We start from the raw sequence: 71,801 nt of genomic DNA, 5'->3' as shown, positions 1-71,801 counted from the left end.
AATGGATTTGATCCCTGAGCTGAGTAGATCACCTGAAGGAAAAGATGGCAAGTCACTCCAGTATTTTTACTTGGAAAATCCCATGGACAGAGGAGCCTGGTGGGCTGCAGTCCACGGGTCACAAAGAGTCAGACACAACTGGGCACTGAGCAGGGTCTTCAGACAAAAGTATTATGTAGCCCCCTAAGCATCTATCGATTCATGGGGTTGCAAAGAGTCAGACATGACTGAGCCACTGAACTGATCTGAAGCATTTATCCGGAGAAGGCAGTGGCAACCCACTCCAGTGTTCTTGCCTGGAGAATCCCAAGGACAGTGGAGCCTGGTGGGCTGCCATCTATGGGGTCACACAGAGTCGGACACAACTGAAGCGACTTAGCAGCACCAGCAGCAAGCATTTATCACCTTGTGTCTCCCTGCCTCCATTCTTTAGGAAATTCTTTCCAAGAAGGAAAGAAATAAGGACATATGTATATAGTATAAAAAGAATATAAAATATAGAACGGTGCTGGTCATAACAGTGAAACTGGAGGTAATGTAAACCTCAAAAGAGGAGGAAGAATTCGGCAAACTGTTACATGTGGTGGGTGGATGTTCATTTATACTGACATTATAAATGATGGTTATAAAGACAATGCAAAAATATATTTTTAAAAACCCTGTGAAATCAAGTAAATTGAAAAAATAAAATTTAGGCCACACATACAAACCTATGTTAACAAAATAACCATAACATGTGAAACTGATGAAATTTGAATAAAGTCTGTGGATTTTACCAAAGCTAATTTCCTGGGTTTGATATTGTATTTATGTAGGACATTATTATTTGGGGAAACTGGTTGAAGTGTATTTGCGACTTCTCTGTTCTATTTTTTCAACCTCCCATGAATTTATAATTATTTCAGAACAAGAAGTTTTTTTTAAAAAAGCCCCAACAGTTACACAGAAAAAAAAAATAAAAATCCTGAAAAAAAAAAAAGGTTATATGTATTGTGTGGGTGGTTTTCTTCCTTTTTTTCTGAATTTTTTCCATTTCCATGTCATAATGCAGGGGAAATACCCACTGTATTTTTAAGAAAGAAATCCTAGATTTTCTCAGCTGGGCCTGTGCCCCTCCTGCCCCAGGCACAGTGGCTGGTGGCTGTCACGGCCCCACTGTTGCTCTTGCTCTTATTTGTCTCTGCCATCTGCCTCTAGATAGCATAGTCCCTGAGGCGGGGGTTGGGTCTCATCACCTTTGTGCATCTCTCTCTCCATCTTGTGCCCACCAGGGCTTCTTACAAATATGCTCAGTGTTCACCAATACGTGCTGAACCAAAAAACTCCCCAGGATCCCGGGGACCCAGAACCAATGTCAAGGTGTGTGGAAGCACAATTACTTTCAAAGGGCTCACAGTCTCCAGACAGGTGTTTGTGCATAACCCAACCCAGCAAAGCTCTGTGCAGGGTGGAGAGAGGATGGCAGGCATAGAGAGGAAGAGCCCGCTGAAACTTGCTTGCAGGGAGGGCTTCACGGAGGTGGCCACACTTGGCTCTGCCAAAGGGTGAGGAGTCAGCTGGCTGCTCAGAAGGGCATTTTCCAGACAAAAAGACGCCTTGGACAAAAACTTGGGGAAGTAGAAGACCCTGGGAGGCAGTGCGCAGACATCTGAATCCATCATTTTCATCCTGGGATATTTTAATTGGAACTATTTCTAATCAGAATTACATAAACACTAATGACTTTTTTGTTAAGAAAGTATTTTCCAGCATAAACTCTATTGAGCCAAGTTATTTTGTCAGTTTTTCTATCATCACGCACACGTGTTCAGTCGTGTCTGACTCTGTGACCCCATGGACTGTAGACCATCGGGCTGCTCTATCCAGGGGATTATCCAGTCAAGAACACTGGAGTGGGTTGCCATTTCTTACTCCAGAAGTGCTTCCTGACCTCTGATCAAACCCGAGTCTCTTGCATCTCTTGCCTTGGCAGGCAGCTTCTTCACCACTAGCGCCACTTACTCTGCAGTTAAATAGTTTCTGATTTTTCCTTATTTTTATCTTACCAGAATTATTTTTGCCATCTCTTCTATTTTCCCCCTTCTGCATTTGAACAGAAAAGGTTTCATTTATTCATTAGTCTACTTTGTTCATATAAAGTTGTACAGATTACTGATTAAAGCTTTTGCCATTATGAAGATATATATGCCTCTATTTCTATAAGCTTTGACTTTGCCGGGTCAAAGTGTATATAAATAAATATGGCCTAGGATTGTTAAACTGTTATTAATTTTTTGACCAAAAAATAATTTTACCAAGTATTATACCATATTTGCCATGTTTGCTTTTATTTTGGTTAGGTTTTTTGCTACCAGAAATATTTACTATAAATTGAGTAAACTCATGAGCATTTTTGTGCCTTAGATTCTCCACAACAAAACTGAATGAATTTGTGAGACACGCGGAGAGACCGACGAAGAGAACAATCGCGGGGGTGAGTGAGACTGAGAGACGAGCAAGGCTATAGCGCTGCTGGTGGCCTGCCTGCCAAACGCCAGCGCAGGGAGTAGAGCTCACTGTCTCCTTTTGTTTAGAGAATGAACCTCAGTTCGCTTTCAAGGAGGACAAGGAAATCCAGACCCCCTGCAAACGATCATTCACAAAGTCGAGTGCACAACAGGATATCGCTAGACATGTGAAGAGACAGAAAAATACAACACTGTGAACAAAAGGAAAAGCGGTGAATGGTTCCCAGTGGACGTTTTAAATGGGGGAAAAGGCATCATTGTGTATTTCAGAAGGGACACTCAGGTAGCCACTGAGAAAGGACTGGCCCAGGACTGGCCCAGTGAGTCCTGTGAGCAGAACGTCCTAATGGCTCTGAAGGATGATGATGAAGACACAGACAAGGCCCTGCCTATCTGAGTTTTGTGTTTGCATTATAGTGACGAAATGTCAGAGCTGAAAACATCTTAGATGGCATTCTATCTACCCCTCACATTACATATAGGGGAAGCAGGACTCAGAGAGGATAAGTGATCTCCCTAAGATCCCACAGCCTTTTCAAAGATGAACCTGGATTAGAACCCACACCCCATAATTTTCCCGTATCACATGGCCTCCCTACAACTACCTTGTGCTAAAACAGGCCCTCCGAGATGACTCATGTCTGTTCTCACAGTGACAAGTGCCAGCCATAGACAGCACCAAAGTGTCATTTCTTCTTTCTTCTCCCACACAGAATAGGCAGGTTTCCCTTAAGCCATCACACAGGGACCTAAAGTCACCATACACCTAATATGGTGACACTAATGCCAATTACTACTTTGCATATGTAGTTGAGATCTGAGGCTTCTGATACTAGAACTTCTAGAAATGGATGTGCTCAAAGTTCACATTGGAGTCTGTTTAGTTGCTGAAGCAACATGAAGAGGCAGGGACTGTGGCTTTGATTCACGATGGTGCCCAGTTCACGGAATCCAGGGGAAAGGAGCATACATTCCATGACCTCAGTTTGCACTTGCAAATGACGTTGTTGGAAACACGCAGCAGCAAGTGAAGGATGGCAGTGGATGGATCATGGCCCCTTCCTGATCCTGAGCACAGACACAAGGCATCCACAGTGGCACCTCAGGTTTTTCCCTCCCAAGACAGCTGCCCCTCACCCAACTGCTCTAGTCCAATCTCTCAGGAAGTGCTTTCCAAGCGCTTAACAAGCCTGACAGTAAAATGGGCTCCCTCATGTAGAAGTAAGTGCCTTCCTTGTCCCTAGAGCTGGTCAAGCCTGGGCTACACAATCCAACTGGGTCTTACAATCCTTCCCTGAGGGTTTGGACTGGGAACTTGGTGCTGGGACTCGGTGCTGGTGTGCTAAGAGGACCAGAGCAGCTCTGTGGGGAGTTGGTCATGACCTCTAAGGCGCCTTCCTACTCTACAATGGACAGAATTCTCCTACTGGATACAGAAGGAAAGAGGCTATCCTTTATCAAGTACCCTCTGGGTCGTGTAGGTGGCATTGGTTTTATGCACATCTAATTTAGTCCTAACGGCTTCCCTGGTGGCTCAACTGTAAAGAATTCACCTACCAATGCAGGAGACATGGGTTCGATCCCTGGGTCAGGAAGATCCCGTGGAGGAGGGCATGGCAACCCACTCCAGCATTCTTGCCTGGAAAAAATCCCATGGAGAGAGGAACCTGACAGGCTACAGTCCACAGGGTTGCAAAAGAGTTAGACACCACTTAGTGACTAAACAGCAACAAATTTAATCCTAAACACAACGCTGCAAAGAAGACATCCTCATCGTCACTGTTTTCATTAATCAGGAAACCTAGGCTCCAGAGATCTAGTCTGCCCAAGCTCATGCAGTTCATCACCCACATCCTGAAGGTGGTGTCCTGTCTGCCACGTCACACTGCCTCCAAAACTACAACTCTGGATACCTGGGGAAGCTTTCGGGTTCCTGTGAGTTTGTAATTGAGTGTTCTCATGATATACACTCAATGTCTGGAAAAACAAAAATATGTTCATGAGATGTGCCGGCTAACACTTGGGTATTTCTGATCCACATGTTGTGGGATATTCAAATCTTTACAAACCAACCAGAAAAAAGTTGAGGGGGGTATGTGCGGTTGTGGTTGTGTGTGTGTCCATTCAAACATGGGCATCAGCATCAGCACGTGTGTGAACAGTTTGGGAAGCATATTTCCACAGGTGAACAGTTCATTTATTTCATTTCTCAAAGCACAGAAAATGAAACCAAACCAAAAAAGCACCTGCTTTTGTTTACAAGATGGTCTTCAAAGATCTATGTGACTTGCAATTTTAGCTTTTTTTCCCCTTGGGGTTTCGAACCATTTATTTAATCGTTCAAAGTTACATGAAGTGGCATATTCTCAGTTCTTAGAAACCAGTCTCAAGGAAACACACATCACGACTTACCCAAGGGAGTAGTAATTAAACTCTTGCTGGTCAGGTTCTCTGGAAATTCTTATCTAGGGTTTGCATGCATGTGCTGAGGCCAGGAAAACCAGACCGGCCCAGCAGGCTTAGTGAGGGCCTGGTAGAGGGGAGGGGAGGAGAGACAGGCTGGTAGATTTCAAGCCAGAAGACCTGCATTCTTTATCTGCTTTCTTCTGGAACTGCAAGAACCCAGCAGGACCTGGGGCAAGCAGCTTATTTTTAGAAAGTGCTTCAAGTCCTCCACCAGCATATGCAGGCATGAAGAGAAGAGCTTTCTGGCCCAGTCAAGAGGCTGCCAGCATCCCCAGAGGGAATAGAGAGTGGGAAGAAGGGGCCACCTGGTCAAGACTGGCAACCTGGGGCCTCTGGCTGAGGATGCTCTCCTGCTACTGCTCAGCCACTGGTAAGCAGGCTTCAGACCTGGAGCAGAATTCCAACTCCCTCAGCAGGGAGGCGTCCTGGTAGAGAGGGGGCCTTAGTTTTGACCCCCCCTCCCCCATTCCAGGGCACACAGAGCATCCTCAGCCTGCGGCATGCTGCTCAGCCATGGTGGACACCCAACAGGCAATTGTTCCTTTTGACGTGCAGAGCCATCAGAGGAAGCATGGATATCCTAGCCACTTAAGAGGAGAGAAGTTCTAAGTGGATTCCGTTTCATTCAACCTTCAATGAAGATGCACAGCACACATGGGTCCAGGGAGCAGAGAGGCAAAACCGAGCTGTGGAGGTGGTGAGGCGGTGGTCCACCCAGGACAGCCATCAGTAACTCAGCATAGCCTTTTTCCTGCGGAACGAGAAGCAGCCTACGGGCTCTCTCAGCAAAGCCACTACATGGGGTGAGGACTGGCCCTCAGGAGGGACTTCTCTGCCCTCCTGATAGTGGTGTGTGCTCTGGCCCAGCTTCTGTGCTAAGTTTGGAAAACAAGGCGGGAATGAAAGCTCCTGAACTCTAGAAACTCATAACTGGGGGGAAAACAAACACCTGGGGGGCCGAGGGGCCCCTCCCTGCCTGCCTCCCTGACTTGGGCCACCTGCTGCCTGGTGTTGAAAATGAGATGCTTTTCAGCTCAGGAAACCAGGCATGCCCACAGAACCCCAGGAGACACTGGGGGTCTACCACAGAGTCCCCCATGCCCCATGATGGGGTTCTGCTCTTTCGAGGCAAGCTCCCTTTCTCCTCATATCAGGACCCCAAGTCTCTCCTCTGGGGACCCTGTCACTCTGGGCTGCAGGCTATGCCCCTTCCCCACCCCAGGCGGGCCCCCCTTTGCCTCAGTGCCCACCTTCTCCCCCCCTCACACTAGAAGCAACCAGGTTGCAGTGGCCTTCCTGAAAGCCTCTGGATGCGAGAGTGCTTGGAAAACCCACACCGAGCTGCTCTAGGGACTGCCTTTGAGCCGTTCTTTGCGTTGGTAAAGCTCGGCTTCCCTGGAGGCTGTGGTATGCTGGAACAGTGTGCCCTCAGCAGTCTCTTTAGTTCCTCCAGTGTGCATTTCAGGGCCCAGGGGCCATGTGCACACAGCCAGCAGCCTGGGAGACACTTGCCCAGGGCATCCTTAACAGGGGATCCTACATGAGCAGCAGGGAACCTGGAGCATACGTACAAAGAGGAGGCAGTGTTGTAATATCTTCATTTATGCTGTGCTCAGCACAGCCCCAGGCACTTTTTATTACCTTTGTCGTCATCCTCAAACATGCAGGAAGCCCCTGCCTGGGGCACATGGCTTATGTTATGTGGCAGCTACAGTCCTGTGGGAAAGAGGCTGTTCACATAAAGTGACAAACGCCATCCAACAGCTTCTGTGCTCAGAGCTGGATCAATAGGACAGACACGCACAAGCCCACCCAAGTTCTGGGACGCATATTAACGAAAATAAAGTCAGAATCTGAATCAAATCCAGGAGGAGAAGGGAGTGACAGAGAATGTGATGGTTGGATGGCATCATCAACTCCATGGATCTGAGTTAGAGCAAACTCCAGGAGATACTGGAGGACAGGGAAGCCTGGCGTGCTGCAGTCTATGGGGTCACAAAGAGTCGGACAGGACTGAGAGCCTGAACAACTTGGTCAAGTATCAGTTTAAGTATCATGTATATCATATCATACTTAATCAAGTATCATATATCGATAGTGGGTATTTCTTTCAGATTCCTTAAAAAGCTAGGTTGAATCTTTTGGACCCTGGGAGCAAAGAATTACTAGGCAAAGTTTCTCAACTTCTTTTTTTGTAAAAAGGCAGCAAATCATTGTATATTTTAAATAAGGATTACCTTACAAATGTCAAGTTTTTAAGCATTTGCCTTAAAAAGAACATTCTATCTATCAGAGTCTGTGAGCTGGACTTTTTATTTTTTTAATGATGGGAGCGATTTAGCTCAGGGTAAACTGAAGAAACCAATGGAAATTTGGCATATGGTTGTGTCCACATCTTTGTCAACTCACCGACTCACAGAGAACATCAGCTGCACCCCCCTCTTTCTCCCAGTACAGAGACTGTGCCGTTTGGACCATGGAATGGGCTGAAAAACAGTCAGGTCCATCTGCCTGTGGGAAACTCAGATGTTCCTGCTGTCTGAAAGAATCATATCCCCCCAGAGGGTCAACTCAGCCGCACATTCTCTACAAAGGGCCTTAGAACCTTGTCCCTTGACATGTCTTTCCCTGTGTCGATTCCACCCTGAGTAACCCCTCCTCTCACTTGGGTCCCAGCCACGCTTCAGGTCTCAGCTTAAATGTCTCTTCTTCTGGGACGTCTTCCTTGGCTCTTGATTAAGTCGCGTCTCTGCTCTACACACCTGACCATCATTCCTCACATTGGGAGCCTCCAGTTCTATTAGCCATATGTCCTAGAAGGGCAGGGACTTATCCACCGGTCTCTCCAAGGTTCAGCTCCGCATGAATACCGCACGGCAGTTATGTTCAAAAAGTATTCCATGAAAAAAAAAAAAAAGTATTCCATGAGAGAGGGAGTGAATGAATGATTCAGTGAGCAACAGACCTTAAGGCCTAGGTACTGTCATCACTTTTCAGGCATGAGGCTCTCCATGACCAAATACTTGGGGGCTCTTTTCAGGCAAACATATTTTATCTCCATATTGAGCAGAAAGAAATGTGAATCTGCCACAACACCCAGCCCCAGCACTCTTGAGGGCAAACTCCAGCCCACAGAATAGACTTGTATGGATCTTCGCCCGTCCGTTCACATACTGTCTGTAGCTCCTTCCACCCCATGTTGGCAGAGTCAAGTTGCTGCAAGAGTGTAGGCAATGACCTGACTGTTCACTATCCAGGCCCCTGCAGAAAGTGTGCCAAGCCTTGCTCTACGACCACAGAGCAGATGAGGATCAGAAGAGGACACAGGGACAAGCAGAATTGGAGCAACGGGCAGCCCAGGGGTGAAAGAGGGTGCAGGGACATAGAGACCTCCTCCAGAGAGAGGGTGAAGGTGCAGTGGGGGCAGTGAGGGTGGGAGACTGTCAGGAGAGGCGGTCGGACCCCGGAGGAGCCTCTGAAACCCTGCATGTATTGAGAAGAGCATGAGCTTGGCTGTAAGACAGCTGGGCTGGATCCTGACGTCATCGTGGTTTACTACTGACTGATCTTAAGCAGGTCACCACCTGGACCTTTGATTTCACCTTTGAAAGAGAAACTGCTTACATCACAAGGTTTTGGTTAGAATTTGATGAAATAAGACTGATCAAGTGACTCTGAGGGCTAATACAGTGCTGGGTTTTCCCAGACCCAGGTTGGAATATGACCCTGCCTCTTTCTTTCTAACTGTGGGTCCCTAGGGAACACTCTGCCCCCGTGTGCCTGCTTCCGCATCCCTTAGAGGAGGAGGTCACAGGTCCCAGCAGGGCACTGCTGTCAGGACAGATCGCCAGCCCACACAGACGAGCGCCCAGCACAGAACCCGGCACCAGGGGCCGGCTTCACTCTTAGCACTGAATTGTCTGGTGCAGACCTCGATCCCTGGTGGGAACTCAGAACTGTGATCCCCTCCCAGCCTTCCTCCTGCCAGCTGGCAGGACCTGGTGCCAGGGATTCACAGCTCACCCTGCTCAAAACTTGCTGTGTGACTATGGGCAGCCATGGGGCCTCTCTGAATGGCTAGAACTTAGCTTATTCAATGAAGGGGTTGGGGTTGTTTCCAAAATCTCCTGGTGATTTAAAAAAAAAAAAAAAGATCTCTGCAAACCTTGGATAAAACATCCAGCTTTCCCAACTTCTCCCTCAGGGATTTTGACGCTGGTGGTCTGGCCTGGGATCCGAGTTGGAATCTGTCATTGAAACAAGTCCTTCAGGGGATCCTTGACACCAAGGTGGTTTGGGAAACACTGGGATCAATAAGGCTTCCCTGCACACTCCAGTCCCACAACCCACGCATGTGTGTGTAGGGTGGGGAGCAGGTGGCGAGGTGTGTCCTTGGTTAATGAAACTGTTAACTGGGCATTACATTTCAAAAAGACTTCAGATTTTACGTTGTCAGCTTTAGAGAATTAGTCACCACAGGATCACTCTGATGCCCGGGCAGCCAGTATTGCAGAAGGGACCTGTTTGTCTCTGTTCTCTGACGCGTTGCTGATTTCTTCCAGGGACCTCTGCCCTCTCCCAGGAGAGTGCTGAGCCGAGACCTGCAGCTGGAGTATCCTGTCAGCCATTGCAGGCTTCATTTCCTCGAGCTTCTAGAAAACTCACCATCTTCCCAACCCCTCTCAGCACAGGCCAGGGCTCCAGAAGGCCGCGTCTGAGGGAGGCAACCCACTCCAGTAGTCTTGCCTGAGAAATCCCAGGAACAGAGGAGCCTGGTGGGCTACAGTCGGACACGACTGAGGGGCTGAGCATGCAGGCACCCCATAGCCCGGAAGGGAAGCCCCCAGTGGCGAAAACCCAGTATCAAAGGCAGGAGGCAGGCTGGTGGGGGCGGCAGAGAGCAAGAGTTTGGAATCAGGGCCTGTGGGGGTGGGGTGGGGGGAGGCGATCGGAGCCCACACCTGCCCATCACAGCTGCAAGCCTTGGGGCAAGTCTCTTTGCATGTCTACAGCTTCGTCATCTATAAACACTCCTGCACCAAGCTGCCACGGGGTTAAAGGGAGCCTGCTTAGAGCTCCTGCGTGAGCCCGTTGAGGTGTCGTGTGCCTGTACCATCTACACACGTCACCACTCTCTGGTTCTCTCGAAAGCTGCACCTGCACGCCACCAAGTTTCTAGTGGCTAGACCTAGTTTTTCTTAGCCCCTTAGACGGTGCAGATGCAAATAGCTGTGCACCTGGAGAGTCATTTAGGTTATGTGCCCCTCCTAGCCCTGTTTCTAACCTCAGAGCGAAGTCATCGAATGCACAACCCTGTCTTCTGAGGCAGGACAGCCCCAGAGGGTGAGAGTAGATAAGTCATCACTTACCTGAAGAGTGGATGGGGAGGAGACAGCTGGGTGATGGGTGGGTGGGAAGAGAGTTCCAAGCAGGGAAGACTCCTCACAGACAGGCCCTGAGGTTTGAAGGAACTTTGCATGTTCAAGGGTGTGAGAAGTACTCATTGGGGATGGGGGGATAAAAAGAAGCCACCCACACGGGTGCTCTCCAGAGAGAGCATTGGAGCTAGGGAACAAGATATTTTTACTTTATTTGTTTTTATTTAAGAAATATTTATTTATTTCACTGTACTGAGTCTCAGTAGTGACACTTGAGATCGTTGGTTACAGCATGTGAACTCTTAGCTGTGACATGTGGGATCTAGTTCCCTGACCAGGGATCAAACCTGGGTCCCCACACTTCCCTGGTGATTCAGTAGGAATCTGCCTGCCAATGCAGTAGACCTGGGTTCGATCCACTGGTGTGGGAAGATCCCACATGCCAGCTAAGCCCATGTGCCACAACTACTGAGCCCACACTCTAGAGTTCAGGCTTTGCAACAAGAGAAGCCGTCACAATGAGACGCTCAAGCGCTGCAATGAAGACCCAGCACAGCCAACACAGCACCTGCCCCCAATGGAAGTGCACAGTGTTAGCCACAGGACCACCAGGGAAATCCCACAAGATAAAGATGACTTGGGGGGAAACAGACTGACAGGAGCAGGGAGCAGAAACAGAGTTAGGTTCTGAGCCCCTTCTCAACGTGCTGTTACTTGCAACAGTTCATTTAAGTCTCACGACATCCTTATGAGGTGGCTGCTATTACCCCTGTTACTCTGGGCCTGGGCAGCCGTGAAGGAATGGGGCTCAGAGAGGCTGTGGCTTGCCTAGACGCCACCCAGCTGGTGAGCTGTGGAGTCAGCACCCCAAGCCCAGGCTCTTGCCTCCTCAAGCCTTACTGCCTTTTCTGTAAATAAAACATCTGCACTTAGTGGTCCTCACCTCCCATTTACTCTTTCAGTTCAGTTCAGTTCAGTTGCTCAGTCGTGTCCGACTCTTTGTGACCCCGTGCATCGCAGCACGCCAGGCCTCCCTGTCCGTCACCAACTCCCGGAGTTCACTCAGATTCATGTCCATCGAGTCAGTGATGCCATCCAGCCATCTCATCCTCTGTCGTCCCCTTCTCCTCCTGCCCCCAATCCCTCCCAGCATCAGAGTCTTTTCCAGTGAGTCAACTCTTCTCATGAGGTGGCCAAAATACTGGAGTTTCAGCTTTAGCATCATTCCTTCCAAAGAAATCCCAGGGCCAATCTCCTTCAGAATGGACTGGTTGGATCTCCTTGCAGTCCAAAGGACTCTTCTAGAGTCTTCTCCAAAACCACAGTTCAAAAGCATCAATTCTTCGGTGCTCAGCCTTCTTCACAGTCCAACTCTCACATCCATACATGACCACAGGAAAAACCATAGCCTTGACTAGACGGACCTTAGTCAGCAATGTCTCTGCTTTAGCCCCTACAATAGCGCTTTGTCCCCCTTTGGTCTCTGCATCTGCCTCTGCAGTCACAGGGATATGCCATGTCTATTCTCTAATCCATGCCAACCTCGGATGCTGCCAACCACCACCCCCTGCTCTCCTTGGCTCCTGGGACATCACACTCTCCTGGTTCTCCACCTGCCCCCTCAACAGCCCTAAGTCCAGCTCCTTGCAGGGAACTGAATTCTTCCAACAAGGTGAGCTTGGAGGTGGATTCTTCCCCAGTCAAGCCCCAGATGAGACCCCAGCCCTGGCCACCTTGACTGGACTGTAACCTTGTCAGACACCCTGAAGCAGAGGACTCAGCTAAACTGTGCTCAGATTACTGACCCTCAGAAACTGTGAGATAATAATGTATATTGTCTTAAGGTGCTAAATTTGTACTAATTTATCCAATGGCAATAAGAAATGAAGACATTTAGACTCTTCAACTGTTTAAACAAATGGAGGTGAGCTCTTTCTGCTCTAAGCAGGATGTACCCCCAACAGAAGTGCCCCAACCCCATGGGACCAGCCCATCTCACTGGCTTCTCCCACACATCTTCCCCTATACCTACTTTTCCATCATTCCTTGAGCCTATGCTTTCCCTGCCTAGAATATCTGTCCTTTTTCTTGACCTGTGGCCTCACATTTATACCTGGACTATCTGAAATGTCACTTCTTCCATGAAACCCTCTGAGACTGACTCCTGCTGGGGGATTTCACATCTGTTCCCTCCCCCATGTCCTGTGACTGTCTGAGCTGAAATCTCACCCACCACTCAGTGTCCTCTGTCTCATCTTATCATTGTATACCCAGGGCCTATGACGTCATAGGGATGCAATAAATATGTGTTGAAAAGTATGCAGAATCCAGCCTGGTATACCTCCTCCACCACGAATACCACTGCCAGCAGGGGAGTCTGTAACCACCTTGAGGAGAAGACAAGTCCTGGCTTTCACCATAGCAGCCCACTCAAGTGTTATCATATGATTTTTATGTAAGTGGGGAGAACTACCTTCACAGGAGAGCAGATCTGGGCGAATGAAGGGCCCTTTCATTGTGCTTGGAGCCAGGACGGTTTAGGATGTGTAAGCTGACTCCCAGTAGAGCAGAAGGTAGGGGCGGGGAAAGGTGGCAAGCACAGGAGCCCACGGGGACCACAGAGGGGACGCAGACCACAGGAAACTCCGACTGGGGAAAGGCCAAGGACAAAATATCTGATGCTCATTTGTAGTTGTCAGCATTGCTGTTAGGGTAGCAAGATTTAGAAAAAAATATCTGGGGCATGTTTATCTGAAATAAAGTTTTAACTGGATGTTTTGGATATTGTTTGGATATATACTTGCTGTGATATAAATACCCGTTCCTATAAATTTTCTGTCAAGTCTACAATAAATACTGTGCCTTGTATGATTACATGCTATTTGTGCATATAATTTAAGTAAAAATCTTTCCCTGAAACTTTTGTTATGAATGTATCTCACAGACATACTAGGTTGCAAGGTAAAATGTATTTCTGAGTTGTGATCCAATTAGTTTGAAGGTTACCAATTTATCAAATGAACACCACAGACCATAACATGGAACATGGAAACTGGGACAGTATTCTTTTTCTTATCATCACCCAGAATGTCAGCCCACAGACACTCAGTATGATATTTTGTCCTTGGCCTTTCCCCAGTCGGAGTTTCCTGTGGTCTGCGTCCCCTCTGTGGTCCCTGTGGGCTCCTGTGCTTGCCACCGTTCCCCGCCCCTACCTTCTGCTCTACTGGGAGTCAGCTTACACATCCTAAACCGTCCTGGCTCCAAGCACAACGAAAGGGCCCTTCAGTCGCCCAGATCTGCTCTCCTGTGAAGGTAGTTCTCCCCACTTGAAGGAATGAAGCTAGGGGGTAAGAGAGAGGAGGAAAATAACACGTGTCAGAGCACTGATTTGGCAATACTGAGCATGTACGGCCTTATCTCTGCGATTTCTGGGCACTGGGGAAGCAGAAGTCAGGCTGCAGAAGTAAATGGAGATGAGACAACGCCGGCGGAGACTGAGAGGCACTTGTCTTGCTTTGCATTGAAAACATGAACATTCAATACGTGCCCAGAAGTGATGATACACGAGCCGCTGCTGCTGCTGCTAAGTCGCTTTAGTCGTGTCCGACTCTGTGCGACCCCATAGATGGGGGCCCACCAGCCTCCCCTGTCCCTGGGATTCTCCAGGCAAGAACGCTGGAGTGGGGTGCCATTTCCTTCTCCAATGCATGAAAGTGAAAAGTGAAAGTGAAGTCACTCAGTCGTGTCCGACTCTTAGCGACCCCATGGACTGCAGTCCACCAGGCTCCTGCGTCCATGGGATTTTCCAGGCAAGAGTACTGGAGTGGGGTGCCACTGCCTTCTCCTGATACAAGAGAGGCACACTCTATTACTGTGCTGTCCAATAGCAGAACCACTAGTCACATGTGGCTATTTAAATGAAAATTAATTTTAAAATGCAGCTCCTTAATCACAGCCGCTGGGCTTCCCAGGTAGCACCAGTGGTAAATAATCTGCCTGCCAATGCAGGAGATGCAGGTTTGATCCCTGAGTTGGAAGATCTCGTGGAGTAGGAAATGGCAACCCACTCCAGTATCCTTGCCTGGAAAACTCCACAGACAGAGGAGCCTGGTGGGCTACAGTCCATGGAGTCCCAAGGAGACACGACTAAGCGACTGTGCACACACGTGCATGTGCACACACACGCACACAATCACAGCCGCTAGGCGGCTACTGCACTGTGTCTAATGAAGTGTTGAATGGCTACCATATTGCACAGAGCAGGTAGAGAACATATCCCTCACTGCATAAAGGTCTATTGGACAGTGCTGCTTTAGAAAAACATTTGAATTCCTCGTGCCCATGCTGGTTTCAATAACATAAGCCTAAGTTAAACCAGTGCACACTCCCAAAAAAACTCCTCCTACCTGAGACATTCTCCAGAACCAGCAGGAAAACTTTTGGGATTCCATTACAATTTATACACAGTGAAATCACATCAGGTCCCAGTGAGTGAGAGTTAATTCTGGGAGAGTTCACTGGGGACCTCACAGATGCTGCTGGGCCTCAGATGTGGTCTGGGGGCAGTCTGGGCATTCGATGTCTTTGTGAAGTTTTCTTACCAAATCCAGAAAGGATCCGTGATGACTAGAAGCAGCTCACAATCTTCTGGACTAAATGAGCAGGGAAAAGGAAGGCTGGGTGGACTGATGGAAGGCATGAGGGTCGTGCTCAACAGAACAAGTTGGAGCATTCAGGCTAGGGTAGACAGAAAACGATGAGTAAAAGGCAGTCATCACAGCCGAAGTCTAGTTCTACAAAATTCAAGTGACAGAGAACCAACAAATTCTGTCTGTGATTTCCATGTGTAACTTTCATGAATTTCATATGGCATGTTAATAACAAAAAGAAATGTGATAGAAGACAAGATGTTATTACCCATCAGAGCTGTCCACTGAGGCTCTGTCATTAGGGATCCTCCTGACTTGCTGAAGTGAGAAAGTCGCTTCTGAAATCTTCAAAATAAAATTTCCAGTGATATGCGAAAATCTCTCTCTGTTTTTGAAATCACCTTGTTCCAAAAGATATTTTCCCTCTGCTCAATGTAAAGGTGGCTTTTCATCTTAAAAAAAATTGTTTACTTTTGTGATTTATGACACCCTGCATTATATTCATCTTATCTCTTCTGCAATAAGATAAGAATTTGGAGGAGGCTCTAAAACCATCTCTGAACCATAGTCTGTGATGAGGCTGATAAAAGGTAAGTAACTTGTCCAAAAACATGAAAATGACATGTTCAAAATCCCCTGAATAGAATAGAAAAACATTTTATTCAATAATATAGTGGGATTGTACAAATATTCTATTGAATGAGAGAGCATGTTCTAAAAGAATGAAATTTTAAATTCATTTCTATCAAGTTCAAAAGCAGGGAAGACTAAACAATGGCACCTAAAGGTACATAAAGAGGTGATAAAACTATAAGGAAAAGGGGGAAAAAAACTGTTACAAAGGTCAGGAGAGCAGCGCCCATGGGGAGGAATAAGGATATAATTCCAGGTTCTTGTGGGACTTCTGAGGGACCAGCAAGGTTTTATTGGCTAAACTGGGTGGTAGTTATAACAAATAAGAAAAAGTGAAGTATACATCTTCTCATCTCATTGATTTTAAAAATTACTTTTTAATAGTAAGATGAATCTATTTGCAATGCAGAAATAGAGACACAGACATAGAGAACAAATGTATGGACACCAAGGGGGAAAAGGGAGATGGATAAACTGGGAGATTGGGACTGAAATATACACACTACTGTGCATACAGCATAACTAGTGAGAACCTGTGGTACAGCACCAGCGGAAAAAAAAAGAAGATGCAGTCTGTCTGTAGGACATGTATTAAGTTAAGCTTAAAAATGCATTCCAGCATATAGTAGATGCAGACAAATACTGTTGGATTTCACTTATTCGAGATCCTAGAACAGTCAAACTCGTAGAGTCAGAAAGTACACTGGTAGATGCCAGGGCCCAGGGGGGTGGCAGGGTGGGGAGGGGAACGAGAAGCGAGAGTTTGATGGGGACACAGTTTCAGCTGAGGCAGATGGGAAAATCTGGGAGATGGATGATGGCGACAGTTTACAACAAGGTGAACGTACTTAGTGCCACTGAGCTGTACCTTTAAATATGGTTAAGATAGGATGCTTTATGTGACTTCTACCGCAATTAAAAGAAAAAAAAACGCTAAAAAATTACTTTTTAAAAAGCTCATTCATTTGGATACACCGGTCCAGAATCAGTGGGAATTCCTAGGTGGAACAGGTCATTTTTCTGAGAACTGAACCTTTCAAACACGGGGTGGGTGGCACATGGGCTTTCGCGGGGCTCTGCTTCCTCCGCCAGTGCCTCAGTTCCTCTTCCTCTTATTCTACAGGGGTTTCAGAGTGCAGTCCTTGGTGGCTCTGCAGGGGTGAGCCAGAGCTCCTGAAGGAGTCATCAGCACCCAAGTAAGGCTCCAAGGCCCAGACCAGCTGCAGCCCCGCTGCCCGCCTGCCAACTGCTTTACATATACTGGGAACCCACAAGGGACTTCAGTTTTAATATGACTTTTGATGCTAAAAGAAAAATGTAGGAGACCCCTGGGGTATCAGTTCTCCCTTCAGTAATAGACATACTATTAAGAAATACTAAAATTACTTTTTTAAAAAAATTTCTCTTTTCCAGATTATTCACAAAGAAAACTTCCTTCAGGCTTCCCTCTGGACCCTGGACCCTGAAGTTCCAGGTCCTGCTCCCTGACTCCCCACCTCCTCCACTTCCAACTGCACGCTCTCCGACTTCTGGGCTGAGGAAAAGGCTGCTTCCTTGGGGTTGTTGTTCTTGTTCAGCTGTGAAGTTGTGTCTGACTCTGAGATCCCATGGACTGTAGCACGCCAGACTCTTCTGTCCTTCAGTTATCTCCTGGAGCTTGCTCAGATTCATGTCCATTGAGCCTGTGATGCCATCCAACCATCTCATCCTCTGTTGCCCGCTTCCCCTCCTGCCTTCAGTCTTTCCCAGCATCAGGGTCTTCTGCAGTGAGTCAGCTTCCTTGGGGACTGTGGGCCAATTTCAGCAATGCTGGCTCATCCAGTGGTCTTCTTTAGGAAAGGTGGGGTTCCTCGGAGGTGGAACTCCAGTCCACCCCAGTCCACACGAGGCAGGGTGCATAACTAGGCCACAGGAGAAAGGAACTGGGGACCAGTCACAGCCACTACACTTTAGATTTTGCAGGGCTAAGCCATGTGCTGCTAGGCCTGAGGTCGCTGCCTAGACTTGTCTTGTCTCTGGGCCTCTGGGACTTTCCAGGTGGTGCAAGTGGTAAAGAATCCACCTGCCAATGCAGGAGGGCCCTCTAGGAACCTCTGGCATAAGACCTCTGGCCTCCTCTCTGACCTGCTGGCTTCTAGAGCTGCTGATATAGGAGCCCTTCACCATGCAAGCTGCCCAATCCCAGCCAGAGTGAGCTGAGCACAGTGAGAACCAGTCATGCGACTGCCTGGGAAGCCAGAATGCAAGGGGCTGTGCTCAGAAAGGCTGCCCAGTGGGGTGGCAACTAGGGCTGGAAGCTTGCTGGGCAGCTGCACCAACCCAGCCACTTGCCATTCAGAGAACAAGCTCCCTCCAGAGCAACTCGCCCATTGTGGCTCCGAGACTACATTCAAAGTCATGAACGGGATGTGTTATGTAACCAAAGGCAACAGTTCATCTCGGCCTCACTCCAGAACTTCGTTATTAAAAAGAGCTAAGACCACTTACTGAGTTACTACTATATTTCAGTCATTCTATTAAGGGTTGTATGTACATATCTGGGTCAATCCAAGTCAGTCCTCTCTAAATGTTAAATATTTTTCTCCATTTTAATGATATGGAAACTAGTCCATGGAGAAGCTTGTTAACTGTCAAGATTACCCAGGCAACACAGGTGAAGCCATGTCTGTATGGCCCCATTCAACCCACCCAAGTGTCAACAGCCATCACCCTGCTGCACACAAAAGGCAAGCCTGCAGTTGCCGCCATCCATGGGTTTCAATACCCCCCTGCCACCACGTCACTATGGTGACATGCTTCCCCCAACATGTTGCTTCCAGTTCCTCTCTCCTCCCAGTGCCCATTATAGCCCCCTGACCTTCACTTTCTGGGGACATTCCCATATCTTGTTTCTCTACAGGGCCCCATGCAGAGCAAATGTGGCCAATGCAGGGTCCTCACGGAGCCCCCAAGGAGCCTAATTTGGGGGACCCCAGGTCAATTCTCAAGCTTCTAGACCTGCCGTGTGTGTCTCCATGCATGGCTACAGTCCAGTATTGTATTTTGGACTCCAAAGAAAGCTGAGCATGGGAGGATTGATCCTTTTGAACTGTGGTGTTGGAGAAGACTCTTGAGAGTCCCTCGGAGTGCAGAGAGATCAAACCTGTCAATTCTAAAGGAGATCAGTCCTGAATATTCATTGGAAGGACTGATGCTGAAGCTGAATCTCCAGCACTTTGGCCACCTCATGCAAAGAACTGACTCATTGGAAAAGACCCTGATGCTGCAAAAGATTGAGGGCAGGAGGAGAAGGGAATGACAGAGGATGAGATGGTTGGATGGCATCACTGACTCGATAGACATGAGTTTGAGCAAGCTCCGAGAGTTGGTGATGGACAGGGAAGCCTGGTGTGCTACAGTTTCCATGGAGTCACAAAGAGTCAGACATGACTGAGCGACTGAACTGAACTGACAATCCAATATTAGATGACCTGGTGGTATTGTTGAGTTACCAAGAAAGATAAAATTGCCCTCGGTGATTTGTAAGCCGACAAATACTGGATCTCCTGTGTCTGTTTCCTTAAATGGTGACAACACTTGTACAGACCTCACAGGGTTGTTGTGAGAATTATGTTAATTAATACAAGCTAAGTGCATAAAAATGTGCCCAACTCATCATGTTAGGATTATTACTATCATTGGTATTGTCAACTTACTTCTCTCATTAAGGCAGAAAATTACCTACTGAATTTTAGAAATAATTCTATCAGGAAGGTAAAATTTTTGAAGGGCTGATACTCAGTGGCTAATCTCTGGGTATGTGAGAACCCAGCTGGTCTGGCACTCCTATCGCCTAGAGGCAGGATAACTCAGAGGCGTGGCCCCATAAGGCCACTGGAGGTGAGAGATAAAGGACCAGGGAGTCCTGGGGTTAGTTTGATCTTTCTCAAATTGCCAAAGTAAGATTCCCTAAACAGCAATGCCCCTCCATCCAGTGTCTTAGAGAGATTGAATAGCAACCACTTAGAGGAAACTTTCTATTTATTTATTTTTAAAATTTTATTTATTTGTGTATTTATTTTAAAATTTTGGTTGTGCTGGGTCTTCACTGCAGTGCAAAGGCTCAGTAGTTACAGTTCAAGTGTTTCTTTCTAGTTGCAGCGCACAGGCTTAGGTGCTCCATGGCACATGGGATCTCAGTTCCTGGACTGGGGATTGAACCCATGTCCCCTGCACCAGAAGGTGAATTCCTAAGCACTAGACCACCAGGGACGTCCCTAGAGTAAGCTCTTCAATCAGAAAAGCAGTATTGCTGTAATGACCTTGCTCTCTGATGGTTTCACTGCTTCCCACCCCCATCCTTTTGCTACAGTTTCAAAGACAGATACCAGCCTTCTGGCCTTTGGGTGAAATCAAGCACAGCCTCAACTGCTGATTCTCCGGCTCCCACCATGGCAGGTCCCATTGGAAGAAGTGGGTGGATGACATGGGTCTCCTGGCTGGCTCCATCAAAACTGCATCCAACCTCAAGCTCAAGAGTTGTCCTCAGTGGACATTATTTCTATCCTGACCGCACGGTTATGGATTCTGCCTATGCTGAACATGGCAGGAATAAAGATTTGTTTTTTACTAATAATTGGTCCAATTCAAAATGAATCTTCAGACTTCCACTTTCAGCTATTCTTACCCTCTTGCCTGAAACCAGACAAAATATGTGAAAGACACTGGTTGTCAGGCAGTGAAAGGCAGTGATTCCTAAGAGATGAGAAACCAAGGAACTGAGCCTGAGAGGGTGTCATGGGCTTTTGGGGGGTATGTTGGGTGAGGGAGAGAAGACAGCTGATTTGGGGAGAACAGAGATAAATGAGAACATTCCAGGGGATAAAATACAATGACTGATGAACATAAACAAGTATGCCACATGCCCATGGGTTTATAGAACAAATTCTGTAAAGCTATTTTTGGTGATGCTCACATTTGTAAAGGGCTCTGTGATTGTTCTGGGCCCAAGTTCACATCGACACCCACACCCACACTACCACTACAGAGCCTCGCTGGGGCTCTCCCCACCTCCGGTCTCACCTTTGCCCCTCCCTCCACTGCAGTGACCACAGTGATCTTTGGCAAATCTGATGCTGTCCCTCACTGGCTCAAACACTTTCAATGGTCTCCTGCAGCTTCCTTGGTCCCTAGAGCACACATAAACTCACTCTGTAAGACCTAGCTCCGAGGCTGAGTTATTCCCAGTCATTCCTTCCAATGAACCCTAACACTGTACCCCTCCATTTCAGTATGATTCACAGTGAGACTCTTGTGTGCCTTTTTTAAAAATTATTTAAAAAAGTGGTTTTTTTTGACATGGACCATTTTAAAAATCTTTATAATGTGTTACAATATTGCTTCTGTGTTATATTTTGGTTTTTTGCCTGTGGGATCTTAGCTCCTCAACCAGGGATCAAACCCATACCATCTGGATTGAAAGGTAGAGTCTTAACCACTAGACAAGCAGGGAAGTCCCTCTTGTATGTTTTATCCAGTATTTCTCAGGAGCCCACCAGCTCCTCCCAGGCTGCTTCTCTTCTGCCCTTGGATCTCCAGGGCCCAGCACAGAGCCTGGCATGGAGTAAGCACTCCTAGAGCACCTACTGAAGGGAGTTGACCCTCATGAGAAGGCTGAGCTCAGAGAAAGGCCCCGGGGCACTCCCGTGTGCGACATGGCCCAGGGCCCTACAGTAGGTCAGGCCTCCTCTGAGCACCTAAGTCCTTCATAGCTGTTCTGAGTCACAAAGGTCACCATGACATCAGGCTCAGCTTAGACCTGTGGGCTAAGGCCTCTACAGATGGGCTGATCCAACAACTGCATTTTGCAGATGAAGAAACTGTGGCCTAGCAAGGGCCAGGGCCTGGCCTGAAGCCACATGGCCCACATGCCAGACCAGGATGCGGTCTCCTGGGCTCCAGGCCAGTGTCCTGCCAATTTTTGCACCAGGTTTGATGGGATCAGTGGGAAACTGGTGAGTATTTTCCACATAAAGAAAGAGCTTCACCTCCCCCATCTTCCCTTATCTCCAGCAGTGGAAGGCTAAGGACGGGAAAAATGGGAGGAGACTTGGAAGGTGATTCAAGGCCAATGGTGGAGAATCTAGAGCTTTCTAGAGGTACCAAGGCATTAGTGTAGGCTCTTCAAACAGGCTGACTTAATTGGAACAGGGCTTCCCACTGAAGCAGTGCTCAGCCGTGTCTGACTCTTTGCGACCCCATGAACTGTAGCCCACCAGGCTCCTCTGTCCACGGTGAGAATACTAGAGCAGGTTGCCACTTCCTGCTCCAGGGGATCTTCCCGACTTGGGGATCAAACATGTGTCTTTTGCATCTCCTTCATTGGCAGGGGCATTCCTTACCACTAGTGCCACCTGGGAAATGCAGGCCACCAGGGACTGTGAGGGTGCTGTAAGCGATGGATCCTGATTTATGGATGCTCCAACTAGTAGTACATAGAAAGAGGCAGAGTATGTATGTCTCACCTGCACATCAAGGTCTTTGCTGGAAACTCTCAGCTCAGTGGATGTGGAAATCAAAAGAGAAGATCCTGGGTAGAGAGCAGCAGGAAATCTGTCCCTGGATTCTATGGTCTGGACTTAGGAAGGGTCAAGAGGTCAGGAGGTGACCTTCGAGTAGTGGCGACAGTAACTGTGAGTCCCACCAGTGAAGGCTAAGACCAGGAGCCAGGCCCTAGTTGCTGGAGCACAGGACTGGCCAGCCAGGGATGGTGTGGGCTGGAGCCCCAAGGACCAGTTGATCTTGGGGAGCACCAGGAGCCAATGCTTGTCCTATAGTTATAATCCTTGCTCTTTCTATATTTATTTTCCTTCTGTTCTCCTTTAAAATGTAGTAAAGTGTTGTTTTAAAACATCCAGATTATCTCAGCTGGCTCTGGGAAACCAAGGGTGTTGGTGGTGCCTATGCAGGGATGGGGGTGGGGTGTAGCTCCAGAGAGAAGGCTCTAGAGCAGCAGGAAGAGCTGCTGGTCACTTTCCAGGCCCACTGGAACATTCTCCTCACAGAGTCAGGCCCTCAAGGCTGCGGATTTGACCGTGGGAAGTGAAAACCTTTTACCACCACCCTCTGAGTGGACTTCCAATTCTTAGACTCAGGTTTATTCTACAAATCACAAATCCTCTTGATTCGATTACCATTCAGTACACAGTTCCTCCCCAGGAACAATTTCTTTTAAAAAAAAAATCTGAAGTTAAATGCAATGTATTAACAATAGTCAACTAAAACCACAAAGACAAAACCACGTTTCTGCATCTGATCTGGAAGTCTAAGAAAATGACAGGCAGGTTGGTCTCTCTTATTGAATATGGGTGGGCAACTGTTTAAAATTCAAACTAATTCTGAGTGTGTATATGGATGTCTAGCTTATTGGTTTGATGCTTCTGGTTACCCTGTTTCTTGTTGAGAATTGTGACAAGTGATCCCATTAACGAGTGTTTTCTGTGCTCTGGAAGGTCAGCGTAGGAGACTGGGACCCCATTTCCAGCTCTTGAGGACCCCTGGCCATCCCTGTTCTTGTGGTCCATCTCCTCCTCAATCCTTAGGGCGTGTGTGCATGTTAAGTCACTTCAGTCATGTCCGACTCTCTGCGACGCTATGGACTGTAGCCTGCCAGACTCCTTTGTCCATGGGATTCTCCAGGTAAGAGAAATAGGTTGTCATGCCCTCCTCCAGGGGATCTTCCCGACCCAGGGACTGAACCCACATTTCCTATGTCTCTTGCATTGGCAGGTGGGTTCTTTACCACTAGTGCCACCTGGGAAGCCCAATCAGTAGGGCTGTGGTGTCCAAATGCCAAGTGATGAGAATTATCTGAGATTGATTCTGTGGTGTGACCCCAGACCCACTGAATCCCTGGGGTGGGATCTGGGGAGCTAAATTTTTAACTAGCACTCCAGGTGATTTTATCACGCAATCTGAGGACCAAAATGAAGGCTGAAGAATTGCCTTCATTACTGAATTACTGAAGAATCACCCTGTTTAAACACACAGTAGATGTACCCACATACACAAGCTGTCACTTATTAACTATCTATTTACTGCTAGGGTCTTTACTAACTTTAGCTCCTTTACACGAACCATAGCAGATAAGCACCCCCCTTTCTACAGTCAAGGAAACCAAAAGGTTAAATAACTGACCAAAGGACACAAAATTGGGAAACAGTGCAAAGTCCATCCAGCTCTTCGGCCCCTACCCACCTCTCCTTCTCACTGCCTGTTCCCTCCTGAATGGGAAAGACAGGCACCCAGGAGGAACTGAGCGTGCGGGCTGCTGCACGTCATCATCTGCTCCACTTTCTCCTTCCCCAGGTGGTGGGGCTTTGCCCATCACGTTCCACCTAGCGAAGCCCAGCGTCTTTCAGATACTCTCTTCATGTCTTTGAGCCCTCCTGGCTTATTCTTAACAGGGCTGAGCCCGTCTCCCATCATGGCCCCTCCATCACTCTGTCCCTTGAACACCTGAATGGCTGCAGTCACACTGATGTCATTAGTGCCCTCCCATGCCCTTTTGGACTCATCAGTTCTCCCGTTTGAAACCTCCATCCTTCTTGAGGGTTTGCTAGGTCAGGCCATCACTTCTCTGAACTTCTGACAATCCATGTGCCTGCTGCATAAGTGTGGGCTGAGCTTCTGGGGCAGGGCGGCCTGAGCCAGATGGGACAGACCCTGCTGGACACCCAGTTGAGGTCACAGTTAGCTGCATTTTCAAATCCCAGAGAGAAGTGGTCTCTGGAGTCTGAGAGTCAGCCCCCAGGATGCCAGGGCTTGTTTTAGCCTCAAGAGAGCATTTTGGGATTCTGGGGGGTTATGGGCAGGAAAGGGTACATTTGACTCAACACTGAGGGGTACAACTTGAAAGTCTCAAGCAAAGTGTCTCAAGTCCTCTGAGAGAAATTATAAGGAGTGGAACCAGCCTATCTAATAGGAGTTTCAATATTTGAGGGCTCTATGAAGAACCCGGGCTTCCTTGGTGGATTAGTGGTAAAGAATCTGTTGGCAGATGCAGGGGATGCAGGTTTGATCCCTGGGTCAGGAAGATCCCCTGGAGAAGGAAATGGCAACCCACTCCAGTATTCATGCCTGGGAAATCCCATGGACAGAGGAGCCTGGCAGGTGACAGTCCATGGAGTCCCAAAAGAGTCGGATACAACTTAGCAACTAAACAACAACAAAAGAACCACCAAGGGAGAGAGAGTCCAGCCTCTCTGGGAACACAGAAGAAATCGTGATCCTCATGGGGAGTAGAAGGTATGGTGGAAGCTGGGCCAAGAGGACCACCTGGGGTCAGAGGGCAGTGATGTCTGTGTGGCTAGACGCCACCCCTCATTCAAGTTCAGAGTCACGGTGACAGCAACTCACACTGGCAGGTGCAATGGGTCATCACAATGAGACCCTGAGCAGGCTGCTCACAAGGAGGCTGTGACGTATGGGTGACAGGACTGGTGGTCTGCATTTCCATCTGGTTGAGGGACATGGTTGGAAGGAGGGCAAGAAAGAAGAGTTTTTCTCCTGTGCAGCAACCTGTCGTCTAGAATAAGAGCTGCCAAACTATAGCTAGGGGCCACATCTGTCTTGCTGTCTGTTTGCTTATAATAACTGGCAAATAAGAATGGATTTTTGCATTTTAAATGGTTGGGATAAAAAAAAATGGTATTTCACGACACATGAAAATTATACAAAGTTCAAATTTCAGTGTTTAGAAGTAAAGTTTTACGGGAACACCATCATGCCTGTTTATCTACAGATTATCTCCAGCTGCTTTTGTGATTTAAAAAAAATATCAGAGAGGAATAATTGTGACAGAGACTGAGTGGCCCACATAAACCTAAATGACTGCTAACTGGTGCTTTACAGAAAATGATTGCTGACCCTTATGCTAGAAAAATCCTTGTAACATCCCCAAAAAGTTATTTACCCAATTGGTTTCCACGATGGTGGGATCAAAAACTCCCCCAAGCCAATCCCACATGGCTGGGCAGAGTGCCCCCTCCACCTGCCCTTCCCCACAAGCCCTGGCTGCTGATGCTGCTAGAAGCCACTGAATGCTCTCTGGGTCGAAGAGGCCCTTGTCTGGCAGAGAAAACATAATAGTGTGTGGCGGGGAGGAAGCACGCGTGTGAAATCTCCAGCCGGGAAAGCCCTGGGTCCCTCCAGCCCCATTTTTGCCACTTCCCTGGGCCGCTAGGTCCCTGTGGGGGAGCAGCCGTGGTGGGGAATGAGGGGGCTGGCTCTGGGGCTCGGGCAGGAGGAACATCTGAAACAGCAGCTTTGGAGAGAGGAAACGCCCCTGCCATGCAAAGTCCTCTTTGTTCATCATCACCATTATTAGAAATGTGCACATCCCAGCAAAACCAGTGGGTCACACAGTTACAAAAGAGCCTGCCACACTGGAGCAGGAGGGTTCTGGGCTCTTTCAGCATGTAGGTTCTAATTCCTGGTACAGGGAAGTTGTTCAGTGAAAGAACAGAATGACTTCATTGTACAGTGAGTTCACCGTGGTCGTCCAGAACAGTATCTTTCATTCTCTGCCGACCCTCTGCCCAAGGGCGGGGGAAAGAGGTCTGAAGTTCCAGGGAACTGTGCGAGTTGGCAACCCCTCGGAAATGAGGCTCATTGGTTGTATAGCAGGAATTATGATGATATTGCAACCCATGGGCCAATGGGCAATAACAGGGCAGTCTGCCAGGACACAGCACTGGCTGGCACCCCAGCTTCAGCCTAGCAGCTGGGCATGGTCCACATCATCTTGGCTCCAGGTGTGAAACTGTTCAGCCCAGGTTGATCAACCCCTCAGCAGTGGTGTGGGCTGTGACATGTCACTTAACATCTCTGAGCCTTGGTTCCTCATCAGCTAAGTGGGAGGTGGGATGAAGAGGGAGAGACTACCCTCACCTGGCAGAGCTATCATAGCATCATGGATAGTACAGGTGACACCCTTAACCGACCTTGTAGATTTCGATAAATTGTAGCTAGTGTTACCATTAACTTCTTGATGTCCAACAGAACCAGGGAATCTGCGGCACACGTTAATGCTTTCACACACAGTCTCTCTTAGTGCCCCAAGCAGACTGTAAGCTCCTGGAAGGCAGAGGATATCAAGGAATAGATATCATCTAGGAACATCTGGTATTGGGCTTGGAATTTTAAATCTAATGCTTGTTTTTCTAATTCTCAGCAACCCCAAGGTGTGTACCATCATCATCGACATCACCCTGAGGAAAGCTGGGCTGGGAGTCGTGTGTGAGAGCATGCAAGGAGTTGGGGAGGCATATTGGGTTTGGAGCTCTCGCCTTTCTCCTCACCTGGGGTCCCTTGCACCCTGCTAGGTATGGGCCTAGCACTCCAGCAAGAGGCTGGTAGCATAAAGCATACAGCCTCTGATTTGACATTTCCTGAAATAGAGGCTGTGGCCAAGCAGGAGCCAAACTTCTAAAGTCAAAGGCAAGGGAAGAATCCCTTTACTTTGAGTAGTACCCGCAGTGGGATGGAAGATGAGCCCACTGGAGAGCTGCCTGTAGGACTGAGCTGTAGCGACGGGGGCTTCTCTCCCGCCCCACGCTGATCATGTGAAGGCCAAGGAAACCGATCCCTCACCTCAGGGGAGGGACAAAAGGCACAGGGACAATCAGGTACATGGAGCCAACCTAACTGAAGCGAAGAAGCACGGAGGAAACCTGAAATAGCAGGGGTGGCAGAGGAGTAATCGGCTGCCAGGAGGCTGCTTCTCCCAGGCTCCAGCTGACCCAAGCCAATGTCAAGATTCTTTCCGAAAAAATCTTTGCCTAGCTGGTGTTTATTCAAGGATAAGATGACCCAGCTACCACTATATTTAGTGCATGAAAATCTACAGGTGTGTGACTCCAGGAACTGCTTCAGTTCAGTTTGCTTTTAGTTTTGAGTCCCCTCCCCTGTGGGTTTCTTGTGCCGTAGCTGTGGGTGAGCTGATTTCCTGACTCCTATACAGTCTGCTTGCACTCCCTCACCCCTTCTTTGGCTTGCAGGTAGTTTAAATACTCCTATATCGCGTAACTTCTTCTTTAAGGGAAAAAGGATGCTGTTTCCATTTTAATTGTGATATTACACTGTATGCCAGCCCCAGTCCAATAGACGCACCTTATTTCAGCTTAGTGAGTAGGCTTTATTTTTGCTTTGAACTGGTCAGTTTAGTCGGTCTCTTCGGCCTCCATTTAATAACATTTACTAACCACAGACTCAGGAGGTGTGCTCTTTGCTTTCCAAATGCTCCTGTTGGAAGGTGATATTTGTTTTCCTCGCCTCCTCCACATGCCACCCTGTGAAATACAGGTTGAAGGCCAAACAGCATATTGCAGAAGGGCTGAAAGCTTGAGTCCCCAAGTTAGACACCCTACAGCCCTGTCCTGGCTCTTTCAGCTGTATGATGGTCTGGTTTCCTCTGTAAACAGAATCGTCCCCCGAGCTGTCGTGAGAGTCAGTGCACTCAGCACAGGACACGGCGCTCAGTGACATTCCTGGAACATGGTAGCAAGCCTGCAGTAGGTCCCCCCACCTCCGTCACCTGATTCACAAAGGGATGGTTGTCTGAGAAAAGCTGCTGGCCTGTCCAAGGAATGCCTTTCCTGCACAAGTGGAAGCGGATCTATTACCAGGCAACTCAACACCCCCTCGGCCCTGAAGAGGGGCTGGCATAACAACTAATATTGCCAGGTGATCTGTGGTTTACAGAGTGCCTTTGGGGGCTTAAGAGGGAGAACAGGGCCTTGGAGACAGGCTATTGTGCACAGGCTCTGCCTTGGGCGTGCTGGGACCTTCCGGTCCTTGTCTAATGTGGGAATACTGCTCCCTGCCACCAGGTCGCTGAGGCCCACAAGCTGACATGCATGTAACGTCGATATGGTAAACATTAAAGCCTTGGCCAAATGTGAGCAACTGTCATTCCATTTTTTCATGGCTTTAGCTTCCAACAGACCCCTTGAGCAAAAACTCGAGACACTACGCATATCAAATATGCAAACTGTTTAGGAGAGTCACTGTTCTGTTGCCTGTCTCCATCTCTGTCTGTCTGTCTCTTTCTCACACACACAGAGTACAGCTTCAGAGCCCTCCTTCCCAGGTAAGGCATCTAAAAGAAGGCAGGTGACACTTGCTTTTCATGCTTCCCCCTGGGACCACTTGGAAGACACTTCCTACAGGAAAAGGCAGCCTGAGTGGTGACTCTGATGAAACAGACCTGTGACGCAGCCGTGGCCAGAAGAGGCGAGCCGGCTTGCTCCTAGCCAGGTGTGGAATCACCTTCCCAGGCATGAAACCTAGCCTCCCACCATGGCTCAGCTTCTGTGGCTTTCTGGTGGTGCTCACAGCCATCTGCTCAAGAGAGGGATGCCGATCAAGCAGCTGAAAGACATGTGGTTCATCTGCCCGGCCAGCACATTCTTCCAGACAGCATTCACCCTCAGGAGGGGGACACAGCCCTGTGTACAGGGGAGAGCACAGGGCTGGGCGGCAGGAAGCCAGCACTGTGGGCCCAGCCCTGGTGCTGTCACTTGGGGCAGGAAGTCACTGGACCAATTCCCCCTTAGCTTTTGGGAGGTGGGGGACCAGACATTCACCTTGGTGCTTTCCACCTTACTATGTCCCCCCTTGACTCGCTTCTTTACTCTACCTGCCATTCTGTGCACAAGGAGGGGCAGGCCTTTTGAGCAGATGAAGGTTTAATAGAGGGTGTGTCACAGTTGCCCGTGCTTCTCCCTGAGGCACAGGATAAACCCTCTCAGGTGTTGTTAATGTTCTTAGCATCTTCCAGCAAATGCTAATCCTCAATTACAAGTATGTGACTCTTCCAGCCAAGTCACTCCTTGGAAGGAGTGAAGGAGGAAAACTGCCCACTCACTGCAAGTATGCTCCTGGAGATCCTGGGTGGTCATGGGGGCAGTCCTCCAACGCTGAGGAACTGCCTTCAGAGGTGATCAGGAGTCCTACTAAAACACCACAGGGGAAAAAGTCTGTGGGGTATTAGGTGGGTGGGGAGTTAAGAAGAAAATAGCTGAGTGTGTAGTTTGCAGCCAGTAAGTATTGACCTTGTTTAGGAGGTCAAGAGCTTGTGGTCAACAGTGTTACAGCACTCAGGAGATAACTACTCATTCCAGAGAACTGACCACCACCACTGTCCACATCAGTTGCTGTGTGTGTAAATATTGGTCTGGGCGATGGCTGGACTCAAATGTCTCCTGGCATGAGAATGAGGCATGATAACACATCCATGTTAGTATCCAGGATTGAGCCTCCTGGTTGCTAGTGGCCCGAGTTCAACTCCTCTAGCGGCAAAAAAAAAAAAAAAGCCAAGTTCAACATTTGCACAAGTTCAATCTCTGCCAGTTGTGTGGGAGGCAGGCAGGGGGAAACGAAACAAACAGGTGTTCACAATTCAGGTGAAGAACTAATGTAACCAGTAAGTAAGCAAGAAGAAACAGAAGCGGGGGAAGGTGGCCTGGCAAGCCGGGAAGGCGCGACAGCTCAGCTGACTTCAGGGGCTCTGGGACCAGAGGAAGGCCTGCTCAGCGGAGAAGGTACTGATACAAGGCTGAAGCTGGCTTGTATACAAGGTGAGGGACTCGCCCACCCTGGCACAGCAGAACCTTAAGCAGGTTTTAATGTCTGGGAGGAGCAAAGGCAAGTCTGTTTTAGAAACAGCCCTCGGATGAGTCAAGAAAAATGGAGGGCAGACCAATGACCTGACTCATGAAATAAACTGGGCGAGAGGCGGAGGCAGCACCAAACATTTCAGAAGGACACTCAGTGCAAACGAGGAGGAAAAGGATCCTGGTGCTGGCTGGTAAGCAAACAGAAGAGCGTAAAATTGCTCTTTGACGGATCCTGACGCCTGTAGCCATGGAGGGAGCAGAGAGAAAGTCACTCTAAGTTCACGAGCAGTTCAAGGCCCAGACTAAGTCCAGCCAGGGTGCGCTGGTAGCGAGAATGGAGGTAGTCTACCTGAGGCTAAAGATGCCACTGATCTGGTGCTGACAGCGCCGGGATGAAGCGCAGGGTGAGGAGGCAACAGAGACGGTGCAGCTGGGAGTCAGGGCTTCTGAGAAAGGCTCATTAGATAAACACGCCAAAGCAGTGATCTGGAAGGACCCCACATAATGGACTCCAGAGAATTCTCACCCTCAGACTGGAAGGTTTAAGAAGGAGCAGCAAGAGGCAGGTTGAAGAGAAGGGGATGAAGGATTTTACACAAAGACAAGACAACCACTCATGCTATCACCTCATCACTTCCGCACTTCTTTTCGAATGTGAAGAGACCATGAGAGCACTGGTAGCTGGTCCAGTTGAGGCTGATTTGGTTCTTACTGCATGAAACAGGTCTGGGGCCAAAGTCAAACTCCAGAGAACCGAGCCTTTAGCACTGAATCAAACAAATGCCACTGAAGGTGGATTTCACCATCTAATGTAGCCGTTAACAGAGATGCTGTGATCGATAACAAAGCTTAGTTGAAGTCCAAATATTGAAGAAGCTACAGCCCCCAAACATAACCACACATCCCTTCCCCTAGAGAAAGCATCATCTTTCAGACAAGTATACAAGGCTGATCACGTTGATAAACACTCACCACCATGCTATATACTTCCTGAAACCTAAAATAAGTTCACCATCCAGGAGACACAAAGAAATGAGCAGAGCCGACATGGTCTTTTTAAATAAATCTTTATTTCTCAAACTCAAAGCTTTATTTCACCAAGCTCTAACACATTTTGCGTTGACAAGTGATTTCACCTGCATCCCATAAGAAGGTCAGCGGCCATTACACCAAAGAGGAAACCTCACACAGCCTAGGAAATTAATATTGGAAAGGCTATGCAAGTATAGAATAACAAAAAAACCCAATTTAGTCTAATTTGTATCTTTTCATCCATAGTAATTTGGAAATTAATGGATAAAGACTTAATTTTCCTAAAGCAGCATTTTTTTAAATTCACTAAAAAAAAAAAAAATCCCAGATGGCTTGAGTTTTGAAACACCCAGAAATCCATGTTATTTAACGACTTCCTCTTTAGTGGATGGTTTTCTCACCTTCGTATGCAAACACACTTGACGGTTTGCACCAACTCCCACTAGCCCAGGCAAAACTCTAAGCATTTTCTTTTGCTTCCACTTAAAACTATTTTTTAAGTGATAGTAAACAAGATTTAGAACTTGACCTCACACAAAAAGCATTTTCTTTCCTGATCCTCACCTTGGAAGCCTCCACAAATAATCCTGAAAGGTTGCCTGATATTTTAAAATATATCCCCTGCTATACACCCCTCCCTCGGTGCTCTGAATGGAACTGGCCGAATCAGAGTATGTTCCAAAGTCAGCTGTGACGTTCTGGTCTCTGCCAGATGAAAAATTCAAATCCAACCTTGGCAACTGGAAGCTCTTTCACCTCACAGAGTCCACCCCAAGGGTTCTTCCCCAGTGTGGACCCCCAGTCAGATACCCAGGAAGCAACTTCCCTGGGGAGCATCATGGTCTCTGCTCACAACTACATAACTCTTTGTTCTCTGCAAGGGGAAGTTCGAGCTTAGAATCCAGATGCATCCTAAAACAAGGCACCGGGACCAGAAAGTTAACTAAAAAGGAGGTGTTCCTAAAGTTAGGAAGTCGCTTTTGAGTGGCACTATTTCCCAAAGTTCACAAAGCAGTACTAGTTGTAACCTACTGTGAAGGTAATGGGCTAGTGCTGGCAGAGAGGGTGAAGGACAAGAAGGTCTGGGGTTCTAGCAACTTGATTACTAACGCATCACCACAAAACACAGGCTCACACACAGCTCTCCTGTGACTCTAATCCCCAGGGGGTAAAAAAAGTCAAACTAGGGGAAAAAAAACAAAAACAAACCTTGAATGCCAAACCACATCTGTTACCACATATTAGGAACCTAGCATCTTTCCTACCCACCTCTCCATCCACCAGGTGCCCCCAGCTGTGAACCATGTCACCTCCCACATGCAGTCAGCAGGAACCCTGATCTGAAGGTGTCAGTGATGTAGTTTGGTTTCAGAGCTGAAATTATGGAGTGAGGAATAGCGTCTCACTGCCAAGGGAAGATTTAAAGGTGAGATGAAGCTCAAGGCCAGGAATCTGATGTGTCCTCTTCTGCCAACACAAGGGGGGAAAAGTACTGCTTTAATCCTGCGGCTGCTCAATCTAACTCCAAGAAGCAGGCTGGGCTAACAAGCCGCATGCCTGCAGAAAGCATCAGAAAACTGCTTGGAGCCCTGAAGCAAAAGTGAGGCTGCCTGCATTTATATTAGAACTTGCACTTGAACTGTGGTGCCCTTGGCCTCTGCCAAGTTTCATATTACTCAATACACAAAGAAGAGGAACCACTGGACTCAGTACAGGTTCTGAGTACCTGGCGCTTGTATGAGCAGCATGAAAGGCAGGTTCCAGCTAGAATTTCCAGACACCTGAAATTCAAGGTTACCTGGTTTATTCTGAGGCAGGCCAGAGGCTCCTAGAGCAGGTAGACGCCGCTAGCCCAGGAGATGTTTAAAAGTGCAGCTTCAGTGAGTGCACTTTTTGCCCTGGTGGTTCTAGAACACAGATCTACCCTCCAACTTCTAAACGGCTGGGCTGACTAAGAACTTCAGGTGAAGGGCCGTCGTGCAGTGGTGGTAAAGAACTCAGGGGCTTGAGATTTCTAGCAACTTCTGTGCCTTCCTTCATCCTTAAAGGACTAGTACCAGACAGAAAAAAAAAAAAAAGGAAGTAGAAAGAACTCCAAGGACAAACTGGAAATTTAATTACTTGATGCAGTTCTGACCCCATCTTCATCTGGACCCTGGTTACCCTGATCCATGAGCCTTCCAGGAGAAGCAATACTGACTTCTGTGAGCAAGTGGTTATGTTGGCGGCTCCATCATATTGCAAAGCTTTGGTTAAACAGATCTGTTATCTTTGTGTAAACATGTTGCCATCTGACCACAATGGCAGCCTTTTAAGGTTGTGGATGATCACATAGTTTTTAAAGCTGGGGTTCACTCTTCATTGCCCTTTTTAACACTGAAGCACCCCAGGGCCCCCTGCATGCAGAACCAGTCTTGACTCAAAGCCAGCAGATTCAACTGTTATCAGCTCACAGGTTACAGGAGCTAGTTACACTAAGAAGTGGCTTCTATTTGCCTTGTCCACAACAGGGATACCAACTAAGCCCTGGGTTTCAGTCACACTTGATCTGCTTTCCAGAGGACCAAGACATTACATTCCAGAACAACAACAAGAACAACAACAAAAAAAACCCTGAAAATATAATCTTTAGAAAAAGGTAAACCACTCCTTTTCTACTAAACATTATGGTAACTTCACTGCTTCAAGAAAGGAGAAAACAATCACTCAGGGCTTGGGATTTTTATGGCCACAGGAAAACATCAAAATCAGGAGTATGGATTTGATTAAATCACTTAAGAAACCAAGCTGGCTGGCAATATGGCGTTTCTCTGCCCTTGATACCCTAAAGTGATGCTTTCTAAGAGATCCCACAAAATGTTTCAAAACACAAAGTCCCTTATCTAAACCTACTGGGAAAGCAACAGTAGCCTAGAACTCTCCCATTTACTAAGCTTGCTTCAGACTAGAGAATAACACTGTTTTCCTTCTAAAGTGCGAGTATAAACAAGTACAGTCAATCTACCAGCATAAGGAGGATTCTTTTTCATTCTCTCAATTCTTCCCAAATACACAAGAAATAATCCTCTTGAGGTGCCTTGGGGGCTCGCATGCACACGAGGCCCCACCAATGGAAGGAGTGTCCACCTCCCATGCAGCACAGGGACAGCAGGTGCGAATCTAAAGCAATTCTAAACCAAGTTCTGAGCACCTGGTGCTTGTGTGAGCAGCACAGTCCACATGTGCGCGGACCATTCCACAGGTCACTCGGATCTACTGACATGCCTGCAATTCACCTGCTGTCCCAAAAAGCCTGGAGAAGGAAACCACTATTTTTTGAAAAGAAAACAAAAACAAAAATCAGCCAAAGTACTCCAGAAAAAAACAGCCAGTCGTACTTGGAATGTGACCAGAATGGGTTTCCAATTAAAACATGGGAAGCCCCTCGTGTCAGTTACTGCAGTGACTCTAGGCACCGTCCTTCGTCTTGGGAAGAGCAAAACAAAAGCGAAGAGCTGATAAGCGGGGGGAAGTGTCACTCAACAAGAATTCCTTACTTAAGAAAAGAAAGATTGAACATTCACGTTTCCTATTTACAATCATCCCCCCACCACCACAATTCCACTTAACATTAGGTTGCACATTTTATTTTGTTTTTCAAGTTACATTTCAAGAAAAGGTCTTTTTTTTTTCTCTCTCTCAGCAATACCTCACAATTCCTTGAGATAGCACAGCATCTAAACCATAAACCATATCCAACCAGATCATAAATTCTCTAGCTATCGGCTTTGGTTTATTGAGGAGACAAATCCTCAGCTCCGCTGACAGAGAATAAACAATTCAGCCCCTTGAACAAAACATTAAGCCACAAGAGCACCCTCGTGTTTATCATTTTTTCTGCCTAACTAAAACAGATACAAGAAAATAAGACCATCCCCACGACTTTCACGTTAAGTGCTGAGAATTCCAAGTGAGGGCTGACATCGCCTCCCCGAGGCTCTTCCCGCACTGCCCACGTGCTTCCCAATCTCAACAACTGCCCGGAGCTCAGACGTTCAGGACGTGGCGTGTTAGTGTCTGTTTGGGAGAGATGTGGAGAGGTCATACTTCCTATAGCATTTTCCAAAGTGGCACTGGAATAGCAGGTCTCTTGGCTCATGATACACTGGAGACCCATTCCAATGGGCACACAAAGAAAAAAAAAAAAAAAAGCCGAATCAGAGCTGAGTTCTGCTTTAAAAGCCAAACACCTACATCTAGAAGGAGGCTCCCCTACCTGAGAGCCTTGCCCTACCCGGGGTGGGGGTGGGGGGTTCCCCCTGTGGAAACCCTCAGGTCTCAAGGTTAGTTACAGGGCAGCCAGGTGGGGTAGGGCTGGCTGTAGGTGAGCGGGGGGTGGGCCGCATAGTAGTTGCTGAAGTTGCCGTCGCTGACGTAGGGAGCAGGCTGGTAGTAGCACGTGACGGTGCTGGCGTTGGGGATGATGTTCTGCTCAGCCAGCACGCGCAGGGCCAGCAGGGAGATGAGGTTCAAGGTCTGCCTGCGCTCATGGCCCATGAGGCACACGGTGCTCTCGTTGACCACCCTGCGCAGGGTCATGAGGTAGTCGTACTTGCTCCTCTCCTCCTCGGCGAAGTGGTTCTGCAGGTAGGTCTCCAGCTTCCTCTGCTGCTCGAGGATGTCCGGGAAGTCGATGAAGAACCGGGAGCACATGTAGCGCTCCAGGGTCTTGATCTCATCCTGGTCGGTGGGCCGGAAGTCCCGCACCAGGAGGTTGCTGTACTTGAGCAGCCCCCCGCCCCGGATCTCCTCAGGGTTCTTGGTGGCGATGAGTCTGTTCTGCAGGTGGTCCAGGGCTTCCTCGAAGTCCCCATACACGCTCTCCCCGATGACCGTGGGGTGCAGGTGCTCGGACAAGGGATGGCCGGAGCAGTCGTAGAAGAAAAGCAGGGAGTCCAGAATGATCTGGAACGAGTCCACGCTGAACTCGAACTGGCGCCGGATGGAGTCAACGAACTTGAGCTCCACGTTGCGCCCGTTCTTGTTGGAGAGGGAGATGAGGCTCCAGCGGTCAGCATCTGTGCACACCTTCACCAGCTTCTGGACGTAGGCCTCCTTCAGGGTCGTGGGGCTGATCTTGAGCTTGTTCACACCCTCAGGCAGGAAGTTCAGGAGAGAGCACAGCACCACATCCCTGACCAGCTGAAACTCGGCCTCTGTGGGAAGAGCCACGTGAAAGATGAGGTCCAGGTCTTTGCAACCCAACCCATTGTCTTTGACCAGGACATGGCCAGCCGCAGAGCCATTCAGCCGGACATCCTGCACTTTGATGCCTGCCTCCTCCAGCTGGCCACGGACAGTCTGCACGATGTCCTTGAGTGTGATCTCCAAGGTGGGGAAGTTGCCTCGGCCATGGATGGGCACCACCTCAGTCAGGACCTCGTGCAGACGGCTCACCTGGTCCCAGGTGAGCACGCTGAAGGACACGCAGTCCCTGGTACTGCTGCTCTCCTCTGCCATCTTGGGGGATGTTGTTGCCAGGGAAACTGAAAGGGAGGGGGAGAAACAAAGAGTTAGGGTTCACTTCTCTGTGGCAAAGCAGCTCCGTGGACTCAGAAATTAGGCTGGTTTCTCTCTGAACATCTTCCTTACTGCCAAGTGGTAAAGTGTACCTACTGCCGGGTGCTGGGGTGAGGATTAAATGAGTTAAAACATGCCTAGAACGGTGCCCTCATGGAGTGAGGTCAAAATACACATCAGCTTACCCTGTACCAATCCGACAACTTGAGCATTTTGTTTTCCACGCGGTGTGTTTGTTTTGCCCGTTCTGTCTTCACGAAGGTAGGGTGGGGGTAGAATTTGTGTGTGAGGGCAAGCAGACAAACTTACTAAACCAAGTAACCAAAACACAGCATTATTCAACAGAGGGTCTATAGGTTTTGCTAATTTCGCCTCTCCTGTTTTTGGCTCCCTATCTACATCCTGAGCTGGCTGACACCCAGGCCACAATGCCAACACAGAACCCAAGACCCACAAAAGAAGATTTCTTCCTTCCACGAATAGATGGACTCTCAACTTCAGGCTTAGTCCTGCTAGAACCAAGTATGCTGGTACCCTCTTCACTTTCAGGACCCATCAGCCCTGTAACAAACACTCCTGTCATCCAGGGTTGGGTCAAGGAATTTATGAATGACAAAATTCCTGAGTAACAAAGGGTTAGGTCAGCTAAGTATTGGAACTGCTGACCCAGCAAGGAGGCCCCACCCGGGATGTGGAAAACCTCCTCAGGGAAGTGTGATTTTTCAACTCTATTTTGAAAAAGAATCCCTTCAACCTACCCAAGGAAAACAAAGTTAGCACTCAATATTAGGAGAAAAAGTTTTCCCAGGTGCCTCAGTGGTAAAGAATCCATCCACCTGCCAATGCAGGAGCCACAGGAGACGCAGGTTCAATCCCTGGGTGGGGAAGATCCCCTGGAGAAAGAAATGGCAACACACTCCAGGATTCTTGCCTAGGCAATCGCATGGACAGAAGAGCCTGGCAGGCTTCAGTCCACGGGGCTGCAGAGTTGGACACGACGGAGCACGTATGGACTAGGAGAAAAGCATGCTTCTCCAACATCGCCTGCTAGCCACACAGTTACCCTGGCAACGTTCAACTAAGTTATACTGTTCAGAAAACAGAACAACAGATCCCTGGAAATTCTGATGTGGAAGGACAAAACCAGATACATTAGAAAGTCCAGGTACCGTGGCTCCACATGGGTCACGCATTAGCTAGATGGATGGAAGAGACTGAGGTGCTGTCCTCAGACTTCGCAGCAAACAGAGAGGTTTGCCACCTGCTTCACTCTTCTGACTTGCTAGACACACAAAAGCCATCCAAGGACCTGCAGCTTCACTGACGAAGCTGCTGCCTTTGCAAGCACACCCAGCATGCGTAGTCCTGGGCTTCCAACTAGGGTTTTTGGTCCTGTGCTGGTGGTGGCTTGGGCCCTTGCCTTATCTACAGAGCTCAGATTGATGGGATGGCTGTCGGTCTGTGTTGGGGGCACTAATGTACACACCAAGACAAACAGCTTTCCAGGAGCTGGCCAGCAAGGAGAATGAGAACGCGACATCTCAGTATGAGAAAGAAAATGCAATATGAAGGCAGAATAAAGAAGTGTCAGTTGACTGGGGCAAACAGGAAGGTCACAGAAAAGCTCCTTTATGGGGCAGGGATACAAGCCAGCAGAAAGGCCACAAGAGCGCTCCGCTGCGGTAGAAGGCAGCAAGCAGCTGAGAACCTGGTGAGTTGTCCAATCTGGCCATCATGCGCCTCTCTCCTCAAGTCAGATCACAGGCTCCCTTTAGCAGGGAGGTCAGGGAACTGAATTTGCTGGCTGGCAATGGGAAGGTGGATGATCATGTGATCAAAGCAGACTCCGGGAAGACGGGTGGGGGATGGGTGCCCTGCTGCTTGTTGCTGACGCATACTTGCCAAGGGGAAGACGAAACTTTCCCTGCAAACCTGTTTGGACAGTGTTAGAAAGCCCTAGGCTATCTAGATTATCCTCTCAATACCAACCGAAATTTGTGACGAAATACTTGACGTTTGCTGTGGCTGGCCTTTGGCGTCAAGTCAAATTCGGGACAGTAGAGATCTCTCTGCAATGTGCTTATATACACTTGGCTCTTTGTGGCCCCTTTAATGATGACGGGCAGAGCATGAAGTACACTTGTGCCAACTGTGCAGGACACCGCACAATTAAGTCCGAATGATTACAGAAAAGCAGGGCTCCAACTCTGCTTTGACACCCTGCTAAATTATGATTTGATAACATAGATTTCTGCCAGGTATGCTGACATACCTATAAAAATACAACTTGCTTTACACTGTGTATTAGATCTTAGTGTGTTTCCAAGGTTGGTGTTTAAGAAGACACAGCAACACAGGAGCTGCGATTCAATCAGTACTTGGAAAAGGAGGAACAATTAATTTTAAGAAAATCTCCAGGAAGAAACTCAAAAATGCTGTAAGGAATCACTTTTGTCCTCACTTTTAAGGACTTGTTTAAAAAAAAAAAAAAGTCATCTAGAGTTAAAGTCAGGACTGTTCCCACCTCTAGAACAGTGACTCTTAACATTAGAAATAGGACATCTTAGACCTGGGAGAATATGAGGAAAGCTATCACTTGTTCTTGGTGGGGGGGAGGGGCGGTGGTAAGGTGGGTGATACATATGCATGAAAATTTTCATATGTTTTTAAATCTCTGAACTTGCCATAGATTCAAAGTTAGAATCTATTTTAGACTGAAAATTTGTAAGGTTCTAATGGGAGGAGGGGCAGGAACAGTTTAAAAAGTTATGAAAAAATGGAAAGAGGTCTACTAGCCTGGTAGGAGATATTATGAAGCCACAAAAATTGAAACAGCATAGTACTGACACAAAAAGATGGACAAATTTAAAAGTCAGAAGGGAAATCTAGTACATAGGGGATTTACCGTAAAATAAAGAAGGCATTCAAAATAGAAAAGGGAAAATTGAGACATCTGGATAGTTATTTAGATTTTAAAAATAAGATGGCTCTTAGCTTGAGTCAATCTAAGATCCAGAAGATGAATCAAAGATTTCATCTTCTAGTGTAAAAAGATGAAGCTCCAAGAGTACTAGAAAAAACATGAAATTTTTGTTAATTTACACAGAATAGGTATTCCTTTCTAAATCACACAGCAGTCACAAAAATTGATGCATTTGCCTATATAAAAATTAAAATATCTATATGGTAAAAACACTATAAAGAAGTGAGAAGACAAAAGTAGGAAAATACTCATAATATTAAACAAAGTACTCACTTCCTTAACGAATAAGGAGCTCTCATGCATCAGAAATACTAGAACCCCAAGATAAAAGAAAGGGCAGAGGATATAACAGTGGCTCAGACATCTGTAACATATTCAACCTTACCTTAAGGGATGGGCAAATTTAGACTTCATGTATCAGTTTTATCTATCAGACTAGCAAAGACCAATAAGCAGACACATTTGGTACACTGCCCATGGGTTCCTTCTGAGGAACAATGTGGGACTCTCAGTTTTAAGTGGACCTATTCTTCGGCATAGCAGTTCTACTTCTGGGAAGTCTACCCTGGATTTTATTCTATGAGCATACTTGCAAGTATGCACAAGGATATTCATTGAAGTATTATTTATAAAGCTACAAATGCTCATCAGTAAAGAAGGTTAAATGACTTGATGCATCTATACAACAGGATACAATGCATGCAGTTGTCCCTAAGAATGGTGGCAGCTCTATCTGTATGAATATGAAATGCTTATCAAGATTTAAAAAAAAAAAAGGCAAGTCTGAAACTGTGTGTAAAGGCACAAGTCTATGCTTATACAATCAAAAATCCCTGAAAGGATACATAAGCTCAGCTTACATCAAATACCACTTCCAGGCTAGGGTACAAAGAAAACTTGTTTTATTTCTTTTGAATTTGGAACTTACAAATATATTAATTGAAAAAAGTTAAAATCTTATCAGCCATGTTCCAAAATCTCTCCCCTATGAAACTTCTAATCTGCTACCTTATTTGCTCTCTTTAATTCCTTTCTTTGAAGCCCATCCCACCACCCCCATGCCCATTTATCAACATCAAATGCACTTAGAAGATTCCCCCACTTTCAGCCTAAAAACTGATCTCTAGAGGGGCAGGATGAGGAGGGACAGTTCTGATCTGGAAGGGCTTTTATGCACTTTTCTACTTACGCGTTGTCTAAAAGAAGACATCCATTGCGGGTCTTTTACAAAAAAAAAAAAAAAACTTTCAATGGGTAAGCCATCTCATTTAGTGTCATTCTATTTAGCATACAAAAATGTTTTCTGTAGTTTCAGAAGAATTACTGTTTCCCATTTCAGGTGTACTATAGCTATGTCTATATACATAGCTGTATGTCTATAGCTATATGTGAGAGTTGGACCGTAAAGAAGGCTGAATGCTAAAGAATTGATGCTTTCAAACTGTGGTGCTGGAGAAGACTCGAGAATCTTTTGGACTGCAAGGAGATCAAGCCAGTCAATTTCTTAAAGAAAATCAACCTTAAATGCTGAAGCTTAAGCTCCAACACTTTGGCCACCTGGTGCAAAGAGCCGACTCACTGGAAAAGACCCTGACACTGGCAAAGATTGAGAGCAAGAGAAGAAGAGGGCGACAGAGGATGAGATCATTAGATAGCATCACCGACTCGGTGGACATGAATTTGAGCAAACTCCAGGAGAGAGTGAAGGACAGGGAAGCCTGGCATGCTGCAGTCTACAGGGTCGCAAAGAGCTGGACACAACTGACCGAGTGAACACGACCAACAGCTGTCCTCATGGTGCCGCTGATTATTGGCTGCAGTTGCAAGAACCTTAATAAATGCAATAAACACTTTTTCAGGAACCCAAGATGCCTATGGTTGGCATCTTCCATGTCAACAACTTCTGACACATATAGGAATAATGGAGTCAATTCTCAGAAAAAAAAAAACAGTCTATATAAAAGCACAGTGTGGGACATATGCTAAATCCATGGTACAGTTTCATTGTTTTTTTGCTAACCTTGGTCTATACACATTTGTCCATTTAGTTACTCTTTAGATTCAGTCGTGAAGCCTGAGGTTTCTCTGTTTGTTGAAGATAGACACACCATTTTTAAAAGAGCTTTAATTTATTTAATTATTTGGCCACGCTACCTGTTATGCAGGATCTTAGTTCCCCCACCAGGGATTGAATCCATGCCCCTTGCAGTGAAGCAGAGTCTTCACTGCTGAAACGGTAGGAAAGTCCCCATGGTACAGTTTTTAATTCTTTCGATTTACCATGACTTAGATCTGGAGGAGCTCTTGAAGCTATTGAAAGTTTAAATTTAGGTTGTGTTTGTATTTGTGGTTTAGCTTATGAGAAGTGTCCCAAATAAGTTAACAATGCCTATTAGAAATAAACCCTTTGTTTTCCCTCATCCAGCCAAACAATTTCAAATACCAAAGTAAATTTACAAGTTAGACAAATATGGGATTATTAGAATAAATCTAAGTCATAGGCCCCAGTGCTTAGATTACACACCAGAACTTGAGATTAACACTGATATAATCCCCATATAAGAGAATTACTTGAAACAGTCTCAACTCATGAAAGGCCCTGGTTAAAGGCAAATTCTAATTAGCAGAATTAACAAAATAGTAAACAGAACACAAAATAATTTGAAGCCCGGTAAATTCAAACTAAAGTACTTCTTACTGTTTTTTTTTACCGTCTTTACTGTCTTTTTACTGCCCGAGGAGCAGGTTCATTGAATTTGCTCAATAGAAACTGGGAAAGGTGGGAACCATGATTTCTCATTGATTTGAAATTTTAGGCACCTTTTCAGGCACAAATGAGGATGAACAGTTGCCAGCTCAGTTTAAGCTACTTAATCTTCTAAAGTTTGGCTCATGATGAACAACCATTTTAGGTACCCTTAAGTTCCCTTTTCTTTTAGCATCTGGCTGCAGCAGCAGGATAAAATACACACATGAATGGAAAACAGCTTTGCAGAGATAGCAGCACAAGGTAAGAGGAAAAGATGAACTAAAGCCCAAAGATGAGACCAAGCTCCCTGAGGACAAGAGGATGTCTACCTTATCTTTGTTTCCCACTGTCTGGCACACTCAAGGCAGTTGGATCTGAAAACCAGTCTGAGCCTTCATTGGAAAGAAGATTAAAAAAGCTATTTCCAGTCCTGGTGGTTCAGAGGGTAAAGCGTTTGCCTGCAATGCGGGAAACCCGGACTCGATCCCTGGGTTGGGAAGATCCCCTGGAGAAGGAAATGGCAACCCACTCAGGTATTCTTGCCTGGAGAATCCCATGGACGGAGGAGCCTGGTGGGCTGCAGTCCACGGGGTCACCAAGAGTCGGACACGACTGAGCGACTTCACTTTCACTTTCAGTCCTGCTCCCTAGTTTATCTAGACCCCAGAAACAGGAGTGACAGAGACTATGAAAGCATGAAGGGACTTCAGGCGAGCAAAAGGACAGGCAGGTGGACAGGTCGGAGACAAATGCTAAGAGCACTCATAATACTTTCAAGCCTTAGGGTCAAGGGCTAGTGTCAAATCAGCATTGATTCCTCTGTGTAGAAGTACCCAGAGTCCTGGCACGTGTGGAGAGGCACATCCGTGAAGTTAAAGAATGGTGTATATTTAAATCTAGGTCCCGACATTTGTCATGAAGTCCCAGAAGGTTCTGTGGAAAAACTGCAGTGTGAAACAGGGTGCTCTTGGCTGTGGCAGCCTCTCCATCCAGCCCACAAGGCAACTAAGCGGAGCCTCTGCCCCAGACCCTGCTGTGGGCTCAGGACACACAGAAACTCGAACACAGGTCAGCATTCCTTTGATGACAACATGCCCTCGTACTGTTCCCTGGGTGTTACCTCAACGGTCTGGATCTTCCTAGTGACCCTTTCCAGCTCAGGGTCAGAGACCCGGCTGTGGACACTGGACTAAGCCTGGTGTCAGGGTCCAAGGGAGGTGTGTGCAGATGGAACAAAGACCCTCACCACCCCTGATTCCCAGCCCTGGGGGGACCCATGTGCCCATGGCTGCCACGTTCCACATCAACTCTTCTCCTCCGTGGACAACCGAGGGCACTTTAAGCAAAAAGGAACTCAGTCAGTCAGTCAGTTCAGTCGCTCAGTCGTGTCCAACTCTTTGCCACCCCATGAACTGCAGCACACCAGGCCTCCCTGTCCATCACCAAATCCCGGAGTTCACTCAGACTCACGTCCATCGAGTCAGTGATGCCATCCAGCCATCTCATCCTCTGCCGTCCCCTTCTCCTCCTGCCCCCAATCCCTCCCAGCATCAGAGTCTTTTCCAATGAGTCAACTCTTCACATGAGGTGGCCAAAGTATTGGAGTTTTAGCGTTAGCATCATTCCTTCCAAGGAAATCCCAGGGCTGATCTCCTCTAGAATGGACTGGTTGGATCTCCTTGCAGTCGAAGGGACTCTCAAGAATCTTCTCCAACACCACAGTTCAAAAGCATCAATTCTTCAGCACTCAGCTTTCTTCACAGTCCAACTCTCACATCCATACATGACCACAGGAAAAACCATAGCCTTGACTAGACAGACCTTTGTTGGCAAAGTAATGTCTCTGCTTTTGAGTATGGTATCTAGGTTGGTCATAACTTTCCTTCCAAGGAGTAAGCGTGTTTTAATTTCATGGCTGCAGTCACCATCTGCAGTGATTTTGGAGCCCCCAAAAATAAAGTCTGACACTGTTTCCCCATCTATTTGCCATGAAGTAATGGGACCAGATGCCATGATCTTCGTTTTTTTGAATGTTGAGCTTTAAGCCAACTTTTTCACTCTCCTCTTTCACTTTCATCAAGAGGCTTTTTAGTTCCTCTTCACTTTCTGCCAAAGGGTGGTGTCATCTGCATATCTGAGGTTATTGATATTTCTCTCGGCAATCTTGATTCCAGCTTGTGCTTCTTCCAGCCCAGCGTTTCTCATGATGTCAAAAGGAACTACCTCCTTGCTTATAAAATCCTAGTGAATTTAAACAGAAGTCAAAGTAGATCCCACCTCTTCCCTCATCTAGCTGAGTGAATGGAAACCATAGCTCTGGGCCTATTTCTTTTTTCCTATAAAATGAAGGTGTAGAGATGTGCAGACAAGCAGACAGAAGAGCACTTAGTACAAGCCACTCCACGTCCAAACCCATTAATCCTTACAAGCACTCTACCTAACAGTGAAAGTCGTTCAGTCGTGTCTGACTCTTTGCATGGACCCCATGGACTGTAGCCCACCAGGCTCCTCTGTCCATGGAATTCTCCAGACAAAAATACAGGAGTGGGCTGTCATTTCCTCTTCCAGGGGATCTTCCTGACACAGGGATCCAACCCCAGTCTCCTGCGTTGCAGGCAGTCAGATTCTTTACCATCTGAGCCACCAGGGAAGCCCACACAAAGAATAAGGATCAGGAACGATTAAGTGAACTGACCCCAGGTCCTCAACTCTGGAGCTAATGTTCTGACTCTCAGAACTGGTGGCAAATTCCACCCAGGTCTAGTTCTGCCAGTAGTGAGTGGCAGGTGAGGAGAGGGCAGTAAGCTCAGACCAGTTCTTGCTGCTACCAAAGTGATCTTTTCTGAAACAGAAATTTTATTGGTCTTATCCAAGTAAGCAAGAAAGCTGCCTTCTGCTAACTATGTAACCATGACACTTTGTCTTCCCATCACCACCATATACACTAAAGACAGCAAAGCTTCAGTCAACCAGCCTTCACTGCCAGGTTGAGTGCAGACTCCAGCTGAGCAAAAGATGTGAGTCAGGATTCGGTGGCTTAGAGGTTGCCCCTCAGAGAGGCACCAGTGAACCGAAGCCCTTGCCAGGGTGCAGGAACCCAGCTCTCGGGGGGGGTGCCTGTACATCAGCTGTTTCAAAACAGAAACATTTAAGTAATTCTCAACCACATCCTTTCCTCACTGGGTTAATTTTACCATGTGCTCAGATGCTCTGGCCAGTACTAAGAGGTGTAGAGCCTTCCAGGGGCTCTTCCTATAGAGACGGCCACAGGTAGGTGCCCTGCTGCTGCTGCTGCTGCTGCTAAGTCGCTTCAGTCGTGTCCGACTCTGTGCAACCCCATAGAAGGCAGCCCACCGGGCTCCCCCATCCCTGGGATTCTCTAGGCAAGAATACTGGCCTATGAGCCACTAGACCAAATATCTGACAATGTCCCAAACAGATGGCATCGTCTACTCAACAGACATGAGTTCAAACAAACTCTGGGAGACAGTGAAGGATAGGGAAGCCTGGCAAGCTGCAGCCCACAGGGTCACAAACAGTCAGACACAACTGAGCGACTGAACAACAACAAACAGGCAGCGAAATAGTACTGGAAGTTCATCTGGATCAACCTGTTTGATTCCTCAAACAATCCTGCAAGGGAGATACTATTTCCTTACTTTTAAAGGTGCGGAAGCTAGGGAACAGAGAGACTACAGTGTTAACTGTCCAAGGACACACCACTCAAAAGAGACAGAAATGGGACTTAGGAGGCTTCCTGGGAGGCAGGTAGCTTTGGTGTACATCCTGGGGTCGGAGCACGGCTTTGAAGGTAAGCTGGTTGCTCAGGAAGTTGTAGGAAGAAGATGGCAATAAGAAGAAAAGAGAGAAGAAAGGTATAAAGCTTTGTTATAAGATGGTGGGAAAGAAGTTGGCCAGAAGTGCTAAGGCCCCCTAGGTGGAGTAACACCAGACAGCAACTGGCAAAGCAAGGCCTTTAGAACCAAAGTATCTAACAGTTGTCAGCACAGAACTCTCGCCCTCAAAAGCATCACGGATGTGAGGGTGTATCCAGCCTGGTGGGAGCCACAAGAATTGAACGTAACTAAGTACAGACATGCTAAATAGTCATGAGAATGCGTGTTGTAAAGGAACAAAGGCTGACAGGTGAAGGCCTGGGATCCTCCCTTCTGAGGAAGCTCCAGGATGCTGGCCAGGTCAGGAGTGGTGGTGATTTCAGAGAAAGCAAGTCAGGAAGGGAGAAGGAAGCCAAGAATGGAAGGAGCTGGGGCAGTCAGCTTGCTGAGCATTAAGAAAAAACAGTGTAATAGCGCAGGAGGGAGCTTTTAGGAATGAGCTGATCCAGGTCTGGATCTGCAGCTAAGGTGCATGCCCCGCGCACAGAATAAAGGAACAGCCTTTGGGAGTCACTCTGGTGGCTGGAAGATCAGGACCGTGAATCTGCTGACGAAGCAACAGAACAGGATACTCCCTGCAGACAAGAGGGCGATTTGATGGGATCCGAGAACAGATAACCCCACTGGAGCTTCAGAGAGGAAGTAGACAAATTGGCAAGAAGTGACCAGGACCCCAAGGGCTGATGCAGGGAGGAGAGCTGGAACACACCTGAAAACAGAAACAGCCTGGAATAGACTGACAAACGCCTGCACGGTGAACCTAGGGCTGCACACCTGCCTCTTTTCCCACCAGCATGTGGTCTGACCCCTGACAACCTTTTATCCTCGAAAGAGAGTCAGGCGCTTGGAATGACCATGGACTTGATATATGCTGCAGCAGATAAGTGGGCAGAAGGCAGAAAAACCAGGGTCAACAGGGATTCAGTCTTCTGCAGTGAAATCCTCCTTCACTCCTTGAATTCCTAGGGTGGTGAAGGCCGAAGTTATCTAGGACCGGGGGCAGACTGAGGAAGCCTTCTGTCTGCCAGCTCCTTGGCAGGGGTCCGGGTGAGCCCAGCACCTGCAAGGCAGCCACATTCTGGAAGCTCTCCCACCACCCCAAAACACACTACAAAGTCACAGATAACCAAGACGCACACCTGTGGTTTATGTACGTGGAATACAAGTTTACATTAGTTGACAGCCCAGAGCAACAGAACCAGATACAATAATGCCCTGTTTATTGAAAGAATAAGAAAATACATTCTTTGTTGATTTTTTCCAAGAAATTATGTTTACAGCTGAAGTTATGATGTTGAAGCTGAAGCTCCAATACTTTGGCCACCTGATGTGAAGAGCCGACTCACTGGAAAAGACCCTGATGCTGGGAAAGAATGAGGGCAGGAGGAAAAGGGGAAAACAGAGGATGAGATGGCTGGACGGCATCACTGACTCGATGGACATGAGTTTGAGCAAACTGCGGAAGATGGTAAAGGACAGGGAAGCCTGGCATGCTGCAGTCCACGGGGTCGCAAAGAGTTGGACACAACTGAACAACAACAATAATGTTTACAGTTGCTTACTCAACCACCCGCAGACACACTCCCCCTCAGTCAGAAGAAAAAATCGCCCCTTGCCTCAAAGCCATGCCCAATTCTCAGGGCAGTGAGACAACAACTCAGCGGGTGGTCTTTTCTCATTCAACTCCGGCACACTCAGCCAGAAGCCTTAATCTCTTTTCTCAGAGTTATCAGCCTCCTCCTGGCCATTTAGCTCTGATGTCTACTAGAGTCAAAAAATTTGGTTCAGTTCCCACAGTGACTGCAATGCTGCCTGAGCCAAAGGCAAAGAGTGTCCCAGGTGGAAGCGGAAGCAGGCACAGAAGCAAGTGTCCCCTCGCTCTGCCCAGGTTTTTCCAGAGAGAGGCACCTACAAGCCGCCCCTCCCCACTGATGCCAACATATTCTCCCAGCTATCAGTGCCTGGGCCCCACCCACAGACACCCACCCTAAGATGACTCCAAACAGAAAGCTCGCTCCTGTCTTTCAAAATAGGACGCTTAAGCAAGTGTGGCTGGAGAGATAACGCTGGAAGAAGTCATGCTGTGGCAGCAAAACAGCATGAGACAGAATCAAAACACTGGCCCAGATGTTATAACAGGAACACCACAGAAGTTCAAGTGCTTAAAGGAATACCCTGAATCGTGGCAGATGCAAATATTAACAAGATCAGAACAAAGATATCTTTGGAAGGGAGAGAGGCATAGAAGCCTCGATGTTTCCAAGGTGTCACCATGATTGAGAGCTACATACACAACTGGAACTGGAAATAATCCTTGCTGCTACTGGGTACCTCCCTCCCTCCTACCAAATGCCTCTTTCTAAAGCAGAGATGTTGCTGGTCTGAACTCATTTAAAGAGATCCCCAGAGCTGGTCCCACAGTTTCAGACATTGACTAGGATGAGAAAATAGGACGATTCCCAGGAGACCTTACAGTAAAGATGAACAAGTTTACACACAATCCATAGGGTTTAAGGGCTGAGAGCTTCTAGGTTTTATCAAGGGTTATGTCCACAAGCTACTTTACCATCTAACTTTCTGGTTCAGAGCTTTGAACAGTTGTCAGTTGTCTAAAAGGACAACTCAATCAGCTAAAAGCCCCATCTCATCACAAGCAGCGTACTTGGGCCTTATCAGCAAAGGGACAATCAACTCTCAGTTGTTCAAATGCACCACAGCATTTTTCCGACTCTGAACATATACAACCCCCTTCACTGATACCTAGCAGGAGCTGCCTTCATTTCCATGAGGATGCTCATTACATATACAGTTCCATGCCAGATTTAGTTTTGCACAGATCCTTCCCTGCAGAGTTAACTCGCATAGCAGGGATCTGACCTCCAGGTACTGAGCATGGCGGCAGCCAGAGTGAGGATCACCAGGCTCAGTGGTCCCTCTGATGTCCCTCTGATACTGCTAAGAACAGAAATCTACTAGGTAGGAGGATGGCGAGGCGGGGAGGGAGTGAAGGTATAGGATTAAAGTGAAGGAATGAGACCACAGAGTGATGTCTGTTTCTTGTCTTTGGTGTCCCCCATTGTGTGAGCCCGAGCATGCATATGGCTCACTGGGATGCTTGTCATCAAATCAGCATTTACCAAGTAGCATCAAACAGCATCATGTGTTGCTGTTATCAGGCATCCTGTAGACACCTTTTATATAACAGCTATTTCTTCTCCCATTTTCAAGTTTTAATTGTTGACTAATTAAATTTTGGATTCCTGCCCCCCAGCCCACTCCAGTGTTCTTGCCTGGAGAATCCCAGGGACGGGGGAGCCTGGTGGGCTGCCGTCTATGGGGCTGCACAGAGTCGGACACGATTGAAGCAACTTAGCAGCAGCAGCAGCTCCCCAGCCAGTCTCAGAAGATTTTACCTGCAGTTCTTTGAAATTCTATGTTATGATTATTCTCTAGGAAACTATAGAAAAACAAGAGAATGAGCACAGGACTAGGATTCAAACATCCTGTATTTCAGTGTCAGGTCTGACACACACAGTGAATGATCACCAGTAAACAGGCCACAATGACTGAGCTTCCCTTCGTTCTTTCGGATAGCAGAGTGCCTGCAGCATTCCAAGCACTGCTCTAGGAGCTTACAATCCATGAGGAAGCAAGAGACCAAGATATCTGCCTTCACAGAGCTTAGATTCTAGCTCATACTCCTTCTCTACAACCTCCTGTTATTAACTCCTGACTCCTACACACAGAGAATCAGGATTTGAGAATGAAACAGTTTTTGCAGATGGCCTGGATATGTGCCACCCGATAATGCACCACAAGCTGTCGGGCACCTGAGATGGGGCAAGTCCAAACTGAGATGTGCTGTCTACATAAAATATACACTGGATTTCAAGCACTGCGTACAAGGGGGAAAAGTAAAGTAACCCATTCATATTTTTATATTGATTACACAATGAAAAGATAATATTTGACATGATGGGTTAAATACGCTTTTTTTTCACCTGTTTACTGTGACCACTAGGAATGTAATCGTGATTCATCTCTCTATTGTCCTTCTTACAATGAAGAAACTAAAGAGGTCAAATCTAAAGAGATACTGGTGCTTCCAGGGCCAGAACCCAGGTGTCCTCACAACTAAGGCCGCTTCAGAGGTGGGAGAGGGGGTGGGGGGAGTGGAGGAGGATGAAGGTAACAAAGAGGCTGGGCAAGGGAGACAGCAGAAGTGCCCACGCCTCATCCAACACCCACAGGCTAGCACCTGGTCACACAGCAGGTGCCCAGTCAGCACCCATTTCATCTCTGTGTCTGGATCAGCACCCTTCCCAGGGCTGGCCAAGCCCACGCAGAGTCAGTTGGCTGCAGTGGTCCTGACACCCTTAACCATCACGAGCATGGGTCAGGGACAAACAGGGTATGTCCAGGGGAATGGGGTAGCATTCCAGGCAAGGATCACCCCTGCTCCCATTCTAGTAAGGACTACGCAGGGTGAGAAACACTTACAATGCCAATATGAGATGGTGGGAGCAGTTAGTTCAAGGTTCATGGATAATTTTCTTCTCAAAATGCATTTACAGGGAGTGAATATAGAGACAGATGTGGAATTTTCTGTGCTCATCCAATGTTAAGATCAGGTTTGAAAAAAAAAAAAAACAGAAAATAAGGCACAAGGTAGAACTGTAAAGAAGTACTGATGAGGAGGGGATGGGATATGGGCATCCCCAGGTGGGGTAAGAACATACGTTTCTGAGAAGGGTCCAGAACTAGGTCAAAACAGAATATGGGGAAGGAGGAGGAGCATTAGCTTGTTCAAATATTTGTGTGTTCCATGAGGTAAGGGAGGGCAGTTAGGAAGGGGGGTCAGGAACGAATGGAAGGTGGGAAAGGTCCAGGTTCCAGAAGGAGCCAGTCTTCTAGAGGGAGGGGTGGTTCATATGAGCTTGTGAAGGTATTGGAGGTGCTGGGTGGAGAGCTGGCCGGAGGCAGGGAGAGGCTCTGGGCTGCCGCTCTCATGAAGCAGCTGTCTGCAGACCGAAACCAGGTCAGCAATGGCAGCGGGAAACAAAAAGTTCAAAAAGAGAAAGACTCAGCAGATCAAGCAGCTGAGTGAACATGGAGAGAGAAAGGCTGAGTGAGCATTGTGAGGCTGTGCTGGGTGGATGGGCAGAGGGGAAGAGCTTGAAGGGAGTGGGTTCTGGAGCTCGGCCTGAGGACTTCCAGCTGTCGGCCAATTAGTCGTCACTGCCCATGGGCTCCAAACCTACACCCTGGAGGCCTCTGTTTTTAAAGAGGCCCCGAAGCCACCCAGTTTTGGGCCTGCAGCTTTCGATCCAAAAATGTGTTCCAGCACCGTGGCCCACCAGGACACCATCCCCTGAAAGGTGCCTCCCTCTCTGGGAGGAATAGCAGTGGATCTAGTTAACAGGAGCACAGGCCCGGCATCCGGCATTCAGCAATGAGCACAGACTCCTGCCTTCCTGGGGCTCACAGGCGAGTGGCTGCAGCAAATCAGCAAAATCCGAGTGCCCCGAGGACATTCTGAGGCTGACCCAGCTCCATTTGCATCCAGAGCATTTCCAAGGGCCTTTTCACATACCATTCCCTTGGCCTCCTTGGCACCTGGCACAAACGCCTGCCTCGGAAGCACTTAACCACTTACAAACTCGGTCACTGTTATCCAAGAATTAAACACTTTATACAGTTGGGTGACCAAGACTCCCAAAGGCTCCGAGACTAAAAAACATCCTACAGGGAGAGTTGCTTGACGTCAGCAATTATTTCTTCACATTTGTTTTCCCCTATTGTTCCAAGAGGTTCTGCAAACAGTTCTAGAACAGGCTACAGGGCCCAGCTGCACAAAACCTATGAATTCTAAACAGTTCATAAGGCTTCCTTACAATTGGGCTATACAAAGATGCCACCCTCATTTAGAATTCCTCTAAACAATTTAAACTCCAAAACTGACTTCCTCATTAATCATGTAGTGAAAGGATAAAAAAGTTGGAGACCAGAAGCTCTGGAAGCATCACAGATCAGCACTACTGCTGTACCCAAATGGCTTTAAACACAGAAACGTTTCTTGAAACACAGAGGTGTTGGCTTCATTACAATACTGCTTATGCCAATTTATTTTAACATGTTACAGTCAAAACACCAAGATGGCAGAAAGCATTTTTCTGTTTCCTTGTTTACCTCAGTGACAACACACAAAAGCAATGGACCTTATCTAACCGGAGTAATGTTTTATCCCAAGAAGCACCTCAGATTCTGCGTTGCTTCCCTTTAAGCCCCGCCCCCATCCCATAACAACAAGATGCAGCCCAGAGTCTGCGAAACCCAAACACAACATCACAGGTTTCACTTAACTCATGAAACTAGTCCTGGGGATCTACAAGATGTTTTCTTGGTAACACTGAAAGGGTTTACCACATCCGTTCACTGTTCTTGGCTTGTCATTCTTTAGGGACTGACACCATACGCATAACATATCAAAGAGGAAATGCAGACAAGGGTGCTACATAATTGAGCAGCTGAAAAAATCATGTCATTTTCTAATTTTGTATCGAATGTGCCAAGTTTCTGGCACTGGGAGAACAAGGACAGTACAGTCCACAGGAAGTTATCTTTACTGCCGGGCAGTTCCTCAGACTCTCCTAAGTGTGAGGACTTCTCTGTTCTGATGGGCAGTGCTTAATGTGTACAAGCTGGCCTGGCCTTGAACAAGGCGACACAGGTTCAGTGGGGCACTGCTGGGGGTGGGGGTGGGGGTGGGGCACTGCCGGGGGTGAGGGTGGGGCCGGCGAGCCGCTGCAACTCAAGATGTGATTCGGGTGGCTACTTGCACTCTCAGGAGAGCTGAGGATGCTAAGTAGGCAGAGCTGGGTGCTCGACTAAATCATCGTCATTCTGACAAACAGGCCAAGTGCCAGCTAATCCTTTCCTTCAATTGCCCCAGCTTAATCTCTGGATACAAGGTAGGTATGGTGGAAGAAACTCAAAGAGTGCTGCTGCTTATTCCCTGCACATACAGTAACTTAGGAAATTTGGGACTGTTGTTTGGGTAACAATTTAGAGGCAGAAAAAAAAGTTGTTGTTGTTGTTGCTTGCTTTGATGTTAAAGTTATCCACAGCTACCTGAACAATTATATATAATATACCCAAATCTGCTTTTCAAAAACTTCTTGAGAATAAGTGGACTCTAAAGGTGTGGGTATACCTTAAGACACAAGCTTTAAGTTATCTCAAGTAAAAGCTTGACTTCAGAGATACTAAATTTTCTATCTTCACAAACAAGAATGTCAAAGGGCAGAACTCCTGCTGGCTCACCTCCAAGCTTCCCTGAAAGGGAGAGAGTCAGCGTTTTCCAGTGCCCACCCCACCCCCTTGGATAGCAGGGTCTCAGGGTCTCCAGTTCGGGACTCAGTCCCTCCATAACACCACTACGGATTTAAGAAGGCGCAATTCCTGGTAAGCACTCCTACCACCCTGACGGCTCTGGCTCACTTGCCAGCTGGCTTCCCTGCCAAGTTACTCACGTTGAAAGGTTAGTGTAGCCAACAATGGCCACTCACGTCCCACCCCCACCATCACCACCCGCTGCAGGCAGCTGGGCCAGGCCAGCAGGCTACTTCAGGAGGATTTAATAATCTTCACTTTACTTCCTGGGGAGCTTCAGGTTCCCAACCCACCTACCAAACCTCCTGAATCCCAACTGTCACAATACAAATGATTACACAGGCTTTATAAAGGCTTCCTATAATAAGTGCCCTGCAACACTCCACGGTGTGTATAACTCCATTACAAACAAATGGACATTTAAATGACAGCAGGTCCCTACTTAAGGCAAAGATTTAGTCAACCCTTCAGAAGCCACCCTTCGGACCAAAAAGAAAAAAAAAAAGAAGGGGTAGGCGGGCAAGGCAACTGAGTGGATCCTCCGCGCGGGGTCCAGCCCTAACAGTCGGTTCCAGTGAGCCCGGGTCATCTCGCATTCTCCAGAGAAACTCGCCAGGCATTCCCCGGAAATCCTCCCTTTCCTTCAAGGTAGCTCCGTTCTGTTTTCTCCGGCAAGCGTTCTGCCTCTAGGTGTGCAGGTTACCAACCTGTACCTCTTCAGGTTCGTCCCCCTCGTCCGACTCCCTCCCACCGCCTCGATCTGGACTGCGACACCTCCCGGGCACCGTGCCTCTAAGCCGCCCGCGGCTCCGCTAGCCGAGTCCACTCACGGCAGTGGCTTTCAGTAGACAGGCTAAGCAAGTTTCACTCCTACAAGGGGAGGAACCAGATCACCGACGCAGTATTCCCGAGGAGTTTCCGAGAGAGGAGCAGCGCACCAGTCACTCGCTTGGATCGCTTTGCGGCTCTCGGTGTCCCCAGTCTAGTGAAAACCCAGGAAAAGTTAGGGATCTCCGCCCTCTCCTTCAAAACCTGGCTCGGGCTCCCAGGCCAGATACAGTCACCGACCGCTGCGTCCCTAACTGAGCCTTCCGAAACCGCCGCATTTGAATTCGCTCTTGGCCGGCTGGCCGAGGTATGCATGCCCGCCGGAGCGCCAGGGAGAGCCCGAATGACCGCAAGGGAGGCAGGGGTGGCGCGGGCGCCGTCGGACCCGGGGAAGGAGCCGAAGGCCCCCACTACACACTCTTCGGCCGTCAGGCCCGCGCCCGGCCACTGCGCAGTCAGCGGGACGCGCGCAGCAGGAACTCACTGAAGTTTGCCAGCCCCAGCCGAAGTCTCTGGAAAGTTGTAGCTCCCTCTCGGAGCGTCTCGCCTGGCCCACGGGGTTGGTCCGTCTAGGGGGCGGGGGTGACGTCGCGGGAGCGGGAGGGAAAGGGAGCGTAGGGGCCCGGCACCTGTCCGCATCTCCCCCTTCGGCCCCCGCGCCCCCACCAGGCTCGGCGAAGACTAGGGCTCTGCTGGGCCGGGGTAGACCCCCGCGAAGGCAGAGCGCGCGGCTCTCCGGGACTGCGCATCCTCGCACCTTTAGAGGAGGGGGCCGTGGACTCACCTGGGCGGCGGCGGAGACCACAGAGGCAGGTCCTTGGCGTGGGCAGCCCCCCAGCCGGAGCGGCGCGGTCACTACAGCCCCCGGGCAGCGGCACTGAGTGAGCCGTCTTGCCGCCGCCCCCTCCGTTCTTATACGGCCTAACCACGCCCCCGCCCTCCGCCACCGCCCCCACCCCCGCCCCTTAGCCTGCCCTCCCGGGGGAGCAAGGGGCGGGGCGGGGCGGAGCAGGCGCCCACAGGATCCTTCCGCCTGGGCGCTGACGGCGAGGGCAGGGCAAAAGGTGCCCTCTGATTGGCTCCTCGAGTGAATGGTTGCTGAGAGACGAGTAAATCTTCGGCGGCGGGAAGGGGCCGGGGTGCCCAAGGAGGTAGCAGTGCGCAGGCGCAATAGACAGGGGCTGCGTCGACAACCCCATAACTTTGGTGTTAATGGGACTCTTTTCTTTCTACTTTTCGCTACCGTCTTTTCCTCCATTCCTATCATAACTTCTCACCCGTTTTTTCCATCTATATTCCGCTCCCTCGCAGGCCTGTTTTCCTTTTGCTTCTCTGTGGATTTTCGCTTTAGGTCTCTCTCCAGGAATGGGGAGTGAAACCCCTAAACCTACCTCCGACGTGTGTTTTGAAGTCGGAAAAAACTTCTGATTGCTGAGCAGGGCGAGCCTTCCTGATTCCCCACGCAAATTGCCTGGAGGTCGTTGGGGAAAGGACCGGCCCAGTTGGTTCTCTGGCGCAGTTATCACCTGTGTGCAGTTAGAGGGACTCAGGCCCTGGAGGAATCCATCGCCAAGGCTGGCAACTGGCGACAGCGTCAGTCCAACTCGGAATGTCACAGGGCTCAACCGTGTATGTTATACAACATGCAGGCGGGGCTTGGACGCCATCCAGGCGCTCCATAGCAAGTGGTTTCGAGTCCAGATTCTAAATTCAGATTAACTGACTCTCCATTCACCACCTAACTATCTGTAAGGCCCTGGGCAAGTAACTTAACCAACCCTCCATAAATCTCCGTTTCTTCACCTGTACGGTGGAACTAAAAATGAAACAGCTTTGTAGGGTTATATAAGTATTAAATAAGAAAATGGAAAGCTAGCAGTGCAGTGCCTGATATAAAGTGTTTGGTAAATGTTATTTATATCAAGTAGTAGCTGTTGTTATTTATCAATAAACATTTTTGGAGCTTGTACTAATCTGCTAGGTTGTGGGGAAAAGATTACTTCTACACGCAGTATTTCTCTACCTTGCCCCTTCCGTCCCTGCCTGATACAAGTGTGGTTCTCACTGTCTACCAGGATAGAGCTCTCAAATATATGCCTTCCCTGGGGAGCGGAAGGTCCCCTGGAACACTAAGGAAATAGGATATCAGTATGAATGCTTGTAGGGGAAGCCACAGTGACTATTATTGTACATGAAATCAGGATGGATGATCTAATTCTTTTTTCTTTTACTTTTTGTTTTTGAGGGTATAAATTTGGTTAAGTGCTTATGTGTACTGACAATGAATTTCTACGTATGTGTACCTCCTAATAACTGCCACCTAGATCAAGATATAGAACATCTCCAGCTTCCTCGTGCCCCTTCCCATTCAGTGGCGCACAAAGGTAACCACTCTCTGATCTCTGTCACCAATATTTGAACTTGATTTGGGTGAATTACATAATATGTGCACTTTTGTGTCTAGCTTCTTTCACTCAACAGTGTCTGTGAAACTCATCTATGTTGTTGCATGTAACAATGGTTCATTCTTTCCCATTCCTGTGTATTATTTTATTATGTAAATATTCAATAGTTTATGTACATATTCCACTGGTGGATGTTTGAGTTCCATCAAAGTTTTTAACCTATCATGAATGAAGCTGCTGCAAACCTTTTTTTTCCCCAGCTTTAATGATGTATACAAAAATTGTATATATTTAAAGTATACTACACGTTATTTTGGACTTCCCTGGTGGCTCAGACAGTAAAGCGTCTGCCTACAATGCAGGAGACCCAGGTTCGATCCCTGGGCTGGGAAGATCCCCTGGAGAAGGAAATGGCAATCCACTCCAGTATTGCCTGGAAAATCCCACGGACAAAAGAGCCTGGTAGGCTACAGTCCGTGGGGTCGCAAAGAGTCGGACACGACTGAGCGACTTCACTTCGCTTCACATGTTATTTTGGTATACACGTACATTGTGAAGCTAGTTAACAGCCAAAGTAATTAACTTATCCATCATTTCACATAGTTTGTGTGTGTGTGTGTGTGTGTGTGTGTGTGTGTGTGTGTTTAAACATAGGAAGAGGTGAGAATGATTAAGATCAAATTTCAAGTATATAGTACAGGATTATTAACTATAGTCGCCGTGGTGTTCATTAGCTCCCCAAAACTTGTTTTGAACCTCTTTACCCTCTCACCTACAAACATTCTTACATATGTCTTTTAGTGGACATAACATCCATTTATGCCGGGTTTACACTCAGTGATTAGAACTGCAGGATCATATGAGGCTTTAAGTATATTGCCAAACATTTTTCCAAAATGACTTAACAATTTATATATTCACATTTAGACCTATGATTCATCTTGAATAAATGTTTTATGTAGTCTGGAATCAAGATTTATTTTTCCCATATGGATATCCAATTAGTCCAACACTGCTGTCCAGTAGTTGTGTTGAATGGTTGAATGAGTGGATAGTTATTGAATGAAAAATTCAATTAAAAAAACAAAGTGACCAGTTACTTAAAGTTTAGAATGCCCAGAAAAATCCAGGATACATGATCACAATAAGGTGAATGCCAATTGTTATATTACATTGGCCCTAGAACGATTTCTACTTTTTTGATATGTCATGAATACCATTAGCACAAGTAACCTCAGAAATTGTAACCTAGAATTTGATCTAGCCTGATTTGGTTATACCTTTGCTTAGATCAAATTTTGTTCAACTCCCGGACCTTTAGTCAATTTTGTGGTAGGAAGGAGGGAAGAGCCAGAAGGGAAATTCCTTATTTGTATGTGTGCATGTATTTTTCTTTGAGCCCCCTTTTTTTCCTGGGGCATTTCTTGACTTTTATAGAATTTTATTTCCTTTTTAAAATTTGTTTGTTTTGTTTTTGAAAATATATACTATTCTTTCTACCCCATGCGGCATCCTGGAGCTGAAGGAGTCTTAAGAAGTCACCAGGTACCACCCGTTGGACACAGAACCAGGTATTGAAACTGTCGTTCCAAGACTCCTTCTTGCCAAATCAGAATGGTTTAAACATCTTTGCTTTCTGAGCAGCTCACTGATCTGTACCTAGAAAAGTGGAGAAGAGGAAAGAAAAAGGAGGAAATAGATTTTAAAATGCAGGCGTGACTCAGCGGTGGCCATGACTTTGGAAAAGCTGCATGTCCCAATAGGATTTAATTTAAATACTTAAGGAAACAAAGAGATTCTTTCATTAATCCTCTTTTTTAAGGCAAGAAGAACCTTTTGTATAGTGCCCAGTTATTCTCACCTAGCAGTTTTCTGAATTCTTGTGTATTTGTATTACTTTATCCCAAGATGGATTACCTCAATAAGCATTTATTAAAATGCTCTGTCTAAATAGCTTATCTTAAAAGGATTCTTAAGTAAAGTTTTTGTTGATGTAAAGGGAAGCGCATAGAGAAGCACACAGATCGTAAGAGCACAGCTCAATTAGTTTTCACAAGCTGAACAAGCCTGTCACTAGCACACAGATCAAGAAACTCAGGAGCACTACAGCACTAACAGACCTGTTTTAAAACCACTAGAGGGAGAGGGAGAGGGTGGGAGGGAGAGGGAGAGGGTGGGATGATTTGGGAGAATGGCATTCTAACATGTATACTATCATGTAAGAATCGAATCGCCAGTCTATGTCTGACGCAGGATACAGCATGCTTGGGGCTGGTGCATAGTGATGACCCAGAGGGATGTTATGGGGAAGGAGGTGGGAGGGGGGTTCATGTTTGGGAACGCATGTAAGAATTAAAGATTTTAAAATTAAAAAAAAATTAAAAAATAAAAAATAAAAAAATAATAAAAATAAAACCACTAGAATGGCACTGTCTACATCCTTGCAAGTCTCTGGCGGAGCCAAGGCATTACTTAACTTTCCGCTTCCCACCTGGAACTCTCACCAGTAAACCCCTGTTTCTTCTCAGGTTTCTTTAGGCCAATATTTTTCTTGGGTACTGCAGAATGAGTGCTAGGTTAGATTAGAAGGTGTGAGTTTTATTGGGAGCAAAGCGCAGGAGGAAAGGACCTAGAATGTCAGATCTCATGGGGCAGGGAGGAGAGGAGGGCTGCGTCTTTGGGCATGGCTATGACAGAAGCCTAAAGTACGCATGGCAGGGGAAAGGCCGAGGCACGGAGGCAGCACGAAGCAAGAGAGGGGACCAGGAAGGGGAATGGAGTGATGGTGGCACTGCCAGAGAAATGAGCGTGCCCAGTATGAGCAGAGCTGACCTCATCTCTCTGAGCTAGTGTCTCTAGACACCCTTCCTGCTCAACACCCGAAAGGGATCACTGGGGAAAGGATGTAAGATGTATCCAGAGGGCTAGTATCTCTTTCAAATGGCTTAACCCCTCTGAGTCTCAGCTCCCTAATCCAAAAATGGGAAAGGTAACAAACTTCCCAGCTTCATGGAGATCTCTGTGTGTGCTGATCAAGTGAGGTAGTGAATGCATGTGGCAGCGGTTGTCGTGTTCACAAAATCGATCTCTTTGCCAGCCTTGGACTCTTTTCTCCCTTTATTTAGAAGAGCTTGGCAAGCAAGTTGGATGAGAGCAGAGGAGGGTAAATTCTCAGTGCCTTCCTGTGACTGCCTTTACTTCTAGGGCTCCAGATCTCTTATCTAAGGATTAATGTTTTCAAATCTCCCTTCAAGGAAAAGGGATTCCATCAAAGTGTAAATTGTTAACTGACCATTTCATATCTGTTCTGAACCTGCCTTACATTTAGGCCCCAGATATCTGTCTCGCCAGCTGCCATAATGCCTGAGCCTCCCAGGGCAGGAGTCTGTGTCTCCTGAGGAAGAGGCTCTTGCCATTCTGGTGCAGCTTGCCAGAGGAAGATGATGCCCACCTGCTAGTAATGTCTACCTCACCTTCCAGGGGATCGCAAACATTGTCCTCCAGCCTACATATTAGTCTAGATTTTTAGTTGCAAGCAATCACAAGTGACTCTGAATGATTTAAGAAAAATCAAATTTATTTTTAAGATTTGGGGGAGCCCACAGAATTAACAGGATGGCTAGAGAACTTGGTTGATTGGCTGTGCTACCAGGAACAAGGCTTAAAAATCATGCTGCAGGGAAGTAAAAATCATATTGTAGGTCCAGGGAAGATGCCATGATGCCACCATAGACGTATTCAATGCATGTTGCTGCTGGTGCCTCTGGAGATGATGTAACTGTCACTCTGAACATTGCTGCCACCCGCTGATGGATGGAATCTTTGTGTCCCATAGCTAGGTTCTGATGCCAAATCTGGGTGAGGGCAGCTGATCAGCAAAGCCAAGATCATGTGCCCAAGGCCTAGTCACAAAGAAGGCTCAAAACCTTCTGATTACTTGATATTTTCAGCTTTAGCTCTGAGAAGTGGGCTCTCCCTCTTCAGGCAGGGAATTCTCCAGACAGAGGAAGGAGGTCCAGATGCTGGATGGCCAGAACATGCGCCTCTTCCTCCCAGCCCTTACATCCATCTCTTGTGAGCATGTCTTGAATGACTAAGCATCCTCTGGTCCATCTAGCTCTGGGACACAGATCCAGACAAATTCGTGAAGTTCACAAGTTGGAGGACCAGGAAATGGATTATTGCGAAGTTTTTGGGATGGAGGTCATCCAGCTGGCCCCACCTTGCTGATACTCTCTGCTCTTGGTCCAGTGCTACTTTTCCTCTTCAAACTCCTTAAAATAGATCCTGAGTGGATGATGTTCATTAAAAGAAAGACAGAAGGAGGGAAGGGAGGAAAGAGAAAGAAGGAAAGAAAGAAAATAGGGAGGGAGGAAAGGAAGGAAGGAAGGAGCCTTGAACATATCACCCACCCTTCCCCAAGTCTCAGATTTCTTCCCTAGCTCTGCATTGCTTTAACCACTGCTCTGGGCCTCAGTTTCCCCATATGTTAACAACAACAACAAAAAAAAGGAACCCAGTTTGGCTCACGCCCAGCACCTCCAGCTCCAGCCTAATCATGAAGGAAGTGAAGAGTGTGTGGTGTGGCTGCCCAGCACACCATGGGGTTGGCTGTGTATAATGACAGTGTCCCAGAGTTGGTGCTTGTGTAACAGGCGGATTTACCGAGAGGGTACGACTGTTTGCTCAGCAGCTGAGAAGTCTATAATTAGACTGTCACAACATCAGCAAAAGTACAGGATCAATGTAATCAGAGAAGAAATGGAAAAGAACACGGCATCAGTCAAAGTCTCCAGTGGGTCCCCGTGGTTTCCAGAGCACTAATCGCCCGGGCGGTTCAATGTCCCACTTGTGGGTTTCCTTCTGGTGATGACCAGGTTGGTTTGGGCATGACTGCCTCTCACCACCACAAAGCTCTCCTCCTCTTCTTCCCCTTCTCCCTTCCTCTGCTCACTGAGTCTTAGGGATGAGAGTTCGAAGGAGGCAGAAACTGTGCCCCAAACTCAGTGGCTGGGGCACCTTTATTCCTTGTGATGTGTATGTGTGTGGGAGTGCAGGACAGCCAACTGTAGGATGCAGATGCCTCAGCCCCATCTTGGCTCTACTGGGTAAGTGCCTTAGAATCTGCATTTAGCACATCCTCAGATGGTTCTATGGGCTTCCCCGGTGGCTCAGATGGTAACAAATCTGCCTGCAATGCAGGAGACCCCAGTTCAATCCCTGGATCAGGAAGATTCCCTGGAGAAGGGAATGGCTACCCACTCTAGTGTACTTGCCTGGAGAATTCCATGTACAGAGGAGCCTGAAGAGCTACAGTCCATGAGGTCGCAAAGAGACGTGACTGAGCGTGCGTGTGCACGCGCGCACACGCACACACACACACACACACACACACACATACACACAGTTCTCTGTGTGCTGAATCTTGTAGGCTACCAGGCTGAGCCATCCCCCCTGCCCCATGACAGGTCTGCCCTCTTGCTTCTACTCTGCACCTGGCTTGGTTATAACACCATCAGGATGGCAGCAAGATTCAGGGCAGCCAAGATTAAAGGGCCCTTCCAAAGCCAAAGAATGATAATGGGACTCTTATTTTCTTTTTAATCACATTAAGAATTCCAAGCTGCAGACATGTTTATCTCATTAATCCTCACGACATCTGATCTACGGGGCAATGGCCAGTGTCTTTAGTTTCTTTCCATCAGAGTGGATCAGGGCTCAGCTCTGTCCCCGAAGGATCTGGACCTGATGGCTTCTAGTCTCCCCTGACTGAGCCCAGTCCTCCTAGATAGAAACCACTGGATCTCATAAATCTGTGAATCTTCATTTTTCATGCAAATTTTTAAAATATAAATAATGCACGTTGCCTTGTATAAAAATCGGCAAGTGCAGAGAAGCAAAAGAAAGAAAGAAATCATGGCTAGTCCCACAGAAACAATTCTGTGAATACTCTTGTGTTTATCTTTTCACACTAGTGTGTGTATGTACACACTCTCACACACGTATGCTGTCTCTGCTTTAGTCAGGTTCCCAGAGAAAAGAGATGGCACACTCGATCATGGTTCTTGAGGAGAGCTTGATGAAGGGACCATTTACCTGGTCTTGGTCGAGGTCCAGGGAAATCTTAACAAGGGGTGGGGGGCCCTGAAGGACTAGCAATGAGCCATTTCCACACTACGCCTGAAGGGATGAGTAGAGGGAGGTGACCAGAACCTGGGACAGCGAGTAGAGAGACACCTAACAGGAGCTGTACCCACTGGGTGAACAGCAGTCTGTTCCCAGGAGAGAGGGAGCCAGAGGAAAACCGCCTGACTGCTCTTTCCTCATGCCCTCCACCCTCCTGCCTGAGCCTCCCTGTGTCCCAGCTCAACCAGAAGGCAGCACCCCCTCTACCCCGTGATGCAGAGTGGAGAGTTATTGATAGAAGAGTGGCCAGAGGGTCTGGATGGGCAAAAGGAGACTGTCCAACACACTCGTAAGTGCACTTATGAGTGTGACGATTGGTCTTGAATTTCTACAATTCCAGATCTAGGAAATGCAGTTTTCTGAGTTAATTCTCTCTTTGACCACAGCCGAAGAGTGAACTGTTGGGCCTTTCCTGATGGTCCAGGGGTTAGGACCCCACGCTTTCACTGCAGTGGGCACAGGTTTGATCCCTGGTCAGGGAACTAAGATCCCACATGCCATACAGCCAAAAAAGAAAAAAAAAGAAAATGTCTTAAACAGAATAAAAATACAATATATCAACTTAAAATTATATGGGAAAAGTGACAAATTAAAAAAAAAAAAGTGAACTGTTGCTTTGTGGTATCTCTCTTAATACAGTGAGTTAGGAGCCTGGCAGCTGGCTCTGACTCCTCTATTTCTCATTTGAAGCAGAGTCAGTTACTGGCTTCTGCAGCCAGTGCGGCCTCCTCCATGATGTAAGACCCAGTACTGGAGACTAAGGTGGACTTTGAGCAGACAGGCCCCCACGAACCCACATGCTCACAGGGAGCTTAGGGTCCCAACAGCAGTATCATAAGCGAGGCGGAGGGACAAGTCCCGTGGGGACAGCACAACCGTCTACACTAACAATAGCGAGATGGTGATAAAAGCTAATGTTTTCAACCAATAGCAACTAATATTTATTAATAATAGATAATGTTTACTATATACTAGTCTGTTCTAAAGTGCTTTATAGGTATTTGTATTATTTCATTTTCCAAGCAGCCCCAAAAGGCAGGTCATATTATTAGCCCAATTATTGAGCTGAAGAAACAAGTATGGAAAGGTTAATGAACTTACAGAGAAATTGAGGCATGCACAGCTTAAAGGGTGAAGCCAGAGGGTGAACGGATGTAGTCTGATTCAAAAAACCCGCCCTCTCAAAATTGATATTCTATGTCAGTGAGTCTGGCACCAAAATGATGTTGACGATGATACTAAGTCATCATTTGCCTTTTGAACTCCCATCCTCTCATGAATGCCTAAGGGAAGCTTCCAGAAGCTGCATGATGTGATGACATTGGGATCATTGGGATGCTATTGGGATGTTCTTTGTTTTAAAACTTTCTCCATTTGAATTTCTGACACAGTCGATACCCATAGACAGAACTCACATAACCAAGCTCCTCCATGTCTTCAGATGGGTCCTGCAGGGTCTTTCAAGGAGTCTTGAGACCAAAAAGCTTGAGAACTACTGCAGTACTATTTACCTGTGGGGTTCAGAGGAGGGCATCCCGTTGCATTATGAGATCAAATTTATTATCACTAGTTTCCTTGCCTAGCTCACAGGACAGTATAAGATAGATTCTACGCTAGAAAATGATAGAACCTGAAAGGTCCCAGAGAGGTCAACAGTCCATTTTCTTGGTTTGGGAAGATGGCTCCAGTTGGGCTATGAGTTTCTCTGCCCCTGGTTGCCTTGGGGGCTTGCTGATAACAGAGAGTGCCTTGCTGGTATTAACCAGGAGCACTGGGCCAAGTCCAGATCATGTCAGGGTTTGAAATTCTCCAGGAGAATTGAGAGCATCTGGTTTTAAGACCACACAAGTAGTATTTGTCATCTCATTTGTGAACAAAAGTGGAAGCTTAAGGCTTTGTGATTTTTCAGTTCAGTTCAGTTCAGTTGCTCAGTCATGTCCAACCCTTTGTAACCCCATGGACTGCAGCACACCAGGCTTCCCTGTCCATCACCCACTCCCAGAGCTTGCTCAAACTCATGTCCTTCAAGTCAGTGATGCCATCCAACCATCTAATTCTCAGTCATCCCCTACTTCTCCTGCCTTCAATCTTTCCCAGCATCAGGGCCTTTTCCGATGAGTCTTCAGTAGAAGAGTATAATTCTAATTATCTGTCAAAATGTATAAAACATGACTGCAAGCTACCCTATTTTTTTTTCAGTCTATGAAATGGGGAGTACATAATAATAATAATTGCTTTTTAATTCGTTGTGTTTTTTGTTTAGTCACGAAGTTGTGTCCGACTCTTCTGTAACCCCACCAGGTTCCTCTGTCAGTGGGATTTCCCAGGCAAGAACACTGGAGAGGGTTGTCACTTCCCTCTTCAGTGGATCTTCCCCACCCAGGGATTGAACCTGCGTTTCCTGCATTTGCAGGTGGGTTCTTTACCAATGAGCCACCAAGGAAGCCCTTTTAATTAGTAGATATAAAATTATAGCAAATGAAGTTTAACCAATCATGGGGAAAGACTAGAATCTAACACTCGGGATGGCATAAAGTAATTGATGTTCCTTACTTAAAAGTGAAGAGATAATACAAAAATGTGTATAGTAGGAATTCTATACTGGTGCCAAGCATCCATTTCTCCTTTCTCAGCTGGGAAGCTACTATGTTGTTTGGGTTGAATTGATGTGGACATCCCAATGTCCTAATGATGGACCTATGGCCATCAGCATAATCCTACCCCTTGCCCTTGATGAGTCAGGGATGAGAAGTTATCTCAAGCTCATGTTCACCAAGCCACAAATTCTCATCTCTTTTTGGACAGGATGATGTGCAGATGAGTCCTAGAATTTTTTGCCATTTAGTTGCCATGAGAGAAGCCAATGTGTGAGGAAGTTTATATGCCAGAAAGAGCAGAGCCAAAGACAGACTCAAGGACTAGCAGCCAGAAGACCGCACTGCCACTGAGCTCTTCTCTTCCAGAAGCCCGTGATTCCCTGTTTTACCCAATTTAATTATTTTCTGATAGCAAACAAAGCATCTGATATAATTAAATACCTTTTTTTCCAACTTCAATACTGTCAGAGAGAAAAAGTAGGACTATCATGTTGACCAGTGTCAGATCTGACAATTTAAGGACAATCAATCCTGATTTTTCTATCACCTTCACTCAAGACCACCTTCTGAACCTTCCACTGTCCCAAAGTGGCCTGGCCCCATCTTCCACATAAGCATTTCCTATTTCAGTCTTTCTTTCCAAATAAAACACTCCTCCCCTCTTTTACTGTGTAGTGACCAAGTATCAGATACTTAAGTCTCAACATTCAAAGCTTATCAAGTGCAATGGAACACGGGGGCCTAGAAGGACGGCACCACATGTGTCATGAGCATCGTTTGAGCTGAATTCTCTGCAACAGGATGAATGTGGCAGGGCAAGGGGCAGACTCATCGGACAGTTGAAAGGCAGGGGGCATGTGGTGGGGAGGTGGTTCCTGGATCAGACTTGCTGGCTTCAAGCTCTGCCTTCTGTCCTTCTGGGAGAATATTTGACCTTCAGACAGTAAAGCGTCTGCCTGCAATGCGGGAGACTTAGGTTCAATCCCTGGGTCAGGAAGATCCCCTGGAGAAGGAAATGGCAACCCACTCCAGTACTCTTGCCTGGAAAATTCCATGGATGGAGGAGCCTGGTAGGCCGCAGTCCATGGGGTCGCAAAGGGTCGGACACAACTGAGCGACTTCACTCACTTAAGTAGTCTCAGCTTCCTTATCTCAAGATAACAAAGTTGGTAATAATAAGAGGACCTCTCACCTCTAGATGTATCATGGATTAAATGAGATAATGGATGTACTGTGCCTTTGTGTGGCAACCAGGAATTTTTCCCAAAATGTCAGACACAATCCAAGAGACTTCCCCTCCCTGGGACTCAGGCTTGTCTCCTAGTGAAGGAGGAGGGATGTCCAGGGTCCCCTCCAGCTCAACGTGCTGCTTGGTAGAGGCAAGAGCCAAGGGTTTTCTGGTTGGGCAGCAAGGGGCCTGAAGCAGATGGCTCTCCTGCAGGGAAGTATCACTTTTGCCCTCAGAAATGACGCATGGGCCATCCGTCAGGTGACCTCCTGGGCCTCTGGAAAGACACTGATGTTTGTTTGGCTTTGGTTTTAAGTGTAGAGGCTGCAGCAGAAAAAACAGGGTCATCCATGCTGATCCTCATGTCCATAGCACATCAACAGCAGGAGCAAGCATGCAGACAGCATGGGTTCAAAGGTCTAAAATACCGTGTTGTTCGTTCTAAAATACTCTCACGTCGTTCACCCATGTCTAAGGACACCCTTTCCGTCGCTCAGAGGCACTGTGTGCATTACAGAAGATAAGCCACGCGATATGGGAAAAAGCCTGTCGCACTTTGGTGCTTTGGTGTCAACGCTCTCCCTCCCTCTCTCTGGAGCCCAAGGCCACCAGCTGCCACTTCAGAGGGGAAGAGAGCTGGAAAGTGCTCCCACTGGGGGTTCTGCTGAATAAGCCCTCTAAGCTTCAGGTGGAGAGTTGCTGGGATCCTGTGGAGGCAGGCATCTCACTGAGACCCCCACCAGGGAAGAGCTGAGTCTGAGTCCTCACGGCACCCAGGATCCAGTGTGGAGTCACACATGAAGGGGACATCTGGGACTCACATTCCTCATCACCCTCTCAGCAGTAGATTAATGATTCTGCTAGCTCGTGAGACTGGCGACCTTCTTTTGGCTAAGCTGGTAAAGAATCCGCCTGCAACACAGGAGACCTGAGTTCAATCCCTGCATTTGGACGATCCCCTGGAGAAGGGAAAGGCTACCCACTCCAGTCTTCTGGCCTAGAGAATTCCATGGACTGTATATGGTCCATAGGGTCGCAAAGAGTTGGACACAACTGAGCGACTTTCACTCTCCCTCCATAAATCCCCAACTCCTATGCTATTTAAAATTCAAACTACCATAGACGGACATGTACACACTGCTATATCTAAAACAGATAACCAACAAGGACCTGCTCTATAGCACAGGGAACTCTGCTCAATGTTATGTGGCAGCCTAGATGGGAGGGGAGTTTGGGGGAGAATTAGGTACATGTAAATGTATGACTGCAGATGGTGATTGCAGCCATGAAATTAAAAGACGCCTACTCCTTGGAAGGAAAGTTATGACCAACCTAGATAGCATATTCAAAAGCAGAGATATTACTTTGCCAACAAAGGTCCATCTAGTTAAGGCTATGGTTTTTCCAGTGGTCATGTATGGGATGTGAGATTTGGACTGTGAAGAAAGCTGAGAGCTGAAGAATTGATGCTTTTGAACTGTGGTGTTGGAGAAAACTCTTGAGAGTCCCTTGGACTGCAAGGAGGTCCAACCAGTCCATTCTGAGGGAGATCAGTCCTGGGTGTTCATTGGAAGGACTGATGTTGAAGCTGAAACTCCAATACTTTGGCCACGTCATGTGAAGAGTTGACTCATTGGAAAAGACTTTGATGCTGGGAGGGATTGAGGGCAGGAGGAGAAGGGGACGACAGAGGATGAGACGGCTGGATGGCATCACCAACTTGATGCACATGAGTTTGGGTGAACTCCGGGAGTTGGTGATGGACAGGGAGGCCTGGCGTGCTGCGATTCATGGGGTCGCAAAGTCGGACACGACTGAGCGACTGAACTGAACTGAGCTGATGTGCATGACTGAGTCCCTTTGCTGTTCACCTGAAACTCTCACAACATTGTTGATCAGCTATACCTCAATACAAGATAAAAAGTTTAAAAAATAAATAAAATTAAAACTCCCAGAGGGAGAACCTGAGGGGGAGGTTGGCATCAGCCATCACCACGTGAGCGCCTTCCCTCTGGGGGCCTTCCTGGACCAGGCGCTCTCAGTCGAGGTCACAGGGATGGGATCACAGGCATAGGTGATCAAGGGACAGCAGAGGAGGGCCAAGAGCCTGAGGCTACACAGCTGAATGGGGCTGCAGGGATGGCAGAGTGATACAGCTGTCACCAGCGTGGGTGCCTTCCCAGGGCTGCTTCCTCCCTCCTTCCTCCTTGTCTCGTTTTGGGACAACTTCACTCCCGACCAAAGAGCCTATCCTGTCAAGGTGGTGCCATCCCCAGAGCTAAAGGGATCATGCTGCGAGAGCCTGGAAGCCATCATAGCCTGTCTCCCAAAGGGCTTGTTTCTGTTTGAGTAATCACAGCCCTGGTGCTTGCAGACTATGATGGTGATGATTTAGTCGCTAAGTTATGTCCGACTCTTTGCAACCCTTTGGGCTGTAGCCCACCAGGCTCCTCTGTCCATGGAACTCTCCAGGCAAGAATACTGGAGTGGGTTGCCATTCCCTTCTCCAGGGGGTCTTGCCAACTCAGGGAGCGAACCTGGGTCTCCTGCATTGCAGGCAGATTCTTTATCGACTGAGTCACCAGGGAAATCCGTTTGCAAACTATACCAATCTGTTGGCCCTGATCTGCACACAGTGGTAAACCGGAAGATGAGATGCTGCTGTGGCCTGGCCTGTGGGGTGCAGGCTCCCTGCCCCAGTGTTTAGGAGTCTGTTTCTGAGCTGTTCACAATCATGCGCACAGGGTAAGGTGACCCCTCTCCCTTGTTCTTACAGGTGGGGCTGGGGCAGCCTAGATAACTGAGCAGCATAGCACTGAGGGATGACCCCCCCGTAACCATGTGGTAGAAAATGCTGTGGTCATTCTACTGAGCCAGCATGCAGAACCTACGACTGGGGACAAGCCTGCGCCCAGGAGGAGGGGGTGGCCACATAGCAGGGTGGGATAAGAAGAGCTGTGTCTCTCAGGCTGGAAACAGCTGAGCTTCAGGGAGATAGCTCATCCCTGGCATCCAGACCTCAGTGCCTAGAGAGGGCATCCCATCTGTGGGCATCAACTTTGCTCCTTCAATTAGGAAACTGTTCATTAAACTTCGAGAACTACTGTTAGGACCCCTCAGGGTATCGTTAAAAAGGCACATTCTCGTGTTCCAATCCCGAGGCTCCTATACTATATAGCTCTGAGATGGGACCCAGAGGTCTTCAGTCTTGACAAACACCCCAGGAGGTCTGATCCAGATGACCATGGACCACAACTAAAGAAACCTGGTCTAGGCACTTTCCTGGTGATCCAGTGGTTAAAAGCAACCTGCCTTCCAATGCAGGGGACATGTGTTCAACCCCTGGTCAGGGAACTAAGGTCCCACATGCTGCAGGGCAGCTAAGTCTCCACACCACAACTATTGAGCCCACTCGCTTCGTGAGCTGCAATGAAGAGCCCATGCCCAGTCAAAAATAAATATTTAAAACGAAAGAAAGAAAGCTGGTCTAAGAGAAAGGTTTGGGTGTCAGGTGGGCTTGGATTCATAGTTTGGCTCTGCCGCTTGCTTACTGTGTGGCCTTTGGTGAGCTCTTTAATCTCTGTGCCTCACTTTCCTCTTCTGAGAAATGGGAACAATCATGTCAACCTCACTGAGGCAGTAGGGAGAATAAATAAAGTGAGGTGCTGCTCTCAGATTCTGGGGAAGGTGGGCAAGGATGATAGAGCCTGACTGCAAGCTCAGTTGCAGAGCGGTACTTGTCAAGGGACACGGTGCAGGAATGAATGGTAATTCTAATGTCCTGAAGAAATGCCAGCCCGGAAATGCCAGTCTTCATTGATAAACAGGCAATCCTAACACACTCTCACCCCAGGCACAGTCACAGCCTCCTCTTTTCTCTCTCAGTTGGCCAAGCCCTCTCTCTAGAAGGCCAGTGCTCCACCGCCTAGTCCATGGTCTACTCCGTGACCCCCAAACAGACCACCTCTCAGCAGGGAGCCTGTCCTCTGTGCTGACCTCCCAACTGTACAGCCACCTTGAGCGCTCAAGTCTTGGACTTCTGGTTTTTTAGATAATATTCCAAGAATGGGTATCCAGCTTTTGGATAAACAGGATATTCTGTGTGGTCAAATACGTGGGCACCTTGAAAGATGGTACAAGTCAGTTTTGGGGGCTGATTTTATATACACTAATATGTGAGAATAGACACTTCATACACACTTTGCTGACAAAGGTCCATATGGTCAAAGCTATAGTGCTTCCAGTGGTCATGTACAGATGTGACAGCTGGACCATAAAGAAGGCTGAGCATGGAAGAACCGATGCTTTCAAACTGTGGTGCTGGAGAAGGCTCTTGAGAGTCCCTTGGACTGCAAGGAGATTAAACCAGTTAAACTTAAAGGAAATCAACCTTGAATATTCACTGGAAGGATAGTTGCTGAAGCTGAAGCTCCAGTACTTTGGCCACTTGATGCAAAGAGCCGACTCATTGGAAAAGACCCTGATGCTGGGAAAGATTGAAGGCAGGAGGAGCAAGGGGTGACAGAGGGTGAGACGTTTAGATAGCATCACCAACTCAATGGACATGAGTTTGAGCAAACTCTGGGAGACAGTGGAGGACAGAGAAGCCTGGTGTGCTGCAGTCCATGGGGTCACAAAGAATCAGACATGACT

The 71,801-nt window shown here is 47.5% G+C and overlaps 1 protein-coding gene and 1 non-coding gene across 2 annotated transcripts; one reads left to right on the top strand and one right to left on the bottom strand.

Moving 5' to 3' along the window:
- Positions 1 to 31,343: 31,343 nt before the first annotated feature.
- Positions 31,344 to 55,649, bottom strand: TENT5C (terminal nucleotidyltransferase 5C). The gene is made up of 2 exons (XM_069602151.1): positions 55,517 to 55,649; positions 31,344 to 36,850 (listed from the first exon to the last, which is right to left on the bottom strand). The coding sequence occupies exon 2, from the start codon at positions 36,822 to 36,824 to the stop codon at positions 35,649 to 35,651; it is 1,176 nt and encodes a 391-aa protein (XP_069458252.1). The 5' UTR covers positions 36,825 to 36,850; positions 55,517 to 55,649; the 3' UTR covers positions 31,344 to 35,648.
- Positions 55,650 to 57,457: 1,808 nt separating this feature from the next.
- TRNAC-ACA (transfer RNA cysteine (anticodon ACA)) lies at positions 57,458 to 57,529 on the top strand. The gene has a single exon. It is a non-coding gene; the product is annotated as a tRNA-Cys (tRNA).
- The last annotated feature ends 14,272 nt before the right edge of the window (positions 57,530 to 71,801 follow it).

The sequence above is a fragment of the Ovis canadensis genome, chromosome 1, assembly GCF_042477335.2.
Source record: "Ovis canadensis isolate MfBH-ARS-UI-01 breed Bighorn chromosome 1, ARS-UI_OviCan_v2, whole genome shotgun sequence".
Taxonomy (NCBI): Eukaryota; Metazoa; Chordata; class Mammalia; order Artiodactyla; family Bovidae; genus Ovis; species Ovis canadensis.
The sequence above is the reverse complement of the archived record's forward strand: the minus strand, read 5'-3'. Positions and strand labels throughout refer to the sequence as shown.

Excerpts from the sequence above, each read along its gene's own strand:
- TENT5C (XM_069602151.1), bottom strand. The coding sequence starts at position 36,824 with ATGGCAGAGGAGAGCAGCAGTACCAGGGACTGCGTGTCCTTCAGCGTG.